This window comes from Glycine soja, chromosome 14 (assembly GCF_004193775.1).
Source record: "Glycine soja cultivar W05 chromosome 14, ASM419377v2, whole genome shotgun sequence".
Classification (NCBI taxonomy): Eukaryota; Viridiplantae; Streptophyta; class Magnoliopsida; order Fabales; family Fabaceae; genus Glycine; species Glycine soja.
In genome coordinates, this window is record NC_041015.1 from 25,181,072 (window position 1) to 25,253,160 (window position 72,089).

The 72,089-nt window shown below is 37.0% G+C and overlaps 1 protein-coding gene across 1 annotated transcript; it reads right to left on the reverse strand.

Moving 5' to 3' along the window:
* Window positions 1-4,957: 4,957 nt before the first annotated feature.
* On the reverse strand, window positions 4,958-12,312 carry LOC114385072 (amino acid permease 8-like). The gene is made up of 7 exons (XM_028345033.1): window positions 12,092-12,312; window positions 10,794-11,027; window positions 10,155-10,248; window positions 9,760-9,977; window positions 6,641-6,768; window positions 6,138-6,359; window positions 4,958-5,448 (listed from the first exon to the last, which is right to left on the reverse strand). Exons 1-7 carry the CDS (start codon window positions 12,153-12,155, stop codon window positions 5,026-5,028), a joined length of 1,383 nt encoding a protein of 460 aa, XP_028200834.1. The 5' UTR covers window positions 12,156-12,312; the 3' UTR covers window positions 4,958-5,025.
* Window positions 12,313-72,089: the final 59,777 nt, after the last annotated feature.

A 72,089-nucleotide genomic window follows, 5' to 3' on the forward strand; every position in this document is an offset into this window, starting at 1 on the left:
CATGCTGTGAAAAAATCGAAAAAAAAGCACATAGAGAGGGAAAACGAAGCATAACCTTGATTTTTTCGTTCGGCATCTCTGTCATTTCCGTCCGGCATTTGGAGAACAACAACACCAAGGCATCGTCTTCGAACGGTGGTAGGAAAAAGAAAAGGTAGCTTTAGAAGAAACAATGAACATGCTGTGGAAAAAATTGAAAAAAGCACATGGAGAGGGAAAACGAAGCATAACCTTTGAGTTTTTCATCCGGCATTTCCCTCATTTCCGTCCGACATTTGGAGAACAACAACACCAAGGCATCGTCTTCGAACGGTGGTAGGAAAAAAAAGAGAATGAGAGAGAGAATGAGAATGAGAAAGGGTGGGGAGAGTGAAATAGAGAGAACGGTGGTAGGAAAAAAAAAAGAATGAGAGAGAATGAGAATGGGAAACGGTGGAGAGAGAATTGTGAAGATAATTGGGAAGACGTGTAGCAAACAAAGGACACCGTGTAACAATGGAAAGCGTGAAACAATGAAAAGCGTGAAAAATTAAAAAATGCATTGGTAACTGAATGGCCAACACAGAAAACGACAAAAATAATAAATGTATAACGAAACGACGTTTTTGGGCGGGAAATTGGATTGCTAGCATTGTGACACGTTAGCCCTGGCAATGCCACGTCAGCATTGTCAGGGCCTTGTTTGTATCAAGATAGATGATAAACAAAATATTTAAACAAAGAAGTAATATATTTAACGGTTAATAATTATACAATGTGAGTGTGAGTGATTAGAATTTTTGTTTTGAGTAATGTCTTATGTTAGAATTAGTGTCTCATGTGAGAGACATGTGACTTATGTAAGGACTAATAAATAAATAATTGATAATTAGGGACTAAATTGTAATTGGGTTAAATAGGAGAAATTTCTAAAGGTAACTACTACTTGATGTGATTAGTGATTATAAAATAGGTTAACACTCACTAATGTGAAACAAGATCCCCTTCTTGATAGAAAAATGTTTTCTCTAATCTCTAGCTATCACAAATGTAGAGAGACAAAAAGAAGTCAAGGAAGTGAAATGTCGTTTCTCTTCCAAGAAATTAAAGTTCACCGGAGAGAAGTGTCACTATGGAGAAAGGTACGTATTGTTTATCTATTATTTGTGAGAATGGTTTCCTATAATTGATCATCTATGAATCCCTTAAATTTATTTACATGTGGTATCAAAGCATGTGTCAAGAAATTTATGATTCTCTAAAATTAATTTTGTCCTCCCAATTATGTATGAACCATAATAATGAAATTTAGGAATTATTTTTTTTTGTGCAAGTATGAAATTTCATATTGAAAAGAATATCAATTAAATTGTTTTTCAAATCACAAAAATATGAATGATGTTTTACCGCGTGAAATTATATTATCTTGAACATGTTTAATGGAGAAAGCGAAAAAGTATGTTGGTGTTAAATGCACATGGTCAATTCCTAGGATGGTAAACAATTTCTCTATGTCACATTTACATGTACGTGATTTATTGTGAGGCCATAAAATATGGCAATTATGTTATAACTTTTGAGAAAGGATTTGCATGTTAAGCCAAAACTTTTATGTTTTCCAATTCTTTTGAACCTTTGGAATGAATGGAACGAAAAGCAAAAGTCCTCTCTCTTGGTACATTTCTCTCACAAGTGAAAGGAATTTTTTGGAAGTGCTATTCCAATCCACTTTTTTTTATTCTCAATCTCACGTGCTCATTTTTTTCCAAATATTATTGTTGAATACCATTAAAGGATTTAAAGTTTATGTGTGGAAATTAAAATAACGTGAATGCTTTGAAATTATCAGTAACAATGAATATGTATATGCTACATATTTGCTTGAACATGTTTGAATGCAAAAGGTAAATAAATGTGAATATTATTTTATGGCATGGAATGAAATTAATAAAATGGCTGTGAATTGTTAATGGTAATAAGTTTGTGCAGGTCATGCATTTGATTGGAATTAAGTGTATGATAGATTTGTTAGTCACCAAAGTGGTCAAATCTATAAGGTTATTTAATTCTAAATTAATGATTATTTCAATTACTCAGAATAATGGATGCTAAATTATATGATTATTGGTTTATGGGTACATTGAAGTTCATTGTTATAATGCATTTATGGATCACCCAAAGGTTAATTAGTTGTTCTTATAATTAATGAATATAATTGTAGGCGATTTGTTTGTATCATTAATTTTATTTATATAACCAAAGGTAATAGGTACTATTAATTGGTGCATATTTAATTGTTAAATAATGTTAAAAATTTTATTAACATCATCATGTTTGTATGTTGTGTGTTGATGTATCACCCAAAGGAGAGCATCAATATACATTAATTGTTATCTGAATGAATCATATGTATGACATGTGTTTTATGTCTCAAAACACTTATGTGAATTTTATTATGAAGAGAAGTTTCATTATGAAGCTTGGGAAAGATCTAACAAACTCGGCTTAATGTTCATGAGAATGACTATTGTCGATAGTATTAAAACAACTCTCCATAAGACCGATAATGCTAAAGAGTTTATGAGATTAGTGGGAAAGCACTCTCAAATAGCTTATAAGTCTCTTGCTAGGACATTAATGAGTACATTAACCACCATGAAGTTTGATGGTTCATGTACTATGCATGAACATGTCATTGAGATGACAAACATAGTAATACTAAGACCATGAGAATGACTCTGAATGAGAACCTCCTTGATTAGTTTATTTTAAACTCATTACTATCTGAGTATGACTCGTTCCAAATGAGCTATAATATCATAAAAGATAAATGAAATGTGCATGAATTGCATAGTATGTTAGTTCAGGAAGAAAGGAGGCTTAAGAATCAATGAAGTCACTTAGTCCATTATGTAAGTCACCAAGGGAATCAAGTCGCTGAAATTTTTTTATGAACAAACATGATAAAGGCAAAGGACCATTAAAGATCAATGACGACTCTTTGCAAATCTAGTAAAAGGTATCAATGGGCAATAATTGTCAATTTTGTGGGAAATCTGAACACTTCCAAAAGGATTGTCGGAAGCGTATGTCTTGGTTCGAAAAGAAAGGTGAGCTTAATGCTCATGTATGTTTTGAATTAAACTTAACTGAAGTTCCTCATAATACATGATGGATTGATTATGGCTGTACGACTCGTGTTTTTAATACTATGCAGAAAATCCTTACAATCCAACCCATAAGTCCAAATGGGAAGTTAGTCTTCATAGGGAATAGAGTGAAAGCTCCAATAGAAGCAGTTGGGATTTATGGTTTAAAACTAAAAAACTAGCATTATTTAGATTTACTAAAAACTCTTTATGTACTTAGTTTATCTAAGAATTTAGTTTCATTATCTAAACTTGATGTTACTGGATACATTTTTAATTTTGGTAATTTGATGTTTCAGCTTATTTAAGCATAATCATCTCATTGATACCAGTGTTCTTTGTGATGGTTTGTATGTTGAAACTGTTTCTACTATACATCATAATGTTGACACTAAACGTAGTTTAGTGAATGAACGATCTGTTTTCTTGTGGTATAAATGTTTAGGTTACATTTATAGAGAAATAATGGAAATATTAATAAATAATAGAATTCTTCCAAATCTAAATTTTTTGGATCTAAATACTTGTGTGGATTTTATTAAGGGAAAATAAACAAAACATACAAAGAAATGAGCTACAAGAAGCACTCAACTTCTTGAGATTGTACATACTAATATTTGTGAACCTTTTGATGTTAATTCTTTCGAAAAGAAAATATATTTGTCACCTTTTACTATTCGTGTTACAATTGTGTCTACTTACTGCATGAGAAATCTCAAGCAGTGGATGCTTTAGAAATTTACTTGAATAAAGTAGAAAGGTAATTAGACAGAAAGGTGAAAGTTGTTAGATCTTATAGAGATGATGAGTATTACGGAAGATATGATGAAATTGGGCAACATCGAGGTCCATTTGCTAAATTCCTTCAGAAACGTGGCATTTGTGCGCAATACAGAATACCTAGTACACCACAACAAAATGGTGTATAAGAAAGACGTAATGGAACTTTAATGGATATGGTTAGAAGTGTGTTAAGCAATTCAACTTTACTCATATCTCTGTGGATGTATGCCTTGAAAACTGCCATGTATTTGTTAAATATGGTTCCCAGTAAGGCAATTCCAAAGACACCTTTTGAACTGTGGACGAATAAGGCACTTGGTATAAGGCACCTATATGTTTAGGGTTGCCAACCAGAAATAAGGATTTATAATCGACAAGAAAGAAAATTGGATGCAAAAACAATCAATGGATATTTCGTTGATTATCCTAAAAAGTCAAAGGGGTGTATGTTTTATTGTCCTAACCATAGTATGAGAATTGTTGAAACTAGAAATGAAAGGTTGGTGAAATTTGTGAAAGTATAGTTCCACGAGATGTAAAAATTAAAGAAGTTAGAATACAACTCTCTTTAGCTTGTATCTCTAGCAGTAAACTCATTTAGTTGTTGTTCCAAAAAATAATGAAGAGAAACAACACGATAATGAGTCCATGATACATAATGAACCTATAGTGGAATTGAAATTTCTGACAATTATAAATTGCTTCTGAGATTTGAAGTTGGGTCTCGGAATTGAATATGCAAAAAAGACATTAGCCACTTTGTTAAAGTGCAGCAAAGGCATCCGAAAGGTCCTCTTAAAAACCGATTCATAAGGGAATAATCAACTCAGCTATATAAGCATTTATCATGTTCATTAACCTCTCGATGTGGGACTCTCAACACGCCCCCTCGAGTCAGGACTTGTCACCTCAAAGCGAGGGCTAGCAGTACTATCCACCACTGTATTTGGTGATTTGTGTATCACTACTCTTTGTATGATAGTAAACCTAAAGGATTGTAAGAGTAGAAACTAAACCAAAAAATGTCAAACACCTATAAATAAATAGATACATAACAAAATGCCATATATTAATATAGAAAGGTATTTATTTCAGATTTTGGTTTCCAAAGGGACTATTGTTTGTACATGAAAAGGTCGCTTTTGTGGAAATCCTGAATAATTCCATGAACTGAACCTACCACAGCGCCCAGTGAAACAATAAAGCTCAGGCAACTTAAAAATTGGAGTCCACACCACCTCAATGATAGTTTCCTAATGCTTTTCTGAGCAATGTGCATTTGTATGGGAATAAAGACAACTAGAGGCCCAAACCCAATTGCTCCAAGAAGGGAAAGAACCTCACTAAAAAACGGCATTACCATCGCAAGAATTGTGGCCAATATTACAAAAATCGTCCTCCAAACTAATCTAAACAAGTTGAAACGGACCATTAAACCGCCCACAATGAATGGATATTCCTTGTTAATGAAATCTGAATTTGGCCAGGCGATGTTAGCACCTATTTCAACTATACGAAAGAATGGTTGACCCATCACCTGTAACAAAATATTGATTTCTCACACATATTAGACATCAATGCTCAAGTAGTCAACCATATATTAATATCACCATCAACTTCCAGACGGAAAGAAAACTTAAATTTTTTGTCCTTAAGCATATAGTTATTTCTAAGTTTAATCACTACAAGAAAAAGTTAGAGCAGATTTGGTTCCGTCTTTGTTTTCTCTTTCTTTTTTTTTCTTTTGCAAATTTGGTCTCCTGCTACTTTAATTGTGTATTATATTTAATATTCAACTGAAATACTAATGTGGGAGTACAATAGAGTCACACATCGGCATGAATATATTGACATGGTAGACCAAAATTGCACAATTAAAACAATGTAAGATCAAATTCCGTTAAGCAGTGACAAGATAAACAGATTATTGACATGTAACACAGTCTCATTATATCAGGTCATTATTTTGAATTATATATTCAGTCTTTACCATTGAATAGTAAGCACCCTTCAAAAAAAATATCCGTTACGCAGTGACATGATAAACAGATTATTGACAAGTAACACGGTCTCGTTATATCAAGTCATTATTCAAGAACAGAAATATAATGATACGGATTAAAAGCGTATATTTCAGTAAATTACAAATTAAATACAAAAATATTTTACAAGAACAAAATTAAAAATGAGTAACTTAATTATGTTTCAGTGAAAGAATGATCGAACCTGATATGCTCCAATCATGTGGATTACGATGAATCCGTTCCCCAGTGCAACCAACCAGAAGGGTTCGGTAAATCCAGTCAAGATGTTCCCAGGTGTGTTATCACCAAAAGCAGCATAGCCAAGGCCACTGCATAGCAAGAACAATATTGCCATTGCTGTGACCCCTAGCACGTTAGCCCTTTTCATTTGTTTATTTTCTGATGGATGGGACTTTAATGTGTCCTAAACAAAGCATGGAATAATCAGATGACACTAGAGATGCTTGCATCTCTTTATTTGCTAAGCTTTTATTAATGAAATATGATATATATATATATATACAACAATTCAAATAGAAATTTATATAATATTATTTTTTTATTTATCTTTCATCGTTATAACATATAATAAATAATGTACAAGAAAAAAATAGACACAAAAATTGCAGTATAAATTATTGTACAAATAACATTTTTCTTTATTAGTTTGCTAAATTAGTGGAAAATAAGTGAACTGTGTGTTACCATTATATCATAAATAACAGTAGCGTAAGTGCATGCAAGAGCTATGTTTCCCAATCCAGTGAAAACCCTCAGAAGTTTATCCTCTGCAGGTAGTTTGGTTCCGGTTATGCTGGTTGCTGCTCCTTTTCCTGTACATATATTGCCAAAATGGGGTTGTAAATACAAGTGTTTTTTTTATGTTACAAAACATCTTTCATGAAGAAAAAAAAATACTAACAATCCCTGCTAAGAAAAATTAACAATACTAACAATGAACATTTGCCTATAAAAAAAAAAAAAAACCAAAAACAACAAGTTTGATGTGATAACCAAAGTCTAAAAATTGACAATTTAGAAGGGATTCCTAGAATCATAACTGTCTATTTTATAATGACACTTGATCCATTTGAATTTTAGATTTATCCACAACTAGATTTTGGAGCTGGACCCCTTGCGCTGTTGCAAGATACGTAAGAGTAACAATGTTAAAATCAAAGCCGAATAATAAGTTGATTTTTCCTTCAGAAAAACAAAAGTTTGATTTTTGTAAAACTTGGTCATTTATTAAAGATTGAGTAGGCCATGGACCATAAATAGATAACTGGAGCTTTCCACCGAAAATACTCGAGCCAACTTCATTGTCACAATTTGTAGCTTGACCTATGAGAAACCACAACAATCCATAACCTTATCCTAAGCTTGTATTCTAAGTAATCTCTGGGGAAGAAAAAGCTAAGTACATTAATTCACCTCAGTATAATAAATTTACGTTTTTATTCTTAAAATATGATGACAACTTTTATATGTACTTTTATTATCATAAAAAATACGCGCGTTTCATTTTCATTTTTGTTATACATGTTTTTGAGCTTTTATATCAAATAATATTAACGTTTTTCTTTAATAAGTTATTCATTTTGCTTAACTTAATTAATATTTAGTTTTCTATGCCAAATGTTGAGTAATATATTTACGCAGCATTATTAAAAAAAAATATTTACACAGCATCAATAATATTTTATTAATTTAAAAATATTTTTTATATATTATAAATGTAAAACTTTTACATTAAGCTCGGGTATGAATTTTTAAAGCAATTATAAATTATAAACATTAATAAACTTATCGTACATACTTTTTCATATAACTGACCCGCATTTAATATCATCAATTGCATACATGTTTATCTTTAAAAAGTATATTATACGTGTCTCAATTAACTTTTTTATTTTCACAATTTTAATTTCAAATTACTTCATTTTTTTTATCTAAATACTTTTGTTAATAATTTCTTCAAAAATATTAATATATAATTTTTTTTAAAAGTTCTAATGTAGTTTATATTATTTTTTTCTTACTCAAAATCCAGGACATTTATAATTGAGAGTAAAAAAAACACCCTTAGTCACCGAGTCCCGTGTTCCAAAAAAAGAAAAAAGTCACTGTGTCCCGTGACTAGTTGATTCTTCAGGCCCAATTAATTGAGTCCGGGTTCTCTCAAGTACTAGTAGGGGTGGCAACAGTGGGCGGGGGATTTCGGATTTGAAATCCATCCCACGTTTTAAAAAATATATATATTTTTTCATATACTTTACAAAAATTATAGATTAAATTATTGATTACATTTCAATTCAATCATTATATATATAATTTAATAAAAAAAATAAAAAACAAACATATTTAAGAATTAAATTATAATTTTAATTAATAAATTTTTAATAATTAATATTATAATTATAATATTACTCAAACTAAAATATATTTTTCATCCTCGTAATTTCATCCTCGTAAATAAGAAAATGTTCAAAATTTATTTCTATAAAATTTCCAGTACGTTTTTCATCTCATAAACTTAAAATATATTATTTTTACATTAATTATACATATAATAAATGTAAGATATGATATTTTTTTACTGTCATGCATATAAACCATGTAAAAAAACCATACACATAAATTTAGATGTACTAACCGTATCAGGACAAAAAACATATTTTAATTTATTATTTATTTAACTATTAAAAGGATTATTCTATATTTTAATAATTATAAAAAAGAAAATATGAAATAATTACATAATTATATAAAATCTAGGCCAAAACGGGATTTTCCCGTCAAACTCACTCATGGCAGAGTCAGACAGGTACCTAGAGGGTTCTAAATAGCTCCGTTACGAGAGAGAAAGACTCAAAGGTTTGTGTGGCCACAAAATTCTTAAGTATTTATCTATCCTACCGGAGCTGCCCGGTCCCTGTAAGGAGTCAAATCCCATTGAATAGTATTGAGCACATATCTAAATATAACTAGACAGGAAAAACAAGTGCCTTCCATAAATATTTTATGGTTCCATAAATATATTTCAGTTGTTTTAGTTTATATCCAAATTTAAAAGTATCAATTAACTTTCAGAAAAGTAATTTTATTTACTAGTATCACATTTATATACTTCATCAATTCATAATTATACTTTAATTCTTTTAACAACAACATTTTAGTTAAAAAACATTATTAATATTGTTAAAAAATATTATTAATATTCTTAAAATATATACATTATCATGAACTATAAATAATCGGATAAACTAATTTCTAATCTACGAATTTGGTTGTCGTATTTTGTTTTCGAGATATTAATTTTCAGATTTCAAAAAATTCTCAATTTTGGTATAATTCTTCTCGCATACGTTTTTTGTTTAATTTAACGGATGACTAAATGATGAGTCAGTATTGTGAGGACGTGGAATTACCATTTAACAATTAAAAAAATAAAAGAAATAAACGCATGCACTGTTATGGGTTTTATTTAAGCAATAGCTCTTGTTTGTAAGGTGCCTCAAACTAGGCTCTTTATCAATATGCATACATCGGAGATTAGTTCTTATTTATGCTATATGGCTGCATAAATACTTTGTAAACTTCTGATTGTGGTGGGGTAGTATTCAGTTTAGAGGCTGTTTTCGGTTTATGTATTGCATTATTGCACCACTGGTGCCTTCATATTATCTATATACTATATTTTTGGTTGTCCCAAAAAATATTAAAACGGAGGGAGCAACAGACAGATACTTGATACTTCTATAAGTAAAATCTGGTAATTAATATTCAACTATTTCGATAATTTAATGAGGACAAAAAAGTACCTGAGAGGACGACCAAGAGACACAGCCCACTGCCAATGAATACATAACCAAAAGAGGTGATACAGGCAGCAGTTGAGAGCCATGTAAGCTCATGGAAGTTTGGAATTTGGGACAAGAAAAGTTGCAAGATCCCAAAACCGATCATGAAGGGATTATTCAAAAACTTGCAAGAAGCTGCATCTCCTGTTTTGTGGATGCAAATTGCTTTCCTTATTGCTCTGCCATATCACACTCACATCATAAAACATAAAAGAAGAAAAACTTATATAAAGATTTGCAAATAGTATCAGACCTAGAGAATAATTTACGCATGGGAAAAGTTAGACTTTGATCATCTCATTTGCATATTGTGATAAATACAAAAAAATTTCTTTAGTAGTAATTATTTTACGTACACCAAGCTTGTGGAGGAAGTTATTGTGTACCCCACTGTGATCCCAGCGAGCTTGGTATATTGAACCAATCCACAAAACACATGCATTGTTCCACCTATTACCAAAGTAATATGGAATTAATAAATTGAAATAAGCCAGGAACAAAAGCAAATGTCTAACTTTGGTGGTATGATTCCAATTCCATTAAATATTTCAGAAGATAAAGTATAAAGCTATATTATTGATTAAAAAAATAAGTAAATTTTAACAATTTCTTAATTTCTTATACATGTACATGTATTTCATCATAAATTCATTTTTCAATCAATAGGTGTAATTTACACTAATAAGTTCTAACTCAGCTGGTTGAGCAATGTGCGAGTTATTGAACACTCCTTGATACTTGAGCTTGAATCCTATGGATCAACTAAGGTATAATTTACAATCTTTTCACTAAAGTGCAACTCTTAAAATTCATAACTTCGCAGAGTTGCCATGTATCTGTGTCGTTTTACTATTTTAGGGCATATTAATTAGCTGTCAACTATTTATTGATGTTTAATTCTCACTAACAGTTATGTATCTGGCAACTAATCAGTAGCAATACTTGGGGGAAAAAATCAGGTACTGAAATAATCAAATTATGAAAGTGTAGAATACCTAAGTAAGCCTTGACAGCCTGCATATAAGTATAATTTCTCTTGCCAGTGACAGGGTCTGGATATCTGTAACAATCAGCTACAAGATTGTAAGTGAAAATGGAGACAGCTGAAAAGGTAATGATACTGGCTATGCCAGCTAACCATCCTAGTTGTGCCATAACCCATGCCAAAGACAGCACCCCTGCCCCTACAACCACTGTTATAATGTGTATGCTAGCAGTCCACACATTCCCTGGAAACAAAACACAAACATGTTCTATTTAGCTTCATTCTGGATTGGAAAATCAGCAATTTATATTGTGTGTACATGCATAACAAATCATGAATGTATTAGAATATTAACTGTTGATTTTCTCATTAAGGACAGAAATTACTTACTTTACCTAAAGTGAGTTAAGAGAAGTCAAATCTGCACAAGATACTCAGTTTTTACTTTTTCAGCTTTGGTCTTTCCTTGTTTCTCTGTTTGGTACATGGTCTTTCTTGATATAAATGTAATTTACATTCTTGAAAGTGATAACTTGTTTTAATTTTTGAAAGCTTATGTGATGTCTATAAAATCATAAAAATTGATCTACCAAAGCATCAACTGGTTGATAAATTTACTCTCACTAAATTATCAACTTATGAACAATTTCATTCTTCCAAAAAATTAATTTATTAACCACTAGAATCAAGTTATTCAGAGATCCATGTCGCTTTAACCACTGATATAGAGAGCAAATCCAAAGATAAAGTTTTCAAGAATGAAAGAATACAATACAAAATATTACTTCTAAAGATGAAAATGAATATTAATTCAAAAGAATTGCAGATAAAGAAAAAGGCTAATGTTATCTTAACCAGTAACCAGTCAAGGTAAAAAGTAAACATAAGCTGTATTTAAATTCTAAAATTAAATTACATAATAAAAAATGCTTCATAGTTAATTAGAATACTGGAAATAAAAATGAATATCGCAATTAATATCCTTTAGCATTTTCCAACTAAAATATGAACATAACGCTGGCTGTCTTTTCAACAAAATAACAATTTTTCCAACTTTAATTTTCAAAAATTGAGACCCTAAATAGATTTCATATTGATGAGGTAGATGAATGAGAAAATCAGGAACTGCAACAACCATGTCGGTGCAAATAGGAATTTAGCATGCAGTCCCAGCTTAAACCTATTTCATAACTTTTCAAATTTTTAATCATACTAAAAGAAAGAGATATTTATAACCCAGAAGAGCTGGTCATGGAAAATTTGAAGAAAAGAATATTAAAAGTGAAAAAATTAAGAAAGAAAACGAACCGGTTCTTCTGATTCTGCCATCATCGTCGAGTTCCAGTTCGATAAGGGGCTTGGTGTTGTCCATTGAGATCCCCTTTTCCGTTCGTTCCGTCAAGACTCAAGCATCAACACTCCCAGAACTAAGGACCATTTGACTTCACCTCTTTCTTTGGTGTTTGGTGGAAATGAAATGACGCCTTCTCTATATTCGGCCAAATGAATCAGATAAGAATTAATAGAGAAGGAAAAAGACAGAGAAGGGATAGAAGACAAACCAACCCTTCTTTATTTTATTTTAGAGGAACAAATCAACCCTTCTTCTTTACACATTCGAAAATTATGATTATTGATTAATGTCTTACAGATACTTTTCTATTACCTTAACACTTAAATAAGTTTTTTTCCCTTTAGTTAGGGCTTTTTCATTTTTAGTTCTTCTGATTTCTTATTTATTTCATTTTTGTTAAATAAGTTAGTATTTTTTTTTCAATTTTAGTTATTATGGGTATTTTTAATTCATTTTTACTCTTTATAAGTTTTCATTGTCTTATTTTAGTCTCATTATAACTTTTTTTCATTTATATCTCTCACAAGTTCGGGCATATAAAATAAAAATATATCGGAATTGAAAATAAGCAAAATATTTTTTGTGGATCAAAATTAAACAAAAAACATAAATTTACAAGAACTAAAATAAATAAATAAATTTATAGGAATTAAAATTTAAAAAATATAAATTTATGAGACCAAAAATATATTTAAGTCTTATGCTTACTAAAAATAATTTTGATTAAATTAAAAAATAAAATAAATAAATAATGAAAAACAATGATTTTATCCATTCCAATTTTTTGAAGTGTTAAAACCGATTCTTGGTCAGTCTTACAAGGTTCTATATTCTTTTAAAGAAAACGGAACAAATAAAATATGGATGGGAGAAATGACTCACTAAAAATGATTAAGGTAAAAATCACTAAAACTATAAATATACCGCACCAATATTACAATGAGAAAAAAAAAAATAGATCAAGATATAATTTATTTAATAGTTTAATAAGATATTTTGTTCATTCTTACTTCATGTAAGTTTTTTTTTCAATTTTCATTCTTGTAAGCATCAACTTATGAAAACTATAAATGAAAAAAATTAAAATCTTACATGAACCAAAATTAAAAAAAAATATAAACTTAGAGAACTAAAAATGAGAAACATATCTTATAGAAACTAAAATTCAAAAAACATCAATTTATAGAAACTAAAATTATAAAAATATACATACAGGACCCAATAAACTTACAGTAAAAATTAAACTTGTTAACTTCAAAATGGCTCCTTTATTATTTTTTCTTGTTGGTTGCTAGCATCAAATTAAAAGAGTGAAACCAATGGAAGTTTAGTCTAACAATAGAAGTAGTCTCTCCAACGTGGTGAATTGAGGTTTGAATTTTTATTAGAAGAGATGTTCATATTTAGTGTGCCATCATGTTTGCAACCGAATTACTTTTGAAGGAGAAGACTCATCGGAAACAAAAAAAAATAAAATTAAAAGATTGATATTTTTTCACAAATTGTTAATATATATACATATATATGTTATATAGTCAAATTATTATATATTAAAACATATATTATTACAATAATTATATTTTAATTATAATAATAATTGTATTAACATAATTGATATAAGTTTTATTAATATTTAAAAGGGCATTGTACAAAATTGGACTTTTTTTTTACTTATACTATCTATTATCCACCACCAAATAATACACAAAACATAAAGTTGTTCTGTAATTCAAAGTTTGTGTTATTTGTGTTTGTTCTCTCTTTCGCTGTATATCAAATGTATCCTTAATTATTTTTTTAAGAATTAAATTGTTACTTATTTTATCATGCTTTATTATTAATATTATTATTGTTGTTCACAAGATATTTGAATCAACGTGTCAGCTTTGCGCCAGTAGATCCTTTAATATGAACCAATCATCATTCACGTGGGGAATATTGGTCATGGTTTGGGTGCTTGTTGCAAGTTGTTCAAAATTATGTATTTTTTTAGTATGTAAAAGAGTATATAGATTGTGCACGCATTTCTAAGAAAATTATTTGATTCTCACGTCACAGAGAAATTAATTTGATACATTTTAGTCGGTACAAAATGTGGATATAGTTTTAATATTTTAATTAAATTTAACTTTTAATAATTGAAATCAAGTTTTCCTATTAATTTTTTTCTTAAATTAATTGATATTTAAAAACAGATTTAAAATAAGAATATTCAAGATGATATATTTACATTTATATCTTTTTATATAAAAAGGAAGTAGTTGTAAAAATATATTTGCAGAAGTGAGATTCAAAATAATTAAGACTATTCATCTTCTTTTAAATCTAAAATCACAAAGTGAGCACGGAAAATAAATTTTTCAACTCTAACTAGCAAGTTCTCCACTATCCTTTTTGGATAAGTAAGAGTCTTGCTTGCAAGCAAAGAGAGATGATAGTAGGTTGGGATTCTTGTAACCCATACCACTATCCTTTTTGGATAAGTAAGAGTCTTGCTTGCAAGCAAAGAGAGATGATAGTAGGTTGGGATTCTTGTAACCCCAACTTCATATAAACAGACTAAGACATCATATTAATGTTGACCCAGATCACATAAGGCTCTATCAAATTGTAAGTTACCAATAGTACAAGGCACTTAAAAACCCTCTAGATTTGTGAGCTTAAGAGGCAGTCTCTTTAAAACCACTACAAAACACTACTCATTTGAGGTTAATTATTGCAAAGTTTGCCAACTTTCCTTTAAATAATTAGCATACTTTGGCATTTGAACATTTACCTCAACAAAAGGGATATTAATGTGCAATTTTTTTAGCATCGCTACAAATCTAGCAAAATACCCATCCTCACTCTTGTCTTTCACTCTTTGGGAAAAAGGAAATATTTACCTAAGGAGGTGTTAGTACCTCTTTTTCTAGTGGAGGAGTGACTTTCTCCTTCTTCTTAAACTATGTCATAAGTTGTCCACTCCCAGAACTCACAACATTTACTTCCTTCTTCTTAGGATTAGCTTTAGTTTTAATTTTGAAGTAAGCGGGCCAAGAGCTCTTTAAGATAGATGGGCTTGCATGTTGGAGAAATGAGTCTCCATAGACCTTATGCATTCATCATTTGAGGCCATATATTTCATCATGGTTTCTTCCAGTAATGGTCATATCTATCTTCCTTCCTTGGCCTCTAATTCTTCATATGCGGAGGCTTATCCAAATTCTGATTATGCTCTTGCATGGGAACTTGGCTACAAGTGTTAGAGTAGGGATCATATCTTATACTCTACCCACCAACATATTTTACTTCCCCCTTGGCTTGAGCAGTGGCTTACTCACGTGGCATTTTTCTCCTTTGTGAGCTTCCCCACATTTACTACAAATATGGGGTGGAAGCCTGGTAGATAAAATTTGTGTTAGTGTCCTCGTCATGGTCTCCATTTTCTTAGACATCATTTTTCCAACCAAATATACTCATGGGTAACTTGTGGTTAAATGACAGTGTTAACCAACCTCAAGAATTTCTTCAAATGCTTCATGGGATCCTTGTGGGCAGCTTCATTAAATCAGTTGTGATCTGCAGGAAGCCATGTTTAAACTCAAAGTCATCCCCTGATGTAACGACCCACCTCGTTACTACGATATCACTAACTCTAAAATGTGACATTTCAATTTTAAGTGAAAGTTCCATTAATTTGATTATGAAAATGAGAGTAAATTTTTTGCGATATACATTCACCAAATGATACACAAATACGTGAATAATTACACACACACACATATAGATTAAACAATTATACATCATTCACATGTCAGAACATCATTCATATTTCAAAACATAATTCAATTTTTACATGTATCTAAACCAAGGATTTACATTAACCACAATAATTCTTGATGTCACAAGCAATCACATTCCACACACACACACACACACACACACACACATACACATAAATTCATGCTTGTGATGCACATTTCTCAGGGTCTTCAAACAACACAAATCTCATATAATAACAATTCATAATACCACCAAATTATATTTTAGGGAAAATTCTAAATTAAAGAGAAGAATGGTATACAAAACGAACTCTTATGCCCATTTAAAAATTAATAAAGAAGTAAATAGAAGAACAAATGTAAAATTTAGGGCAAAGTCTCCTCTATAATTAAGACTTTTCCCAAAAATTCCAATTATTACAACGACAACATCATTCACAATTTCATTCATCAATAACAATATATATCACATCACATTAGTTAAAAACACAATTTTTCTTGGAAACCAACATGCACAGGAACAGACATAAATCCCCATAATTGGGTTTCTTGACCCTAACTATGGTATCAAAAGTTGTAAACAAACATAAACTCCCCTCACCTATCTATATTCTCTTGTTAGTTTCTCACGACGTTGTTTTAAGATCTCTTAGGTTTGCGTCCATTCGTCCAAACGAATAGCTCTATATAGCAAATCGAAGACAATTTAGTATAGATTTCAAAGACAAGACTAACATTAATATTCAAGGTTAGATACACATTCAATTTGAAAAGGGGATAAAGAGGTGTTTTGAGGTCCACATCAAAGAGATATCATTTTGAAATTCTGATTACACCAATGTGATTGGGGTTCGACAAAGGTCACAAAAACGAAATCTATTTTATAAAAAGGAAACTTTCACGACATCTCTTTTTCAAGGTTTTTTCAAAGGAAGTGTAAAAACATCCAATAACAGTACTGAGTCACAAGATATGCAAAGATAGACTCAAACTAACTAGGAAAAGGTTTAGAAATCATGGTTACCTCGAAGAAACCATAAAGGGAGGGTCGAGAGTTATGTTCTCTACTGAATCCTCGAGTTGGTTTTAGAGGATTTCGCTCTGATTAAAGTGTTCCTCTATGTGCGGTGGTCCGATGACAAGCAATGACAACTCTTGACGATTACTGGTGGTCGTGGGTGGTGGAGGAGGAGGTTTGGGGTGTTGGGTGAGGGTTTGGCATAGAAGAGGAGAGAAAAACACAAGTTTTTACATTGTTGGGCATATTTTAACCTGCAAGACTTGTCCTGGCAAAATTTTGCTCGCCTAGGCAAGCTAGCCCAACTCAGACTTGCTTGGGTGAGTTCTAGACAAATCCTTGCTTTATCATATTTTGTTGCTTTTGTACAAAGGTCATATCTCAAGCTTTAGATGTTATTTCACAAATCCCAACTGTGAAAACATGAAAACGTGGGTTGCGGGCTTACAATCCAAATTTGAAGGTGATCCAATGGTTAACGAATCTGAGATCATGGTTTTACCGAAACAGGTTTTGGGCCAATCTCAAAATCACACAATTTCAACACAGAACAATCAAACTCCACATAACCTAACATTCACACCAAGTAGTTGCACTATGATAATTCACACAACACTTCAACTAATCCAAATTAATCAAGTATTTATATATTACAAGAAATACATCAAACATTTATTTTCAGTTATCAAAATTTCAGGGCGCAACCTGAGGTAGGGATGCTAGTATTATGTTGTTGGTTTCTCCCACCTAGGGGGTGAGATAATCTATAAGTGTTTGCAAGAGATTATTCCTAACAACTTTAGCAATTGTTATTCTCTTTCTCAATTCTACATGAATCCTATGAAGAAGTCTATTTATTTTAGGTTTGTGCAACATTGATGGTTGTTGGTACTTGTTTTGCATGCCCTGTTAAAGCAAGCAAAAAGGGATCAGGTGTAATGGGTAGGGGAAAACTATTAAAACAAAATGAAATCTAAATAACAAATTAAAAAAAGGAAAACAAATATGAACAAGATTGTCAGGTTCTCACAAAACAAATTAAGGAACTACACAACTAGTTCCCGACAACAACGCCAGAAGCTTGATGCATAAAATATTATAAGCACAAGGGCATATCTACTCTATGCAATAGTTACAGTGGACCTATGTCCGGATATCAAACTCAAAGGACCAATCACATTCTCAAAAAATCAATTATGTTATGCACAAGACAATTAAATTTTTATCCAATAGAAAATGGTTTGTGATCAATTATCTTTTAACAGAAATAATAATTAAAGGAGAAGAGTTGGTGAGAAAATAATTACTATGAAAAGCCCAAGATTGTGAATTCGTGCATAATCTTTTCCCCCGATTCTAATTCTTATGAATCCCCAATTATCATCAATTACCAATATTCCCCTAAGTCAATTATTAGCTTTTGGTCTTGGTCTAATAACACTCCTTGGCCTAAATCAATATTCAATTTATTGTAAAAATATTAATTTAGGGCAAGGGATTGAGTTCTTAAATCAAAGGGATGATTAATTAATTAATCTACTAGGGGTTCACACAACCAATTTAATTATCGACATACAATTAATTAAGATTTAGAGTGATCAATTCTAAAATAGCAATTAAGAACAAAGAAGAAATCTAATGATTGAATAACATCAAGAACTTTATTAGCATCCGAAAAAGGGTACACGGGTATAGCTACATCATAATCCTAGACCAATGGGGACTATCTGCTCATTGTTATAGCAAAACTAGGAAACCCAAAAGGAAAGATAAAAATAATAAAAGAGGAAGAAATTGTACATGACTCGACTCCTGTTGTGATCTCCATGCTCCCTCGTAGCCAAAGACACTCTCACGACTCTCTTTTGCCTTCAAAATTTCATAAAAAAGGAAAAGATTAAAATTTTACCTTCAAAACTCACTATAAGGCCCAACTTAAGTGATTGATAGCACAGATGGACCACAACCTTGATCAGGTCACCACGGTTGTGGTAAAAAGCATATAGAAATTTGATGTTCAGTCGTGGTGAGACGACCACGACCGTGGTCAGGTGACCATGATCATGGTGAAAAGTTCATAGACGCTGATTTGTAGGCCGTGGTCGAAAAACCATGGTAGATGTGGTAGATATTTCTTTAAAAACTACATGTTTTCTAACTCTTTTGCACTCTAGAGCTCTTGGACACACCTGTGTTATACAAACTAAAACTAAAACATGATTTGTGCCAATAAAATGAAATAATATGCATAAATGTGGCCCAAAAACTCATATAAAAATAATATCAATATTGGGTTTTCAGTAAGATATTGAGATTGGCCACCTCAACACCTTGTGCAATGTGAATGGGACATTGTGGTAAGCAAAAATGAAGATTAAGAGAAATCACTCTTGAATTCCTTGGTTTTATGCATGTCTTAGGAAAAATAAGCGTATATCCTTATGCGTGAAATATATATGTATAATTACTTTCAACTTCTTGGTTCTTACATGTTTTAATATAGGATGTTTTAGTGCATTTATTTTTTGGTTTATGTGATGACACTTAAGTGGGAATGTTGTTGTGCTTAGTGTGGTTTATTCTTGATTGTTGTTTTATAGGAACAAGTTATTTTAATTGTTTTTTTCTTAATGGGATGGGTTAATAGACAACCCCATGACGACCAACTTTATGAAAACTAAGAAATAAAAAAATACAACTCTTATAACCAAAAAATGCATCAGAGATAAAAGCTAGAACATGTTCAAAAACCTAAACATTAACATCTAAGGATGTTGGATCAAGCGCTTACCATTAGGCCAAAAGATATAGCTGATAGTCAGGGCACAACTCTTTCTACTTAAGAGGGTAGCAACCCAAGTGCCATGAGTCGACTGTGACTTAACCCACCTGGTCCTTCGCCACAATTGATGCCACGGCCCGACAAACAATCTCCCTCCTAACAATTTCCCCATTGGGAATCGAAGTCATGACCTTGGTTCTGATACCAGTTGTTGGATCGAGAACTTACCATTAGGCTAAAGGTTATAGTTGGTAGTCAGGGCACAACTCCTTTTACTTAAGATTATAACAACCCTAGCATTGCTAAGTTTGGTTGCGTCCAAGTCATATTGGACTATACCAAAAAATTAAATCCGTAAGGGTTTCATGTTAAAAAAGTATAAATTTTATGTGTTAACCTTTCATGTTTAAGCTACAGGTTTATCGATCTCCATGAGATAAAAGCAAATGAGAAGAAAGGCTCTAGACAATAGCTAAAGTATCAGTTATTGGAAGATATTGCCTCAACATTCGGTCCTAAGAAGACTAGTGCTTAAGCACTTGGCTCATAGTACAAAGGCAATGGAACAGTTATTCAATCCTTAAGTACTAAAAGTAATCATCAAAAAGTGACGTCCATAGGTTTAGTAAGCATTTTGTGCCATAGCGCACAAAAAGGTAGTTTTAAATTGCCTTGTCTTGACATTCTTAATTCTTTTTTTATGTTGTTAACATTATATCTGATTTGTAAGCTGAAAGTCTGCTTTGAGGACATGGTGACATTGGCAAGTTGTACTTTTCTGAAGATACATTGCAGAAGATGTTTATGGTCCCTACACTCTCTTTCTTTACATAGTAATGTGCTTCGTGTAAAGCTCTCAAGCTATTAGACAATGACTAATTGGGATCTCTTAATGGATCAAAGCTCTTATGTCTGTATAAAGTTGTAAGATGTTTGTGATAAAGGTGTCAAATCACTAGAGAATCATCTAAGTTAAAACTAATAAAGTGTTGTAATGCTGTCAATTTAGTTGGACAAAAGAAACTTGAGCAAATTGAGTGAACCTTACATTTTATATCAAACATCTATTGTTCATGAAAGCCAAGAGTGGTTTCATGACAAAAAATACTTGGGTCTTAATCTCAGGGAGAGATTACGGGTAGTGCCAGGAGTGGCCTAGAGAGTATTCATTTGAGCTACAAGTTGCATAGAAAATACATTGTTGTAAACAAAGATTTGATTAGTGGAACCCTTCAAGTTTTGAAAGAGAACTGGATGTAGCCAAAGAGTTCGGGTGAATAAGAATAAAACCTTTGTGTTTTCTTTTCTGTTTCTATATAACTAGTTCTTTTTTATAGTTTACTTCTACACTATTGTGTCCAAATTTTGTGAACTAGTTTTTAAGTACAAAGTGATTTTGAACCCATTGGATGAAACCTATCGTCCATTGATATTTTTTTGAGAAAAGTTTTTATTCATCACACTATTCAACCCCCCCCCCCCCCTTCTAGTGTATTTCAGGTACTTCAATTGATATTAGAGCTTGACCTTTGGGTAGAGCTCTTCATATAGTAGAGGAAAGGTTCCTGAAATGATGGAAGAAGGATTTGCTATAAACAAGCCTCTCATGTTCAAGGGAGCCAACTATGACTATTAGAAGGAAATAATGATTGCCTTTTCTGAGTTCACTCACATTGATATGTGGGATGTTGTAGAAAAAGACAATCATATTGCTCTAGATGTTGAGAAGAAGGAGATCTCCAGGGACAAATGGATGAATGATCATAAATCCATATTTCTTCTCAACTCATGCGCAAGAAATGCCCTATCGTGTGTTTTATCACAAGTAGAATATTCCAAGGTTCACAGCTTCAGAAGTGTTAAACATATGTGGGACACCTTAGCCATTACCTACGAAGGGTCTTTTGAGGTGAAACATAACAAGTTGAGCCTTCTGACACGTAAGAACTCTTTAGTAGATATCCAAACCATGTTTGAACGCTTCAAAACTATTTTGAACGAGCTTGGCTCTCTAAGTAAACATTATGATAATTATGATCACATTGATAAAATCTTATGAAGTTTATCTAAGAAGTGGAGACCATATGTTATAGCTTTAAGAGCCATCAAGAATATTGATTCAATGACTCTTGAAGAGCTCGTCAGGATTCTTAAACTCCATGAGCAAGAGCTTTCTCAAGATGAAGGATCAAAGAAAGGGAATTCGCTAGCCCTTACAGTTCAAAGACCAAAACGTAACTTTGCATTCAAAGATTCATAGTCCAAGGCCCTTGTTGTTAATGATGTTTCAAAAGAAGAATCTGATGATGATGAATCTAATGAAGAAGTTAGCAAGCTAAGTCTGATCACAAAAAAGATAAGAAAGATTTGTAAAAACAAGAACTCCTCCAGGTTCAACAATTGGTCCAAAAAGACCATTCAACAAGAAGGAGAAAAGTCCAGCCATATGCTATGAGAGAAAGAAGCCAGGACACTTCAAGTTGGAATTTATTGACCTTGAAAAGTCAAATGATTAGAGGAATTATTCTTCAAGTCCAAAAAGAAGAGTCTTATGAGCACTTGGGAGGACCTGGATGATTCATTGTCTGATAAGGATAGTAAGGAGAAGCCAACATATACCTGATGGCTGATGCATCCACTAGTAAAGATGAACCAACACTGTATGCAAGTTCAAATGTTGAGGATCTTCAGCTTGATGACACTGTCAACTCTGATGGTGAAGAGGTAATATTTGAATCTAGAGAAGATTCAATTAAAGGGTACAATCACTTATGTTTTCCATTTCTCGTGTCTTTAAAGATTATAGAAAACTAAATAAACATTTTCAACAACTTGAAAGAAAGCTTGGAGATCTCAAGAAAATTCATCAAGCTCATTTAGTTGATTTTGTCTTGAAAACCACTTCACCTGGTGATGTACAAGACACCTTTATTTGTCAGGAGGTCAAGGAATTACTAGACGAAAAGGTATCTAGTGGATGAAATATTAAGGATTTTCAAGACTTGGAAGAAAGGGTGAAATCCTTAACCACAACTCTTGAATATTCAGAAGAAGAATGTAAGGAAATGCTTAAACAAAAGCTCTTACTACAAAAAGAATGTGCCCTTGCTAATAACGAGCTTGATAAGCTGTAAAAGAAGAACTCAAATCTCTGGACTAAATATCAGCATTATAAAAAGGTTTCTTCTAATTTAAACTATAAGCTTAAAGGACCTGAGGTCTTGAAGAAACTACCTTCTGAGATTGAAAAACTCTATAAAGAGATAGAAACCTTGAGAGATAACTTAGGAAAATTTGTTGGTGGTCATCAAGACCTTAGTAAAATTATTAAGGTGCAAAGAAACCCTAAGGAAAAATTTGGCCATGGTTTCAAAGGAAAAAAGGTTGTACATGGTGAAGAAGTCATTGTTTTCTATTTTTGTGGAAAAGTGGGTCATGAGACTTATAAGTGCAAAGACCTCCCTGAAAAGGGAAACCCATTAAAGGGTTCATCCAGTGCTTACCATCACCCGCAAGCTAACAAGGAAAAAGGATCCAAAAAGATTTGGGTACCTAAGAATAAAATAATTCTTATTGCATATCTCCTTGATGGGAGGAAAGAAACATTAGTCATGGAACCTGAATAGTGACTACTCACGAAATATGACAGATGAAAAGTCTACATTCCAATCCCTAAGCCTTATGTCTGGTGGGGTGGTAACTTTCAGAGGGAATATAGAAGGTCTAATAACTGGTGTAGGTAAGATCTATATTCCTTTTTATCCTTCTATTGATAATGTTTTACTTGTAAAAAGGTTGAATCATAATTTGCTAAGCATAAGTCAATTATGCGACTATGGATATAATGTCACCTTTAACAAGGATATGTGTATTGTCCAAAACAAGGACAACTCTTCACTCTTCTCTGCTAAGAGACAAGGAAATCTTTATAAGATTAAACTTACTAATCTGTCAAGTCAAAATGTGTCATGCTTACTCTCAATCAAAGAGCACCACTTGGTATGGAACGAGAAGCTTAGACATACTAACTTGAGGTTAATCTTAAAGCTTCAAAAGCATAGCCTCATAAGAGGACTTCCAAAGCCATCGTATCAAGATGATTCTCTTTGTGAAGCTTTCCAGAAAAGAGAAACAAGTAAAAAGTTCTTTTAAAGTAAAAAATGTTGTTTCCATTTCTAGGCCCAAAAACCTCCTACACCTTAACCTGTTTGGACCAAACTGGACTACATCCCTTTCTGGACATAGATATGGTCTTGTCATAGTGGACAATTACACTAGATGGACATAGGTCAGGCTCTTAACCCACTAGGATGAGTTTTTTGTTACCTTCTATAAATTCTACAAAAAGATTCAAAATGAAAAGGTATTTGTATCTCTTCAATCAGAAGTGATCATAAGAGACAATTTGAAAATGATCTTTTTGAAAAGTTCTATGAAGAGAATAGTATTCATCACAATTTTTCTACTCCAAGAACACCACAACAAAATGGAGTTGTTGAAAGGAAAAATAGATCTCTTCAAGAAATGACTAGGACCATGCTTAACGACTACTTAACCCCCAAACACTTATGGGTTGAAGCAGTAAACGTTGCTTGTTGTTTACAAAATATAATTTATATTAGGCCAATCTTAAAGAAGACTCACTATGAATTGTGGAAGGGACGCAAGCCCAACATTTATCGTTTCCACCCATTTTGATGTCAGTGTTTCATTCTAAACACCAAGGATAGCCTTGAAAAGTTTGACTCCAAATGTGATTTTGGAATCTTAATTGGATACTCTGAATTTTCCAATGCATATAGAGTGTATAATTCTAGAATCTTGATTGTGGAGACCAATCATGTGAGGTCTAATGGCAATACACTTGACACTATAATGTTTAAGCTGGATGAGTCCTTTGTAGAGATGAAGATAGAGGATATTGTTAAGTAGGCTGATGCGTTTAGTCAAAACCAACTTGTGTCTAACTCACCAGTGGACGATCAACCTTAAGAGGTTAGAGAACCAATTGAATGCTTGCTAAGGGAACAACTGTACAAAATGGGGGCTGCCCACACTTCCCAATGCTTCGCCTCCCTGACCTACCATATCCGAGGTTGGACGATTTACTTGATTGAAGCCAAATGGGTGAGTCGGGTCCACCTCTGTGGCGGTACTTGCGGCAACAACTGTAGCCATATTGACCTCCATCATCTTTCTCATACTCATCATGGCCTCCATCATTGTGGTCATCTGCTCTTTCATGGTCTCCATGTTGGACTTCATCTGCTCTTGCACCTCCTTTATTTCACTTATTACTCTAACTCTGGCATGCGTTCGGTAAGGGCATTGTAAAGTGTGTTCTTTTCTTTTGATTACAATGATTACGATTATGATTTCAAGGAAAGAATGCAATGAGCAATGGAACCAATGTGAAAATAAAAATAAGCATGGATGTATGTAAATGATACATTGTTGAAGCATTGCAAGTTTTACATAGGACATTCAATAGAACATAGGGTTGAATCAATTTAGATTTTCATTAAAACAACATTTTTCATTACATCTTGTTAGAGTCAAAGTGCAACTTGAAATAAAACATGGACATCAGTCCCTAATTTTTGTAAATCATTTAGCTCAATCATGAGTTGGCAGTAGCCAAAGAAGCTATGTAAACTCGATCCATCTTCTGCCCCAACTTTTTCAAGTGGGTTACTTCCATACTTGACCTTGACTTGATGAAAACCTTTTCTTAAAAACATGTGCTTGGTTCAATCCCATAATCCAAGGAATACAAATTTTGATTGTCAATACATTGATAACCTATCATAGAGATGAATGATTAGGGCATACTTATGCTACACATGACAAATGTAATTATGAGATCGACATGAGACGCCCGAAGAACTATTCTTTCCTTGCTAACAATACATTAGGTACAATCGCAACCTACCCTTCGGCGGGAGGGCGAGCGAGACTCAAGGGTGCATCTTCTAAGAAAGGAAAACACGCAGGAGTCACCACCAACGTTTATTCGAGGAAATGTTAGAAAAACCAAAAAGGGTCTGCGAATTTGAAGAATAAAGGTTCGGGAGTTGTTTACGTTTGGAGAAGGTATTAGCATCCCACGTATCTATCACAAGGGACGACAACCTTTAATCAAGTGTGCAAAATCATGTCTTCAATATTTATTTTATTTTCCCTTTTTTATGTTTTTTTTTTACTTTTTGGGGTCGACAAGAGCGTGGCCCTTGCTTCTACGTATCCTCAAGTGTGATGAGAAACTCAAACCTACGTAGTTCTTAAAAGCAAGAAAGTTACGCGAAGGATTGATTTTAAACTTTTGAAAGGTTCATTTTAACTGATAAAACTAAAAGAGACCATTAAGGCGTTGGACCTTGAATGGATTCAAGCGATTATTATGGATAAAAAGCTTGGTTATGTGTTGATTTTAACTTTGGTTTCAGTTATCTATTTTCAAACTCATTAAAAGATGACTTGCGAAGTAAATGATCGGTTTAAACTTTATTTTACATTGATAAACCTAGATTACAACACAAACAATCAGTTGAAATTTTATTTTACAATGATAAAGTGAGATTACGGCATAAACAATCAGTGAAACTCGTTTTACAATGATAAAGTGAGATTAGACACAGATGATCGATCGAAACTCACTTTAGAGAAAGAAATGAGATCACAGATGGTAGAGGAATGAAGATGAAGATGTACAAAGCAACAAATAAGACCCCTAAGGGTGAATAGAGTGAATTCAAAACTTCAAAATAAAAATTAACCGGTCGATGAACGAAGAATGGACGAAAAACAATGTAGGAATTGGTCACAAGTGCGATTCGGAAGCGCCTCAACCTTGTTTTTCTTCTTCTTTCTCCTTCTTCTCCATAATTTCACTAAATCTTTCAATGTTTGAAAGTATGAACCATTACTTCAGCCCCCTCATGCCTATTTATAGGAAATGAGGGGAGCAGGTTGAACAGCAGCTCGCCCAGGCAAGCTAGTTACTTCACTCCTAAGTTTTCTAGGGGCCCAAGCAAGCCAGAGGCTAGCCTGGGCAAGCCAAGGGTTTGAAAAAGCCTCAAAATGACCCATTTTCCCCCCTTTTGGGTATTTTTTTTATTATCTTATGAAACATTGAAAAACCTTATGGATTGTGCGGTAATTGGTGTTAAGCAGCTCAATTCGGCCAATAAGAACCAAAATGTTAGCAAATGATCATCCCCAGACGAAATTAGGGTCTGATAGGTACCATGTTCATGTGATTTTTAATTATTTTTTAAAAGAAATGAGTGTATAATCCCAACATGGTTCGTTTGTAGCTATCATCATGGTACCGAACACATGTAACTAAGAATGTGGTGTAAGCTTTCATGCTTCATTGTGACTTTCTCTTTTTTTTCTTTTTTTTTGTTTTGTTTTTTTGCATAGAAAAATGCAAGGCATGAGAAACTAGGTGTCAGGATCATGCATGAGTGAACATAACATGCGAACAATGAAAATAAAATATATGAAATTGGCATAACGAAAACATGTTAAATGAAGATGTAATGACTTATGCAAATGCAATGCATGAATATGATAAATGATAAATGCAAGAATGATATGTCCATTATGATTCCATGAAGAGATGCATGATGCAATCAAGGAACAAGCCAGAGTGAGTTTGCTTTGTGCCCTTAATTCAGGAACCAAATGGAAATGATCCAAAAGTTTGCTATCTAGTGACAACTCCCAAGGGCGGTTTCATGTAACTTTAATGGCTTCTAGAGATATCATCCTCCCAGGTAACAACATTGTGGCAGTAGGGGCTAACAACGACAATGCCTTACCAAAAGTGGAAAACTCTAGATGAGGCTTCACTGTCATCAAGCGAGTAAGAGACTCAGCATGACCACATATCGACCTCGTCTCCCAATGTCTCACATAGACCCGGGTATAAAGCCTAACATCTCAACATGTGTGCAAAAGTGTAAGTGCCATGTGTGCATAGAGCAATCTAAGAATTACCCCACCCTACTTGTCAAGCAAATAGACAACTCTTAGGTAGATGCAATAAGTACGTCACATGTTGTCTACCACAAGATTCAAAGGCACAAAAATATTCCTAATTACAAACGTAACAGATAGACAGATACACACCAAAAGACAATAACATAGCAAAGGTTATACACAAATATGAACAAAAAAGATAAAAGGTGAGATAAATAATGAAGAAGTCACGATAAAATTGCACATTGATTGAATAACTTAACTCTCTAACAAGTCCCTAGTGGAGTCGTCATCTATCGCAACCTACCTTACGACGGGAGGGTGAGGCGAAAGCAAAAGAAACATCTTCCAAAAAGTAAAATGCATAGGAGTTGCCACCAAAGTTTATTTAAGGAAAACATCGAGAAAAATCAAAAGAGGTCTGCGAATTTTGAAAACAAGGGTTTGGGTGTTGTTTACGCATAGGGAAAGTATTAGCACCCCACATGCTCATCACAAGGGAGGAAAGCCTTTAATCGAGTGTGCACAACGTGACTTCAAAATTATTTACTTTTCCCTTTTTTATATTTTTCTTTATTTGTTTTTGGGTCAACAAGGGGTTGTCCTTGCTCCTACGTATCCTCAGGTGCAATGAGGAATTCAGACCTACGTAGTTCTTTAAAGTGAGAAAGTTTGTGTGTTGAATTGGTTTTATGATTTTTAAAGATTCATTTTAACTAAAAACAAAAAAAGTTCGTTAAGGTGTTGGATCTTTGTCAAAACCTACCCTTCGGCGGGGGTGTAAAAATGCCATAATTAATAGGCCAAAGCGTTTGTCTCCAAGGGAGAAAATGAGCAGAGTCGCCACTAACATTTATTTGAGAAAAACACTAGAAAAACCAAAAAGGCAAAGGTCTGCGGATTTTAAAAATGAGGGTTTGGGAGATTTTACGCGCGGGGAAGGTATTAGCACCCCACGCGCCCGTCATAAAGGACAACAACCTTTAATCAAGTGTGCAAAACATAACTTCAAAATTGTGTATTTTCCCTTTTTATATTTCTTATTTTTTTTTTGGGTCGACAAGGGGACCACCCTTGCTCCTACGTAGCCTCAGGTACGATGAAGAATTCAGACCTACGTAGTTCTTAAGTCTGAATGTTTGTTGTGTTACATTATTTTTATGTTTTTGGAAAGATTGATTTTAATTACGAACAAAAGTTGTTTAAGGTATTGGACCTTGAAATGATGCTTTAAACTTTGAAAAGCGGAGAGAGTCGTTGGACCTTGAAACAATCTTCTCAAGTTTGAGAAGTAGAGAGAATCGTTAAGGCGTTGGACCTTGAAACGATCTTCTCAAGTTTGAAAAATGGAGAGAATCGTTAAGGTGTTGGACCTTGAAATGATCTCAAGTGATTTTAATGAAGAGAAAATTTGTCATATGTTGATTTCATCTTGGTTTTATTCATTAACTTCCAATCTCTTTAAAAAGATTATTTACGACATTAACGATCGGTTGAAACTTACTTTACAAGAAGAAAAGTGATTACTGATGATAGAAGAAGCAAATGAAGATGCACAAAATAAGAAAAAGGACCCCTAAGGGTGCATAGATCGCATTCAAATCCTTAAGACAAAAACTAACCGAATGACGAACAAAGAATGAACAAAGAACGAGGTGGAAATTAATCACGGTCGTGATTCAGTACCGCTTTGGCTTTGTTTTCTCTTTTCTCTATCTTTTTTCTCTTAATTCCTTCACCTCTGGACCTCTGAACCTCCCTCTCAGCCCCTCTTCATGCTTATTTATAGCAAAACAAAGTATTTGGGGTCATGACAGCTTGCCCAGGTGAGCTGTTACTTCATCCTGAAGCAACCTTGCTCACTCAAGCGAGCTCGTTACTTCACCATGAAGTTATTTGGTGGCCCAGGCGAGCCATAGGCTAGCCTCGGCAAGCCAAGGTTCAAAAAAATCCTTAAAATGACCCTTTTGCCCTCCCCTTTGGGTATTTTTCGTATTCTTTTTCGAAATGTCGAGAAACCTTTTGGACTGCGCGGCAACTGGTGTCAAGCAACTCAATTCAGGTAGCAATAATCAAAATGTTAGCAAATGATAGTCCCTGGATGAAATTAGGGTATGACACTTGCTCTTTTTACTTATCTTTTATTGGAAATAAAAAAGAACTAAAGATAAGGACTCTAATTTTGTTCGAGCGACCTTGCTATTCAACCAGGCAACCAAGGAAGTGAAATCGAGAAAACATGAGAACATTTGAAGTTATTTTTTTTTAAAGCATGGAAACAGAGGATGTCGAGTCCTATGAAGCACAAACAAGGGCATTGAGTCCTATAAAAGACAATAGGCATTGAAGACATTGTCATCTTTTGAAAGCGTAAATGACTAAAGACATTGAAGTCTTTTGAAATGTAAATAAAGACATTGTCATCTTTGGAAAGCGTAAATGATTGAAGACATTGTTGTCTTTTGAAAGCGTAAATGACTGAAGACATTGAAGTCTTTTGAAATATAAATGAAGACATTGAAGTCTTTATAATGTAAAAAAGACTATGATAGTCTTTGACAGAAGATATTGAAGTCTTTGAAAAATTAAAGGAGCAAATGACCATGATTGTTTCTACAAGATAAAAGACCATGATAGTCTTTGAAAAGTAAAGGAGCATATGACCTCGAATTCCTCTGCAAGACAACAGACTATGATAGTCTTGGAAAAGTAAAGAAAAAGAAGATTGTGATAGTCTCGACAAAATAAAGGGCAAATGACATTGATAGTCTCTGCAAGATGAAAGAATCCGATAGTCTTTGAAAAGTAAAGAAGCAGATGACCTTGATAGTCTCTGCAAGACAAAAGACTTTGATAGTCTTTGAAAGCATAAATGACAGAGGACTTTGAGTCTTATGAAAGAAAGGTAGAGGACTTTGAGTTCTATGAAAGATAAAGGCAAGGGACTTTGATTCCTATGAAAGACAAAAGCGAGGACTTTGAGTCCTATGAAAGACAAAAGCGATAACTTTGAGTCCCATGAAAGGTAAAAGCAAGGAATTTTAGTCCTATGAAATAAGCCAATAGGTACTAGTACCAAGTGGCTCAACCTTATGAGAAAGCAAGAGTTTGACTCTTTGAGAAGGCCTCTCATCCTCAAAAGATAGGATATTAGATTTTGGAGACATGTATATATAGAGAAGTCTATCCACTTATGAATATGATTTTTGGGATGTAGATGCATGAAACCTTCATCTTGAAATGCTAGTAATGCAAAATGGTTTTGTACCATGAAAATTGTGTAATGCTCATGACATTCTTTCCTATTTTTTTATTTTGATTTTGATTGATTTTTTCTTTTGGTTTTCTTTTGTGGAAAACACGGATTGACCATCCCTTTCTGGAAGAAGTAATATTTCATGCAACCTCATTCTATTTTATTTTTTTTTGCAAATCTCTCTGGGGACTCCCTTAGAGTGTATGTTTTGTTTGATTTAGCCACTTGACAATTTTGGAGTGACAACAATTGAGCCAATCGACATTTAATCAATCAACTAAAATATTGATCCTAGGGTTTTCCCTTTTCCTTTTTTAAAAACCTCGATTATTCTGCACAACAAGAAAACACAAGGCTTCGGGATCGATCGTGTGCCCCATTGAAGGGTGGTAATGGATTGTCACACTTTGGTATGTGACCAAGTGAAACTTTCCTTATTTAAGGTCATAGAGTGATGCCAAAGGTCTGTCGATCCCACTGAAACTCAATGACATAGGCTGATCCTGAAAGAATTTATCTAGCGAAGGCTACCCTTGGATTCGAAAGGAATCCTAAGGAGTTTGCATGGGAGATTAATATTAGGTGTATCCCACTATCATAATTGTCTTTGGGCATTTTCCACAAGCTCCTAGTTGAATGAGTTTTCTTCCTAAATGTGCAAGGGTGAACCTTAGGTTTATATATATATATATATATTCAACAATCACAAGCATGTGTAGGTTCTATTTCAGAATCCCAACTTAAAAGCAAAATTAGTCATTCCTTGATCCACAAGGGCTTTATTGGGCTTGTAACGTGGTCAGGGATAAGGGGGCTATGAAAGAAAAGATTAGAGAGGCTCAAAGAGTGTTTGAGGGTTATATTAAGTAAGAACCTTGAGAGTCTTGCTTGTACTTTCTAGGTTGGGCTCTATTCCTTTTACCTTATCATTAATCCTTATTGCAATTTTTATCTCTTTCTTGTAAAATCTGGAGATCTTTGTCTCTTTTTTTTTCTTCACCCGCCTTTGGCGGTGTCATACCCTAATTTCATCCGAGGACCTTCATTTACTAATGTTTTGATTCTTGCTAGCCGAATTGAGCTAATTGACACCAGTGGTCACACAATCCGAAAGGTTTTTTGACATTTCAAAAAAGAATGCGAAAAATACTCAAAAGGGAGGGCAAAATTTTTACACTTTTTCAAACCCCTGGCTCGCCCAGGCAAGCCTCTGGCTCGCCTGGGCCACCAAAATTACTTCATGGTGAAGTAACTAACTCGCCTGGGCGAGCAAGGTTACTTCATAATGAAGTAACAGCTTGCCTGAGCGAGCGACCTTCATCCTAAATGCCTTGTTTTGCTACAAATAGGCGTGAGAAGGCTGCAGTAAAGGGTCCCCAAGGTCCAAAATTGAGAAGAAAGAAGAGAAAACAAGGTTGAAATGCTTTCGAATCGCATCCATGATCGATTCCTACATCGTTCATCATTCGTTCTTTGTTCTTCATCCAGTTAGTGCTTATTTTAAGGATTTGAATTTGATTTATCCACCCTTAGGGGTCCCCTTTGTTGTTTTGTACATCTTCATCTCCTTCTTCGATCATCGATAATCGCTTTTCATTTTTAAAGTAAGTTTTAACCGATTATTAACGTTGCAAGTTATCTTTAAAAAAGGATTGAAGGTTAATAAACAAAAAAAAAACCAAGTCAAAAACTTCTTCATTTCATCAAAAATCAAGAGATTGTTTCAAGGTCCAACGAATTAATGATTCTCTTTTCAAACATCAAAAAAATTGTTTCAAGGTCCAACGCCTTAAACGATTCTCCTTTCAAACTTAAGAAAATCGTTTAAAGGTCCAATGCCTTAATGATTCTCTCCTCTTTTCAAAAAAATCAAAAGATCGTTTTAAGGTCCAACACCTTAGACGACTTTTGTTCACAATTAAAATCAGTCTTTCAAAAAAGATAAAATCAATTTAACAAACAAACTTTTAGACTTAAAGAACTACGTAGGTCTGAGTTCCTCATCGCACCTGAGGATACGTAGGAGCAAAGGAAACACCCTTGTCGACCCCAAAAAATAAATAAACATAAAAAGGGAAAATAAATATAAAAGGGAAAATAAATAATATTGAAGTCATGATTTGCACACTCGATTGAAGGTTGTCGTCCCTTGTGACGGGCCCGTGGGGTGCTAAAAACAACAACAAAAATAGCAAAAGCAAAATTGGAACCCTAAGTAGGAACCACTGCTAAACTAGTGGGAAGAGCAATGCAAAGAACACATGCATGGAGTTGGGAAATAATGAAAAGAAAAAGAAAATAAAATTCGTCTGCCGCAGCCTACCTTTCGACGGGGGTGCAAAAAGGCCTCTCGGTGGGGCCTAAGGTGCGTCTTCCATTGAAGGAAAACAAGCGGAGTCGCCACCAATGTTTATTCAAGGAAAATGTCGGAAAAACCAAAATGGAAAGGTCGAAGGTCTACAGATTTTAAAAATGAGGGTTCAGGAGTTGTTTGCATGCGGGGAAGGTATTAGCACCCCACGTGTCAGTCACAGGACAACAACCTTTAATTGAGTGTGCAAAACATGACTTCAAAATTGTGTCCCTTTTATATTTCTTATTTTTTTTGGGTCGACAAGGGGACTTCCCTTGCTCCTACATATCCTTATTTTGAAAGATTAATTTTAATTACAAACAAAATTCGTTTAAGGTGTTGTACCTTGAAAAGATGTTTTAAACTTTGAAAAACAGAGATATTCGTTAAGGCATTGGACCTTGAAACGATTTTCTCAAGTTTGAAAAGTGGAGAGAATCGTTAAGGCATTGGACCTTGAAACGATCTTCTCAAGTTTGAAAAGTGGAGAGAATCATTAAGGTGTTGGACCTTGAAACAATCTCAAGTGATTTTAATGAAGAGAAAATAAGTTATATGTGATTTCATCTTGGTTTTATTCATTAACTTTCAATCTCTTTAAGAAGATGATTTACGACATTAACGATCAGTTGAAACTTACTTTACAAGAAGAAAAATGATTACTAATGATAGAAAAAGGAGATGAAGATGAACAAAACAAGAAAGAGGACCCCTAAGGATGCATAGATTGCATTCAAATACTTAAAACAAAACTAACTAGATGACGAACGAAGAACGATGTAGAAATTTATCACAGTCGTGATTAGGCAACGCTTCGACTTCATTTTCTCGTTTTCCTTCTTCTTCTCTCTTTTCTCTCTCAATTCCTTCACCTCTGAACCTCCCTCTTAGCCCCTCTTCAAGCTTATTTATAGAAAAACAAAGCATTTTTGGTCATGACAGCTCGCCCAGGTGAGCTGTTACTTCATCCTGAAGCAACCTTGCTCGCCCAGGCGAGTTGAGCTCATATCGCGTAAGCCTGCTTCCTTTTGATTTCCGGCACGTCTCGGGACTTCTCATATTGTGCAATAGAGGGTGCCAAACATCTCGAAGCGGCCAATCAAAGGTTGTATATCATCAAATAATAATCCCCAGACGAAATTAGGGTATGACAGTTGCCCCTCTTTACTTACCTCTCATCGGAGATAAGAGGAAAGCAAAGATAGGACACTGATTTCGTCCGTCCTGCCCTTTCCATGATGACGACTCTCGTCTCTACTCCCCTTTTTTTTTCTTCTGCACAAAACAAAATACAAACAACAACAAGAACAACGAATATAATATACATATACACATATGCACATGTTTGGCGAAGGAACCGATCTGGAAAACAACAGAAGAATGTATTTCCCAGTCACTAGAGGCTTCGCGCTTGATAATGGAGGACACATGAACAGCGCTAAGCAATAGCATTCATGGGGCTTCGAAAAAGGGTGAGAATGGAGGATTGCCTTGAGGGTCCGCACTTAGGCAATCATGAAACACAACTCCAAACTCGAAAGTGGAGGACATATGAACAGCGCTAGGCAATAACATTCATGGGGCTCCGAAAAAGGGTGAGAATGGAGGATTGCCTTGAGGGTCCGCACTTAGGCAATCATGAAACACAGCTCCAAACTCGAAAGTGGAGGACACATGAACAGTGCTAGGCAATAACATTCATGGGGCTCCGAAAAAAGGTGAGAATGGAGGATTGCCTTGAGGGTCCGCACTTAGGCAATCATGAAACACAACTCCAAACTCGAAAGTGGAGGACACATGAACAACGCTAGGCAATAACATTCATGTGGCTCCGAAAAAGGGTGAGAATGGAGGATTGCCTTGAGGGTCCGCACTTAGGCAATCATGAAACACAGCTCCAAACTCGAAAGTGGAGGACACATGAACAGCGCTAGGCAATAACATTCATGGGGCTCCGAAAAAAGGTGAGAACGGAGGATTGCCTTGAGGTTCCGCACTTAGGCAATCATGAAACACAGCTCCAAACTCAAAAGTGGAGGACACATGAACAGCGCTAGGCAATAACATTCATGAGGCTCCGAAAAAAGGTGAGAATGGAGGATTGCCTTGAGGGTCCGCACTTAGGCAATCATGAAACACAGCTCCAAACTCGAAAGTGGAGGATACATGAACAGCGCTAGGCAATAACATTCATGGGGCTCCGAAAAAGGGTGAGAATGAAGGATTGCCTTGAGGGTCCGCACTTAGGCAATCATGAAACACAGCTCCAAACTCGAAAGTGGAGGACACATGAACAGCGCTAGGCAATAACATTCATGTGGCTCCGAAAAAGGGTGGTTGGCAGGACCAAACGGTCTACCGGGTTCTTCCACCTGAAAGGCGAACATGCTTTTTGTAAAGAAAAATAAATCATTCGCGAGAGCACCATATCTTAGAGAAACAATATACTTGTGTCACGGGTAATTTTCCTTGTAACCGAGAATGAAGGGCAGGATGTCAACTTTTAGCTTTCAAATGAACATGCAGAGGAAACATCGGGCTAAACTGAAAATAAACCACTCATAGTGTATAAAACTCACACAGGCAAGTATTTTATCCTATTCCCAAACCGTAACTGCACCATGACTTTATTTTGCAAACGACTTCCTATCGAATCAAAGATCAAACGTACGATCACGGACCAATAGGAATTTCTCGAGGGTAGTGTTTTTGGAGAGGAAGCTGGGTGTTTCGGTCTTTTCCTCTTTGTTCATGTGGGGTGGGATATTGCCAGTAGAAAAATGATTTTGAGTGGCAATCTGGCTTGAAGAATTTTTGCCCTCTTTCCTTCATTGATCGAGAATTGCTTCTTTTCCCTTTTCTCTTCTTTTCGATCTTTGATCGGGAATCCTTCTTTCCTTTCTTCTGTTATTTCCTTTATTTTCATCTCTCTTTCTTTTTTTCTTTTTTTCTTTCTTTCCATTTCTTCCTTTTCTTTCTTTTCACTTTTTCCTTCCCCATCCCTTTCTTTGGGAAATCGGGTTTTAGCAATCTATTTGCTCTCCCTTGAGGAGATTCCGCTGTCCTTTGCTTTGGGGGAAAAAAATAAGGATTCCTTTTTTACAGGCCAAGGTTCAAAAAGGTCTAAGGTTGTGTTTCAATGGGGTCTTTTATCGTGGGAACCCAATCTTGATATCTGGGGTGAAACAAATTTGGGTGTCAAGGTGTCGGTCTCGGGCCGAGCTTCCATATTGCTCCATAAGGCACGCGTGACAATGATGATTTGAAAACAACGTGCAAAATTAGTCATGGCTACAGCTAGGTGGGCACTCAAGCATTCTGTTTATGGCATTGTGATACTACGGTTGGGAATTTACACAGACAGACCCAACGTTTCCAAGTTATGTTCTTTCATCAGTTCAATGAATTCATCCATCCTTATCTCGGTTCATTCCGGAAAATAAACTCTTAGCATCAGTCCCTTGTTTCCAGAAGATACGTTTGCTCTTTACGAATGATTTATACTTCATAACTATAACATGTCGATCTTTGTGGTCTTTCTTTCTTTTTCCTTTTTGTTTCATTTTTATATATTCACAAAATTATACACCTATGGTCCTCTATGAAGAAATTTTCCTTTGTACATCTACACTCTTATACATGACAAACCTTTTTTGTACACGCATTGAAATTCTCTCTCTTTACGTCACATGATCAAACCCTATTTACATTCCAAGATCTTTTTCGTTTTTCTCCAACACACACCTATGGCTCATACAAAAGTTTCTTTATATACATTCGTTGCTCACACACACAAGAATTTTTCTCCACGCATCACTTACACACACAAAACCTTCTATACACATTTTCCTTTTACATACAGGTATATATACAAAAACACTTTTTCTTTTCTTTATGAACATGACTTTTATTCACAACGCTTCTCTCTTTTTATTAGGATTTTTGGTTCATTTTACTTTTAGGACAACGTTCCTAAATGAAAAACTCTACACGGTTCCGGAATTTCAACAAACACTACTGACAACAATGAAACAAGTACCGACGTAACAACTCAAACGATATGTATGTACAAAACAAAAGTCAAAACATGAAACAAACATTAGTCCCTTATTCAAACAAAAATAAGATGATATGTAAACAGAAAAAAAAAATGGAAACAAAAAAGAAATATGGATCAAGGGATCTCCCAATCATGTGGCCCCGCTTCCTCCTAAGAAATCAAGTAAATTGGTCATCTCCTCGTCCTCGCGGGCCTCATCTGTCTCGTCGGGAGCCTCTGCTGGTGCCTCTGCTGGCGCCTCTCCTGCCCGGGCCTCAGGCCAATCTCCAGGCCATGCGACCTCTGCCCTGAACTGGTCCGGAGTAGGGCACGGAAAAGAAGTAAAACCCTGGCTCTGCAGGCTGAGGCTCATCTGGTAAAAACAATCATGGGTCTGTACATGTGCCCGGTGGTTGGCCACCTGCTGGCGAACCAAATGCCACAAATACTGCTCCTTATCAAACAATCCGGCTGGACCGGCCTGATGAGGTGGCGGCGCGTCTGCGGCCTGCGGAGCATCCCCCTGGACCTGTCTCTGCGTGCAATACTTCTCAATAAAAGCTCGGGTGATGGGCGGCCGAATCACCTTGCTAGGTGCGATAGGGACTCCGAATGACTGGCAGAGTCCTGTGATCAAGGCGGGAAATCTCAGGGCCCTGTTGGACTTATCCGGGTCCAGAAGGTGCCTGGTAGGCGCCATACCTGCAAATATATAGATGGCATCAACGATTAGCTGAGCCACGTGAATGCTCATCCATGTTAGGATGGCGTACACCAGCTGACACTTTGGCAGGGGGAGGTCGGAATTATGGTCGCTGGGCTGGATGTTGTTGAGCAGCAAAGTCATCCAGATCTGAGTAAGGGTGGTCATGTTGGTGCACATGATCCGCACCTGTCTCCCGGCAGCAGTCCGGGCAAAATCCTGCCCCGGTATACATAGCAACTGGGCGATGGCCTCCTCGTCGAACCCATCGAACCGGTTCCTCCTCTGGCCATACTCGCACTCCTGACCCTCCTCCAGCACTAAAGGATATCCCAGGAGCTAGCCGATAGCATCTGCATCAAACGGGATCCACTGACCCCTCACCCAAGACCTCATATCTCGCACGCCCTCCTATGTAGGCTAAGCATTGGCATAAAATTCGAGGACTATGTCTGGATCGAACTTGGCCATGGGGGTGACCAGCGATGCCCACCGCCGGCGAACTATCTCTTCCTGGAAATCGGTATACTCGTCGTTCCTGAGCTGGACGCGTCGCTCCCGGAGAAATGACCATCCCTTGATGGCCTTGAAGCGCTGCTGGTGTTCAGCGCTCCTAAAGCGGTGGCTGTCATATTCGGGAGCGGAATTGGTTCCTTCAGCCACTTTATCCTTCCTAGATCTCTTTGAGGCAAGCTTCCTCGGGGCCATTTCCTACGAGAACAAACATTTAGAAGTTAGTTTTACAAGATAATGCTTGTCTTAACGCAAAAAAATGTCATGCTAATCCCTCCGGTTTAGAATGAACTCATGCGCACGTTTAAAGTAACACATTTATGCACATGCGTATGTGTAGAATATCCTACTATTTATATCAACATAGAGGCCATCCAACACATTCTAATTGTCATACATATATATGCATTTGAAAAGAACACACATTCTCACGCTTAAGGCATTGCGTCAAAATTTACACTTAACTATGTCCTAAACATTTGCTATCACAAACTACCTACACACACTCGAAATATATATACCATACAAACTTTCATTGTTTCACTCACACTTATGCATATTGGCAAGATATTTACATTATGCACATACTTGCATTCAAAAGGGAATCCCGTGCTATCATACATTTATTTAGGATGACAATCATTCACACTTTGCTAGGAATTTCATGCTCCTTATATTTACCTATGTATACATACTATTGCAAGGCTTTTTCCACGCTACCTCTATGTAAAGTATCAAACATGGGGCAGCCCAAACTCGAGCAAAAACTCTCACAAGCAAGTCCTAATTTTCATGTTTTTCTAATTCTAAAACCAAATTTTGGATTCCTAGCCATAAGCATGTTTCCTTGTATTGAAGCTACAAGTTTGGGTTCCTAAGCTTGGAATTGCATTTGGGCACCTATTTTGAATCTCCTATGTTGTACCTACATATAAGAAACAGTCCCATTCTCCCCATTTTACAAAATCATATTCATACATCATTGGGGCATTTCACCGAACACTTGGTGGGCGCACGTTTCGACATAAATTGCAAGAGAATGGGGACAATGTGGCATGCCCCATTGCTTCAGAATGCAGCATAGGCCTAAGGCCTTCTCATTCAAATCCTCAACTCAAGAAAACAAGCATAAAAACAAACCAAAACTGCCCCACAAATATAAGCACATTCTCACAATTTGGAGCACCAAAAGATGAAGAAAATATACCAATGGGAAGCTAAAAACATCAAGGATTGAATACTTACTTGTTGGAGTGAATTATACCACGGTTTCCCATCCCGCTCTTCCTCTATTGCATAACAATATGCCAGCCTTCCTTGAGATTTGAATTCGATGTATGGCAGATCCCCGTGTGGGGCAAGTTGAAACATGGATGCTAGGGTGGCTAACGCATCAGCCATTTGATTCTCTTCTCGAGGTATGTGGTGGAAGGAAATGTCGTCAAAGTACTTGGTTAACCTCAAGATGTGAGTTTGATAGGGTATTAACTTCGAATCCCTAGTTTCCCATTCTCCTTTCAACTGGCGTATCACCAAAGCTGAGTCCCCATACACCTTGAGTAGTTTCACATCAAAATCAATGGCCGCCTGAACCCCGAGGGCGCATGCTTCGTACTCGGCCATATTGTTAGTACAATCAAAACCTAGCCTAGCCGTGAAAGGAATACATTGATCATCCGGGGATACAAGGACTGCCCCTATTCCGTGGCCCAAAGCATTAGATGCCTCATCGAAGCAAACAATCCATTTGTCTATGTCCTCGTGTGTTCGCTTCTCTTCAAACAGGGCCATGATATCTTCATCTGGGAACTCGGGGTGCATCGGCCGATAATCTTGGAGGGGTTGCTGGGCCAAATAATCTGCCAAGGCACTTCCCTTTACCGCTTTTTGGGTGACGTAAACGATATCGAATTCAGATGATAATACCTGCCACCTAGCGATTCGTCCTGTGAGGGCCGGTTTTTCAAAGATATATTTCACGGGATCCATTTTGGAAATAAGCCACGTGGTATGGCTGAGCATATACTGCCTAAGCCGATGTGATGCCCATACCAGAGCACAACACGTCCTTTCCAGCATTGAGTAATTCATCTCACATGCGGTAAACTTCTTGCTTAGATAGTAAATGGCTTGCTCCTTTTTCCCAGAATCATCATGCTGACCCAACACACACCCCATAGACTCGTCCAACACGGTCATGTACAGGAAAAGAGGTCTTCCTGTTACAGGTGGCATGAGCACCGGGGGATTTGCGAGACTCTGTTTGATCTTCTCGAAGGCCTCTTGGCAGTCACTGTTCCACAGGACCGCCTGGTTCTTACGTAATAGCTTAAAAATGGGCTCACAGGTAGGGGTGAGTTGTGAGATAAATCTCGCGATATAATTCAACCTGCCCAAAAACCCCCGAACCTGCTTCTCCGTGCGCGGTTCTGGCATTTCAAGGATGGCCTTCACTTTCTCGGGATCTATCTCTATCCCTTTCTGACTTACGATAAATCCTAGCAACTTCCCCGACTTTACCCCAAAGGTGCATTTGGTTGGGTTTAGTTTTAATCGGTATTTTCGCAACCTTCCAAACAGCTTACGCAGATTGACAAGGTGTTCGTCCTCAGTCCGAGACTTGGCAATCATATCATCTACGTAGACCTCGATTTCCTTATGCATCATATCATGGAACAATGCCACCATGGCACGCTGATAGGTTGCCCCAGCGTTTTTCAAACCGAAGGCCATCACTTTATAGCAGAATGTCCCCCATAGGGTGACGAAAGTGGTCTTCTCTACATCCTTGGGTGCCATCTTTATTTGATTATACCCCGAGAAACCATCCATAAAAGAGAAAAGGGCGAATTTGGTTGTATTATCTACCAATATATCAATGTGTGGCAGGGGAAAATTGTCTTTAGGACTGGCTCGGTTCAAGTCCCGGTAGTCTACACACATTCGAACCTTGCCGTCCTTTTTCGGGACTGGGACAATGTTGGCCACCCACTCCGGGTACCGCGCCACAGCTAAGAAACCCGCATCAAACTGCTTCCTTACTTCTTCTTTAATCTTTAAGGACATCTCAGGTTTCATTCTTCGTAACTTTTGCTTAACCGGGGAAGACCCAGGATTCAAAGGCAACTTATGCTGCACGATGTCGGAATCCAGACCGGGCATGTCTTGATATGACCATGCAAAGACATCTTGATACTCTTCAAGAAGGGTTATCAAGCCTTGGCGGATAGGCGCGGTCATACCGGTTCCTACCTTTACTTCTTTCTTTTCCTCCGTGGTTCCCAAGTTTACCAATTCGGTTTCTTCTTGGTGTGGCCTCATTTCACGTTCTTCCTGAGCGACCAACCTCTCCAATTCTGGTGACAGGACGTCCTCTTCCTCTTCCTTGTTTATCGTTTGGCTTATATCTCGATCGAAATCGATTGTCAAACCCTCGTTGTTAGGATCCTCAAAGAATCGACCCTCATATCTATACCAAACAAGACAAAAGAAACAAAAACATGCAAAATGATATGAGAAAAGGTGGGACCGCAAGAACAGATGAAACAAAATCTCTTTGTTTATTTAATAAGGTAGGTTTCACAAAACAAAAGAGAAATGAAATCTATAGGCTCTAATTACATTGAATCAGCGGTATAGACTTCTGACTGGCTTATCACGCGCCAATTCCCCACTTGGGAATCGGGGTGGCATGGTTGCACAAAACTTGGTGGGTCTTGAGGGAACTCCTCTTCTATTGCTGCCACCTCCTCCTCGGACACCATTCCAGCGCTGGTGAAACACTGGCTAATACGGCCGGGCCATACCCTATCTACCCGAAATCTTGACGGCACGTTCCTCCTCCCCGGCATCCCGGGTTCATACCCTAATCCATACTTGTATGGATTTCCCTTGATATCGACCACGTCGGCATTCCCAAGGCAGTCCTTTCCTAGACCCATTCCGGGCTCAAATCCGTTCTTGAGCATAACGCGCGCCACCATTATAGCCGCTTTGGAGAGAGAAGGTAGCGACGAACTTGGTTCCACAGAGGCGCAGCTCACCACTTCAAAGGATTGGAAAGCCGTTTCCAATGATTCTTCCGCCGCTTCTACGTATGGTGCGGAGGAGGGGCAGCTCACTAACATGTGCTCTTCACCCGACACTATCACTAAAAGTCCACCCACTGCGAACTTCAATTTCTGGTGAAGCGTCGAAGGGACCACTCCCAGGGCATGAATCCACGGTCTTCCCAAGAGGCAGCTATAGGCGGGATTTATATCCATTACTTGAAACATCACGTTGCAAGTGTGGGGGCCTATCTGAATGGGAATGTCGATTTCCCCCATCACTTCTCGCCGAGTACCATCAAAGGCTCGCACCACCATCGAGCTCGGTTTTAAACGTGCACTAAAAGGAAGCTTTTCCAAAGTGGTCTTCGGCATTACATTTAAACTCGATCCATTGTCGATAAGTACCTTTGCGACAATGTGGTCCATACATCTCACCGACACATGTAGAGCCTTGTTGTGTCCTCTCCCTTCCACGGGAATCTCTTCTTCTGCAAACGCGATATAATTGTTGGTGGTTATATGATTAACGATGCCTTCGAAACCCTCCACTGAGATATCATGTGCTACATGGGCATCGTTAAGGACCTTCATCAACAGCGCACGATGAGGCTCAGAGTTTATGAGTAGTTCAAGCAAAGAGATCCTTGCCGGAGTTTTATTCAGTTGCTCGACTACCTTAAACTCGCTTTGTTGGATGAGGCGGAGGAACTCATGGGCTTCTTCCAAAGTCACTGTTTTTCCTTGAAGTCCTTCTTTCTTTTCGGCCCCTCTTCCCACTGGAGGATCTACTTCTTTCGAGGGGGTGGCTATGTCTGTGGGCTCTTGGACTATGGGCGCTTTCCCTTTGGAGGGCAATTCTGCCGGGTGAGGGGAAGCGAACACCCGACCACTGCGGGTTACGCCACTGAGGCCGGTGATGCTGGTTACCTTAGCTGATAGGGAGTCAACTTCGGTTGCAACCCTTTCGCTGGACGCGGGAGGGGTATACTTCCACGGAATGGTCCTATTACTTTGATACGCAAATGGCGTTGGCTTGGGCGCCGCCCGGGGGTATATGGGTGTGGAGCCGGTCCCTTTTCTAGTAAAGCATATCACTAGGGCCTTGGGGGTTAAAGGAACCTTCTTCTCTTCCGACTACATGCAAATTTGTGGTTCTTCCCTCCCTTCTGTGGACACTTCAAGCTGGCCACAATCCATGAGTCGCTGAAGCAATTCTTCCACCGCGGAACAGGTTTCTATGTCATGCGACTCCCCGAGGTGAAACAAACATTCATCCCTTTCGTCTCCACCACGGGAGACCATGCACGCCGCTTGCAGTGATTGATAGATGAAGCGTCTAGAAGTAGCCACCTCTCCTAATCTCTTTGCCCGCGATGGGCCATCTTCTTCGACGGCGTTCATGCTAGCCCCTCCATGACTAGCTAGTGGGTTGGTTTTAACATTTAGGCCTTCCTCCTGAAACGATAGCCAGTCGGCACTAATCAGGTGCTGCACCTTATACTTGAACGGGATGCAGGAGTCAATATTGTGTCCGGGAACTCCACTATGGTACACACACTTGGCCTCCGGGTCATACCACTTGGGGTAGGGTGGCTGGAGAACCTTCCCGTGTATGGCCACCACCAAATGATTCTCCAATAATGAAGGCCATAACTCGGAGTGTGCCATGGGAATAGGAGGGAAGTTGTCTTTCGGGGGCGGGTGCTGTGCATATTTATAGGTCGCGCCGGGGGCTGTATTATTAATTGGCCGGGGTGCGGCTGGAGCTGTGTGTTGGGCCGACGCTCTTTCTGCTGCGGGTGGTCCTTTTACTTGAGTCGGGAGGGAATTCCCAGCTCGGATTAAAAAATTTGGGGGATTGGGCTGGTATGAGCTTTGGATATTTTGGGGTGCTTTCATCCATGTTGGGGCGGTGGTGACCGCGTGGGCGTCTCCTTCCTTTTTCCTCGCGCCCACTACTGGGGCTCTTCTGTTGTTGTTGGGGGCCATATTGGAAGCATATTCGAACTTGCCTTTTCGTAGTCCGGATTCAATCCTTTCTCCGGCGAAGACGAGATCCGCAAAGTTAGCTGGCATGTAGCCTATCAGCTTTTCATAGTAGAACGTGGGTAACATATCTACCATAATTGTGATCATCTCCCTCTCCGTCATGGGCGGTACGACTTGGGCTGCGAGATCTCTCCATCTTTGGGCATATTCCTTAATGGACTCATGCTCTCGCTTAGTCATACCCTGAAGCTGGTTCCGATCGGGAGCCATATCCGTATTGTACTGGTACTGCCTAATGAAGGTAGTTGCCAAGTCCTTCCATGATCGGATCTGGGAAGCTTCCAGATTGGTATACCATGCTACAGCTGCCCCAGCCAAGCTGTCTTGAAAGAAATGGACCAACAATTTTTCGTCCGCAGAATACGCCCCCATCTTTCGGCAATACATTCGGAGATGCCCTTTTGGACATGTCGTCCCTTTGTACTTATCAAAGTCTGGTACTTTGAACTTGGGAGGGATGACAATGTTGGGCACGAGACATAAATCCGCTAAGTCCGAGAATGGGTAATGGCCAAGGCCCTCGACTGCTCTTAACCTCTCTTCAAGCGCCTCAATCTTTCCCTTATCTTCTGCGAAGGGAACAGATTCTTTTACGGGTGTGGGTGAGGCTGGGATATGGCGGACTATGTTCGGTTGGGGTAGTTCATGTGGGGACGGATCTTTGAGGTGGAGCAGGGGGCCAAGATGGGTATCTCCTTCCTCATCGTCTTGTCCGGGATAGTCGTCATAAGGCGGGAGTTGCCCCTCAAAAGTAGGGGCTTGGCTTAAATCTTCCGGGGTGGCACGGGGGGTGAAGTCCGGAGGCAGGCCATAAGTGATGCAAGCTCCATTGGAGCTTGTAGGCCTAGGATCTTCTTCATCAATGGATTCCTTTGCTTCTTGGAAGATAAATGGCAGCGGAATGGAGAAGGAAGAGAGAGAGGAGACGCCACTTCAAGGAGAAGATGAGTCTAGAAGAAGCTCACCACCATAGGAGGCCATGGATAAGAGCTTGGAGGAAGAAGGAGATGAATGAAGGGAGAGAGAGAGAAGAGCACGAAATTTTGTGCTCAAAAGGAGCTCTGAAATCTGAAGTTAATATTCAAATGATCAAAGTTGAAAAAAATACACACACATGACCTCTATTTATAGCCTAAGTGTCACACAAAATTGGAGGGAAATTCAAATTTCACTTGAATTTGAAATTGAATTTGTGGAGCCAAACTTTGGAGCCAAAATTTCACTAATTATGATTAGTGAATTTTAGTTATGGTTCAGCCCACTAATCCAAGATCAATTACAAGATTCTCCACTAAGTGTGCTTAGGTGTCATGAGGCATGAAAAGCATGAAGGACATGCACAAAGTGTGACTATATGATGTGGCAATGGGGTGTAGTAAGCAAATGCTCACCTCCCCCTCTAAAATTTAATTGGATTGGGCTTCTACCAATTCAATTAAATTTATTTCCAACCACACACATCAAATATCCACTTAGTGCATGTGAAATTACAAAACTACCCCTAATACAAAAACTAGTCTAGGTGCCCAAAAATACAAGGGCTGAAAAATCCTATATTTCTAGGGTACCCTACCTACAATATGGAGCCCTATATACAAGGACCAAATATAATGACATCCTAGTCTAATATGTACAAAGATAATTGGACCCAACCTTGGCCCATGGGCTCAGAAATCTACCCTAAGGTTCATGAGAACCCTAGGGCCTTCTTCAGCAGCTCTAGCCCAATCTTCTTGGAGCCTCTTGCTCATGGTTCTAGTGATTGGTCCCTTCCTAGGGAGGATTGCATCATCCCCTTCCCCTTGAAGAGGATTTGACCTCAAATCTGTTAGTTCCTCCTCCTCAATATCAGCTCCACCTGCAAAAGGAGTTAAATCAGAAATGTTAAAAGTGGTGCTGACTCCATACTCTTCTGGGAGGTCCAACCTATAGGCATTGTTATTGATCCTCTCCAAAACCTGAAAAGGTCCATCCCCTCTAGGGCTAAGCTTGGATTTCCTTTTAGTAGGGAATCTATCCTTCCTAAGATGGAGCCAAACCCAGTCACCCTCATTAAGAACTAGCTCTTTTCTTCCTCTATTGCCTTTAGTTGAATACACCTTTGTTTGGTTCTCTATTTGGTTCTTAACCCTCTCATGCATCTTCTTTACAAATTCTGACCTAGATTCCCCTTCTTTATGTATAAAAGAAGTGTCCAGTGGGAGGGGAATGAGGTCTAACGGTGTTAGGGGATTAAACCCATAGACAACCTCAAAAGGGGACTGCTTGGTGGTTCTATGAACCCCCCTGTTGTAGGCAAATTCTACATGAGGAAGATACTCATCCCAAGACTTATGGTTGCCTTTCAGAAGAGCCCTTAAAAGGGTGGATAAAGACCTATTCACTACCTCTGTTTGCCCATCAGTTTGTGGATGACAAGTGGTAGAGAAAAAAAGTTTAGTTCCTAACTTAGCCCATAAGGTTTTCCAGAAGTGGCCAAGGAACTTAGCATCTCTATCTGACACAATGGTCCTAGGCAAACCATGGAGTCTCACAACTTCCCTGAAAAAGAGTTTTGAGATGTGGGAAGCATCATCCACCTTGTGGCATGGTATAAAGTGTGTCATCTTGCTAAACCTATCCACCACCACAAAGATAGAGTCTACACCTCTTTGGGTTCTAGGAAGCCCAAGGACAAAGTCCATACTAATGTCTACCCAAGGTGCAGATGGGATGGGTAAGGGTGTGTATAGCCCATGAGGCATCACCCTAGACTTGGCTTGTAAACAAGCCACACACCTAGTGCAATGCTTATGGACATCTTTCTTCATATGGGGCCAATAAAACTTTTCTTTGAGTAAGACAAGGGTCTTGTCTATCCCAAAGTGGCCCATGAGCCCACCCTCATGGCTCTCTTTCACAAGTAATTTCCTAATGGATCCTTGGGGTATGCAAAGCTTTCCCTCTTTGAACAAATACCCCTCAGCCAAATAGAATCCATCTTGGGCCTTTTTCCCACAACTCTCATAAATGGGAGAGAAATGTTCATCTAAAGCATACAAGTCCCTAATATTATCAAATCCTAAAATTTGAGCTCCTAGGGAGCAAAACAATGTGTGTCTCCTAGAGAGGGCATCAGCTACCACATTTGTTTTTCCCTTTTTGTATTTGATAACATATGGAAATTGCTCTAGGTACTCTACCCATTTTGCATGCCTCTTGTTTAACTTGCTTTGCCCTCTAATGTACTTAAGTGATTGATGATCACTATGAATGACAAATTCCTTGGAAACAAGGTAATGTTCCCAAGTTTGGAGGGCTCTTATTAAGGCATAAAGCTCTTTATCATAGGTGGGGTAGTTGAGGGTGGCACTATGAAGTTTTTCACTAAAATAAGCAATAGGGTGCCCACCTTGTAACAATACAGCTCCAACTCCCACTCCAGAGGCATCACATTCTAGCTCAAAAGTTTTAGAAAAGTCAGGAAGAGCTAGAACAGGTGCCTTAGTAAGCTTTTCTTTGAGCAAAGCAAAGGCTTGCTCTTGTTTTTCACCCCAGGTAAATGCCACATTCTTCTTCACCAGCTCATTGAGAGGTGATGCAATTGTAGAGAAATTAGGAACGAACCTTCTATAGAAGCTTGCTAACCCATGGAAGCTCCTAATATCTCCCACACTTTTTGGGGTGGGCCATTCTTGGATGGCCTTGATTTTCTCAGGGTCCACTTGGACCCCATTTCTACCAACTACAAAACCTAAGAAAACTATATTATCTACACAAAAGGTACACTTCTCTATATTTGCATAGAGGGTGTTTTTCCTAAGGACTGAAAGAACTTGTCTGAGATGTCCTAAGTGATCATCTAGGCTCCTACTATACACTAAAATATCATCAAAATAAACAACTACAAATCTACCTATGAAATCCCTTAAGACATGATGCATAAGCCTCATAAAGGTGCTTGGTGCATTAGTGAGCCCAAAAGGCATCACTAGCCATTCATACAAACCAAACTTGGTCTTGAAAGCAGTTTTCCACTCATCACCCTTTTTCATCCTGATTTGGTGATAACCACTTTTAAGATCAATTTTTGAAAAGATATTGGCACCATGCAACTCATCAAGCAGATCATCAAGTCTAGGAATGGGGTGCCTATACTTTACAGTGATGTTGTTGATGGCCCTGCAATCTGTACACATTCTCCACGTACCATCCTTTTTGGGCACCAACAACACTGGCACAACACATGGGCTTAGGCTCTCTTGGACCCAGCCCTTCTCCAACAATTCTTTAACCTGAGACTCTATCTCCTTAGTCTCCTGAGGGTTAGTCCTATAGGCTGGCCTATTAGGAAGGCTTGCTCCTGGGACTAAATCTATTTGGTGTTCTATTCCCCTTAAAGGAGGTAGCCCAGGGGGTATCTCTTTGGGAAATATATCACCAAATTCATGTAAGAGTTCTTGGACCTTTGGGGGTAAGGTCTCAAATGTAGGAATTGTGGCAGTGCTAAGGGATGTTTCCCTTGATAGGAGAAGGTAGAAAGATTGTTTAAGAAGGAGTGCTCTTTTAATATCACCTTTTGTTGCAAAATGATTTTCCTTCTTAACAATCTTCTTGGAGGAATCCTTTCCCTCTTTTTCCTTCCCCCTGGCCTTTGAAGACAAGACCTTACTATCCTTCTTTTTCTTTTGTTTTTCTAATTTTTCTTCCTCATCCCTCTTATCTTTCATAGTTAGTTGATCTTTGGCCACCTGTGAAGGTGTTTGAGGATGCAACACAAATTTAGTGCCAAGATGGGTGAGGCTAATCTCATTAGTTAGGCCATTATAAATGATCTTCCTATCAAATTGCCACGGCCTTCCTAAAAGAATATGTCCTGCCTCCATGGGAACTATATCACAATTAACTTCATCCTTATATGTCCCAATGGAGAAAGGTACCTTCACTTGTTGGTTAACTATCATTTCCCCTTGCTCATTGAGCCATTGAAGTTTATAAGGTTTTGGGTGGGGAATGATAGTGAGGTTCAACTTGGAAACTAATCTTGTGCTACAACAATTGCAACAAGATCCACTATCCACAATGAGAGAACAAGTTTTATCTAAAATTTTGCATCTTGTATGAAAGATGTTCTCTCTTTGGGATTGAGATAAATCACAAGATTGACCTCCAAGGAGCCTTCTAACCATTAAGAGGTCACCTTCTTCATGGGGGTAGACTTCCTCACTAGACTCTTCACCCCTTACTTTATCTTCACTTCCACTAGAGGAAGGGCAAGAAGTAGTCTCCTCTTGACTACTATAAATGTCTTGACCCCTCATGATCATGGTTTTCTTTGTGGGGCATTGAGAGGCAATGTGACCTCTCCCAAGACATTTGAAGCATTTAATGTTGCTAGTCCTTTCTTGGGAACTAGTCTTAGGGGTGTATTTCTCTATGGTCTTACCCTTATCTTCCTTGGGTTTTGAAGGTGCAGCCCCTAAAATTCCATGGGCTTGGTCCTTCCTTGGATAAGAGTGAGAGCCATAAGATTTTGAAGAAGGCTTTCTTTTAAGTTGTTGCTCCACTCTTATACAAAGTTGGACTAGTTCATCTAGGTCCCTATATGGAAGGAGTTCAACCTTGTCCCTCACTTCCATATTGAGCCCACTAGGGAACCTAGCTATGCTTGTTCTTTCCTCCTCCCTAAGTCCAGCTCTTAAAAGGAGTAGTTCCATTTGTTGTCTATATTCTTCAACACTCATACTCCCTTGTCTAAGCCTTTGGAGCTTGTCCATAAGCTCCCTTTCATAGTAGGAGGGAATGTGCCTCTTCCTAAGGGCACTCTTAAGATCATTCCAATACTCTACTGGAGGATCCCCATGAATCCTTCGTTCTTTAACAAGGGAAGTCCACCAATAGAGGGCATACCCTTGAAAGCTAAGGGTAGCCAATGGAACTTTTCTCTCTTCGCTAATATGATGGCAAGCAAAGAGTTGTTCAACCTTCATTTCCCAATCTAAGTAGGCCTCAACATTATCTTTTCCGTGGAAATATGGGAGGCTAATGTTAACCTCTTGAGGCCTTCTATCCTTTTCTCTTCTTTGGGAGTGATGTTTAGTATGTGAACTATGACGCCCTCTATAATAGTCGCTAAGTTCTTCACTTAAACTCTTGCAAGAGTCATGACTACTATAGGAGGCATGTTTTTCTCTTTTCATTTCTTTCATTATTTTTCTTCTTTCTTCCTCTCTTATTTTCTCTCTTTCATCTTGACTTATTTCTTCCACTCTTTTTTTACCTTTTTCTTTTCTCTCTTGTTTTTCTTTCCACAACTTAAGGGATCTCAACTCATCTAATATCTTATACAAGGGGTCCTTAGGAGTAGAACCCTCACCATTAACACTAGATGAAGAATGAAGACTCATGTTGGTTCCTAAGTTATGGTTCTTTCTTGTTGGGGGTTTGAAAAAAAGGTAAAAGAAACTATGGTTGAAACTAGCCAAAATAAACACTAAAAAAGGTGTGAAAGATAAGGTAAAAACTAATTGGTAAAAGGAAAGCTATCTAGGCGGTTTGACAATGGAGGGTAAAGAAAATAAGCTATAAAAGTAAGCAAGAAATTAAAGTGTAAGAAATGCAAACTAGGCGGATCCTAAGAGTGTTTGGATGACCTCATTTAAGGTTCCCAACAAAACACTCACTATCCTAAGGGAAAATTGCCTAAAATTATTACACACAAATGGAAGTAGGGTGACCTAGCGGAGGCTCCCAACTTACTTCCAATGAAAGGCCTTTTTGTTACAAAATTTGAAAGCAAAGCAAATTGCCAATTACAAAATTACAAAGAAAAAAGTCCTCAATTGTGGTGGCTATTCTCTCTTTAGTGTTTCACTCAATTTGGAGTGCTTCTTAGTCCAATAGCTCTTAAGGTGGTTGGCCCCTTGCTTCTTGACTCAAATTCTTCAAGATATGGACCAATCCTCCTTTCCAATTCCCTATATGGCAACTCACAAGCAAGGAAACAAAGAGACAAACAATAACCAAAGACAAAAAAAAATGAAATGAAAGCTAAACCAATAGAGTTTTAACAAGACAAATTTCCAAGGATTATTCAACAATTAAAGCAATGGAAAGCACAAAAAAGCAAGCTAGGACTCAAAGAGAAACCTAGAATGGCTCTAGAGTAGAGTAGAAAAACTAAAAAAAAAAAAAAGACTCAAGAAACCTCTAGTTTTGGCACTTGTTTTCACAATAATTTTCAATTGAAATTTCAGAACTAGGATTGGTATAAAATATGCACCAATTATAGAACAAATTTTGAGCCAAAACAACAAGCACACTTTCCTTTCACTTTTCTTTTTTTTTCCTGGACACTGATTTTTCTGCCAACTTGTGAGATTTTTCTTATTTTTTCCTTTAATCCAAATCGCTTGGTTCTTTTTTTATAATTTTGGTCCAGATGTCTAGAAAATTCGGTAAAAGTTTCAGCTCAAAAATCGTAGTGACCAATTCCCAGTAATTTATACACTTTTGTATGTTCAAGCTGCCTGCACCAGCGATTTCAACCTAGAAATCAAGAGTAGTGTTTATGTTGCTTAAGGCTTGGATAGTTACAATTTGTGTTTGCTTATGCTCAATTATCTTGAATAACACAATTCAAGAGAGCTTAAGACTTATTTGATTCACAAATCCAGCCACAACTCAGCACCACATCTCAACTTCATCATAGGCATCATGTAGGAATCTTAGAAAACAAAAAAAGAGTTCAACAACAAGACTACTTCTAGGAATTGATTTAGAACATGTTATGAACTAAATAACATGCATGAATTAGACTCAAAATTGAAAAGATAGGCTAAGAATGACAAGAATACATGAACAAATGTATCTAGAATTCAAAAAGCAAAATAAAAATTCAACACAAACTTAGAGCATAATGTGACAATTACTATGACTAAACATGACTCTAAGACAACATGGATTAAGTGATTTACACTTAGATTTTTGTGTTTTTTTTTTCTAATCAATATTTTGGAACAAAATTTAGATCTAAAGGTTCAGCACAAGAATATTATGAATGAAAATTGATAGATCCTAAAATCAACACAAAAACAAGATTCAAGAGTAGATCTACAAAATTTGAACCATAGAAATGCAAGAACAAGTGTAGATCTAAGATTTAATCGGTTTATTTTTTTTTGAATCTACTCTAAACAGCACCAAACCACAAGACAATGGAGGATATACATGGAGAATAAGATGAAGAACAAGGAATTAAAGAGAATTCACCGAACAAAAAGATAGAGGAAGCAAAAGAACATCACCTAGATGAAGATGCTCTTGATACCACATGATGCAAGCTCCATTGGAGCTTGTAGGCCTAGGATCTTCTTCATCAATGGATTCCTTTGCTTCTTGGAAGATAAATGGCAGCGGAATGGAGAAGGAAGAGAGAGAGGAGACGCCACTTCAAGGAGAAGATGAGTCTAGAAGAAGCTCACCACCATAGGAGGCCATGGATAAGAGCTTGGAGGAAGAAGGAGATGAATGAAGGGAGAGAGAGAGAAGAGCACGAAATTTTGTGCTCAAAAGGAGCTCTGAAATCTGAAGTTAATATTCAAATGATCAAAGTTGAAAAAAATACACACACATGACCTCTATTTATAGCCTAAGTGTCACACAAAATTGGAGGGAAATTCAAATTTCACTTGAATTTGAAATTGAATTTGTGGAGCCAAACTTTGGAGCCAAAATTTCACTAATTATGATTAGTGAATTTTAGTTATGGTTCAGCCCACTAATCCAAGATCAATTACAAGATTCTCCACTAAGTGTGCTTAGGTGTCATGAGGCATGAAAAGCATGAAGGACATGCACAGAGTGTGACTATATGATGTGGCAATGGGGTGTAGTAAGCAAATGCTCACCTCCCCCTCTAAAATTTAATTGGATTGGGCTTCTACCAATTCAATTAAATTTATTTCCAACCACACACATCAAATATCCACTTAGTGCATGTGAAATTACAAAACTACCCCTAATACAAAAACTAGTCTAGGTGCCCAAAAATACAAGGGCTGAAAAATCCTATATTTCTAGGGTACCCTACCTACAATATGGAGCCCTATATACAAGGACCAAATATAATGACATCCTAGTCTAATATGTACAAAGATAATTGGACCCAACCTTGGCCCATGGGCTCAGAAATCTACCCTAAGGTTCATGAGAACCCTAGGGCCTTCTTCAGCAGCTCTAGCCCAATCTTCTTGGAGCCTCTTGCTCATGGTTCTAGTGATTGGTCCCTTCCTAGGGAGGATTGCATCAATAAGGATAAGCTTGTCGACTATACCTTCGACCAAACACGGCCGTGTTTCTGTCTAGGCCCGGATTCAAGGCGGGCTGTAGCACCGGCTCCGCTTCCCTAACTGTACTGGAGGCGGTTGCCGTGGCTTTATCCTCTATGGTTTTCTGGAGTTTTAACATGACCTCCGAAATGGATGCCATTTGATCTTTCAAGGCTGATAGATCGGCCTTCATCTGTTCCTGCACGCCCTCTTCATTATCCATTTTTCTGGATCGAGTGTTATAGGGGTGCCTTGGTGTTTTCTTAGTTATGATGAAATTCCTAAAGAAAAAAAACAACGGTGAGTATGCCACCAAAACATGAGTATGCAAATGGATGATCGGAGCACTTGGATCCACCCCAAGGTTTTTAGATAACATGATGAGTCCAGAACTTCTCATTTTATAAAAAGAACAAAGCTTTGATCTAGCCAAGATTATACAAAGGCGTTACAAGAGAACCTAACGATTCCTAATTATATGGGCCATCAAATCTATCATGTGTTGACAGTAATTGATTAGCCCATGAATCTCCTCGGGGGCAGTACACACTTCGGCCATGGCTTTTGCTTTGGCTAACAGACGCGGGAGGTCTTGACTTCCATTCAAGGTCAAGGCGAACCTATCCATCCACATAGTCGCTTCTTGATGCAACGGATCAATCACCCTCCCTCTTGCTTCTTTTTCGGTGTACACTTGTGCAAAATCCTCCACTAGCTTTTGTTCATGGGCCACAGACTGGTTCAACTCTTCCTTGTATTGCCCTATGATAGTTAGCATGCTTTGCTCCGTGGCTTCCAAGTGTTGAGCCAAACTCCTTTTGGACCTCGCGCAAGCAACTAACTCTTCTTTTAAGATCATGCCATGCACCCGTGACCGATCTCTCTCCTCTCTTCGGAGCTTGAGCTCATTGTTGCTACCCCACAATGCTCCTCGGAATTTCTCTCGGCCATATTCCTCCTTGCGGGCCCTTTTGGTTTCTTGTTCAAGGGCTTTTGCAGTGGCCGCATTCTCCTCTTGTAACTCGGTGCACTCCTTCTGGATGTGTGTAGCAGCTGACTTGAACTTCTCCTTGGCGAGTCTTGCCTTCCCTAACTCTAATTTTAGAGCTCGGACTTCTTCATCTTCCTCCGAAGCTTCGAAGTCCTCCTCATCGATAACTTTCAACTTGGAGAGCCAATCTAACCCCCGCGTGTGAATTCTTAGCCATCCATGATAACCTCCGATGATGCCATTACGGATGCCCCTAAGCTCCTTGTCTTTCCTCAACGGATGCCCCTATCCCAGCCAAATGTTGGTCCCAAACGACTCTTCCTTTTTCGGCGCATGAGCGATAGCTTTGAAGCGGACACGGGTGTCTCGTGTCTTGTTGGAATAGGTGTGAAATCAACCACACACAGAGAGCGGGTAAACAATAGACAATCCGTGCACTGTTTTTCTCACACCTCTGGTCAAAGGTGTCAAACAAATCTGCCAAGATAGCCACCACTGGACTTTCCTTGCTATGGTGATATGCGAGGAAAGCATCAATGGCGGCTAAGTCTACCAAACCGTCGACGTTCGGGAAGAGGACAACCCCAAAAATCAGCAAAGCTAAAATATCTGCAAACGGGCCTCACTTCTCTTGGCTCGCCATATCCCTTGCCTTACCTTCCAAGTATTTCCGAGGCAGGCCCACTACGCCGTTCCGAGTTTGCTTCGTGCGATCCAACTCTTTTGCTGAATCACCAACCACAGTTGCAATCTTTCTCAAGGAAGGAAGAAAGCCGGAGAAAAGATACGGTCTTCTCCCCCCAAGAGGGCATCCTAATATTTCCTCAAACTCTTCAATAGTTGGTACCATTTGGAAGTCCCCAAACGTGAAACACCTCAACAGCTGGTCATAGTATTGGGCGAGGGATACAACAGCTTCCGTAAATACCTCCGCTGTGGCCAAATCTAGAATCTTCCCGTACACTTTGCGGAAGGCTTGCCTTTGGAGAGGTCCCATCAATCGTCCTAATTCCTTGAGGCTAGTGACATCTAGACTTTTAACCTTGACTTGATAAAACCTTTTGCCGTTTTGATTTGTCCCCATCATTTACCTAAAAAGAGGTGGATCAAGACTCCGACATGAATGATGCGATGCGTATGCATGAAACGGAAAGAAAACAAGAAAAAGGGGTCATTCATACATACGAGACCGCAGAGACCCAATTTTAATTCTACGTTTTGGGCATGATGGCGCCTCAACGTAGCATTAAAAAGGTTACGTATTACTCTAAAGAAACCAAACATCACTAGCAAAAACTATAAACCAAAAATGCATGAGAACGAATGGCACAGGAGCGTGTTTGCTCTTTGCCCCTATTTGGGAACCTATAGGACAATATCTAGGGGTCTCTAATAACTACTTCCCAACAATTTATAACTCACACGGCCGTTCTCTAGAGGTGTCATCACTCAAGATAATAATATTGTGGCGGTATGGAATACCAGCGACAACACATTATAAAGAGAGAAAGCTCTAGACGAGGTTTCACTATTATCAAGCAAGTCAGAGACCTAGCATAATGATAGATTCACCTCCACTCCTTAAATTCCCATGAACCCGGGTGTAGGGCCCCTTTTTACTCAAACCCGTGGGTGCTTAGAATGCAGTGTAAAGAATGCGAAATATACAACAATTATTTACATTTTACACAGTTCAACAAATGCACACACGAAGTTTCACAAATCCACAATTCTTAAAATAGGCCTAACTCACAAAAAAAATCCCCAGTGGAGTCGCCAACTGTCGCAACGTGCCCTTCACGGGCGAGCGAGGGCGAGGCTCACGGGTGCGCTTTCCAAGGGAGGAAAGGCGCGCGGAGTCGCCACCAATGTTTATTTGTGGAAAACGTCGGGAAAACCAAAGGAAACCGGTCAAAATGAAAATTCTAAGTTCGGAAGTTATATTTACGCTTGAGGAAGGTATTAGCACCTCTCACGTTTGTCTCAAAGGACAACAGCCTATTTTTTAGAATTGTGGAAATTGTGTTACCTTAACTTTTATTTCTTTTTATTTTTTGAGGTCGACAAAAGCGGGGCTTTTGCTCCTACGTACCCTCCATCGAATAGGAAATCAGACCTACGTAGTTCTTTCTTATGCGTGAATCAATTGATTCTTTTACTTTGAAAGGTGATCATTTTAAGGCGTTGGACCTTAAAAATGATCCATTTTACTTGTAAGAAATTGAAATAATAAACTCTCAAAAACCCTATTTTTGTGGACGAGCTTGACTAGGCGAATTGATTTTAGCCTTAGTTTCACTTTAGTTATTAGTCAATTCAATTAAGAATGAGAAATCCCAAAGAGAAAACGTCCGATTGATTTTTCGCTTTTATTTTACTAAAAGGTATTTTTTGATTATTATATTATTATTTTACCTCTTTTTTGATTTCCAACATGGTTACGGCACGATCGAACGGTCGGAATTCATTTTAACAGAAATTAATGGATGATACAATTCAAATGATCGGTGGAAATTTATTTTTATTTTTAGATTAGGCGAGAAATGACTTAAATAAATGGCTTAAGCACGTCAAAAGGGGGTATAAAAAGCAAATGAAAACGAGAATAAAAATACATGAAACAAAATGTGGACCACCACGGGTACATAGAATGAATTGAAAAGCTCGGTTTGAGGTACTTACCCGTTGAAGACTGAAGAAAACGAAGAACGAACGATGAATCTTGAAGAACAGTCGAGAATCTTCGCGTAATTACTCACAGAAATGTTACGGAAACGCTACGGAAGCGCCTCGGCTTGGATTTTCTTCACGGAAATAATTATCCTCAGCAATTTCGAGAGAGAGAGAAGTGCCAAGAAGGCTGAACCCTTTTCTTCTTCACTCCTCCCCCTATTTATAGCAAAATAGGGGAGGAGCTTGCCACCCAGCTCGCCCAGGCGAGCAAGGTTGCTTCCTCTAGAAGCAACAGCCTTCTGGAGGAAGGATCTGGAAGGCCCAAGTGGGCCAGATTGCTATTTGTACCCCCCTTTTTACTAAATGCAACCCCTTCTATTTTTTTGGTAATTCTTTTTCCGTAACGTTACGAAACTTTACGAATTTCGTAACGATACTCATTTTCTTTCCGCAAGGTTACAAATCCTTACGGATTATGTATTAACTCCTTTTTAGCTTTCGAAGAAGTTACGAAAACTCACGGATTGCGAAAAATACCTCCTTTCGATTTCCGTCACATTACGGAATTTCTCGGATCGCGTAAGCCTGCTTCCTTTTGATTTCCGGCACGTCTCGGGACTTCTCATATTGAGCAACAGAGGGTGCCAAACATCTTGAAGCGCCCAATCAAAGGTTGTATATCATCAAATAATAATCCCCAGACGAAATTAGGGTATGACAATTCCCTTCGATGTTAAACCTTGAAACCCCTTAAAAAAAACCCCTGGCATGCCTATTTATAGGCAAAAAGCCACCTTGAGGCGGTTGAGGCTCGCCCAAGCAAGCTAGTTACTTAGCCCTGAAATTAGTAGCTTGCCCAGGTGAGCTGGTTGATTAGGCCTGAAGGCTTTTGGTGGCCTAGGCGAGCCAGATGCTAGCCTGGGCGAGTTGGGGTCCAGAAAATCCATAAAATGACCCTTTTGCCCCCTTCACTGGTATCTTTTTGTTTTCTTGATCAAAACACTGAGTGATTCCTTGCTTTGCACTGTAACTAGTGCCAAACAACATAATTTGACTAGCAAGGATCAAAATATCATATCGAACAATATTCCCCGGATGAAATTAGGGCTTGACAGTTATGTAAGGGAAATTCATAACAAGTTACAAAGGCTCTACAAGGAAGTAAAAGTGTTGATGATTATTACAAGGAGATGGAGATTTCTTTGATAAGAGCAAACATTGAACAGACTAATGAGGCTACAATGGCTAGATTTCATAATGGCTTGAATAGGGATATTCAAGATGTTGTAGAGCTTCAAAGCTACAACACCATCAATGAACTTATACATGGGGTTGTGAAAGTGGAGCAACAATTGAAGAGGAAACAAACCTAAAAAGACTTTTTACACTTATTCATCTTGGATAGATAATGACAGTTGCAAGAAGGAGGATTCTGTTGGATCAAGTGGCCTCAGAATAATTAAAAAGGGGGGGTTGAATTAATTATTAATGAACCTTTACTAATTAAAAATCTATCCTTCTTAATGTTACTAGATTCAATTAGACTTTTACTATAATGTTAAGAAAGTAAAGTACAGAAATAAAAACTTAACCAAAAGTAAAAGCGATAATTAAAGTGCACATTGGAAATTAAAGAGTGTAGGGAAGAAGAAAACAAACACTATAATTTATACTGGTTCGGCAACAACCCGTGCCTACATCCAATCCCCAAGCGACCTGCGGTCCTTGAGATTTATTTTCAACCTTGTAAAATCCTTTACAAGCAAAGATCCACAAGGGATGTACCCTCCCTTGTTCTCTTTGAACAACCAAGTGGATGTACCTTCCACTTGAACTGATCCACAAGAGATGTACCCTCTGTTGTTCTCAGTTACAACAAGCCAAGTAGATGTACCCTCTACTTGTACCACAAAGGATGTACCCTCCAATGTGTTAAGACAAAGTTCTCAGGCGGTTAGTCCTTTGAAACTTTGTGAAGGGGAAACAAAAGATATCTCAGGCGGTTATTCCTTTGAAATCTTTTGTTTATGGGAAAGGGAAGAATCAAAAGAATTCTCAGTCTGTGTTGTTTTGAATTCTTTGACAAGGGAGAAGGGAGACACAAAAGAATTCAAGTGGTTAGTCCTTTGTTCTTTTGGAAAAGGGAGAAGAGAGACACAAAAAGAATTCAGGCGGTTAGTCCTTGGCGAATTCTTTTTGGCAAAGGGAGAAGGGAATGAAAAAGATGAATAACACACTTTTGTTTTCTGTGAAAGAACAAAGTTTGGAAACCAGAAAACTCAGAAAGCTTTTGGCAAAGGAAGAAGAAGAAGTAGAAGTTCAAAGAGATGTTCAAAAGTTAATTGGAAAAGTTCTTTTTAAAAACAAGTCAAGGTCTTGCTTTTATATACTCTTCATGTCTGGTCAAGAAAACCATTGGAAGAGTTATGACCTTGAGAAAACCTGAAATTCATTGGAAGAGTAACATCTTTTGATTTTTATTCAAAACTTGTCACTGGTAATCGATTACCAAAACCATGTAATCGATTACACAAAGCTTTATATGAAAGGATATGACTCTTCACAATTGATTTTGAATTTCAATGTTCAGAAAACACTGGTAATCGATTACCAATATCTTGTAATCGATTACACCATTTTGAAATCAATTGGAACGTTGCAAATTCAGTTGAAAACTTTTGAAATCAAACTTTGCCACTGGTAATCAATTACAAGAAACTAGTAATCGATTACCAGAGAGTAAAAACTCTGGTAACTTAGAAAATTTTGAGAAAAACTCTTTTGAAAAATAAAATTGTGCTATGTTTGTTTTTTGAAAAATCTTTTCAATACTTCCCTTGTGAAGTCTTCTTGATTTCTTCTCTTGAATCTTGAATTCATCTTCTCTTGAATCTTGAAATCAAACTTCTCTTGATTCTTGAATCTTCTTGATTTCTTCTCATGAAACTTGAAATAAAACTTGATCTTGAACTTGTTGACTCAATCTTGAAATTATTCTTTGGGCTTTTTGTCATCATCTTTGTCATTATCTAAACTACTTGAATCAACTTGATTCATGATCATGAAGCTTGCTTCTACAAATTCTTCTTCACAACATCTTGAAAGAAGTCTTTAAGAGGTAATCCTACTTCTCCTACTCAACCCCCTCCCAATAAACTTAGTTACATTAAATGCTTTAAGTGTTTGGAAAAGGTTATGTTGTATCCCAATGTCCTAACAAAGGGACCATGATTGTGTTGGAGAATGGAGAGGTGGTGATGTAGCTCCATGTGGAGCTTATAGGCCTTGGATCTTCTTCGTCAATGGAGTCCTTTGCTTCTTAAAGTTTAATGGCATTGGAATGGAGAAGGAGAAAGATGATTGGAGATGCCACTTCAAGGAGAAAATGAGTCCAGAAGAATCTCACTAACATAGGAAGTCGTGGATAAGAGCTTGAAGGTAGGAGAAGATGAGTGGAGGGAGAAGGAGAGAAGGAGCACGAAATTTTGTGCCTCAAAAGAGGTCTGAACTTTGAAGTGTAATTCTAAAATGATCAAATTTGAAAAAATGCACACACATGGCCTCTATTTATAGCCTAAGTGTCACAAAAAATTATAGGGAAATTTGAATTTCTATTCAAATTTCACTTGAATTTGAAATTGAATTTGTGGAGCCAAAATTTCACTAATTATGATTAGTGAATTTTAGCTAGGGTTCAGCCCACTAATCCAAGATCAAGTCCAAGATTCTCCACTAAGTGTTCTTAGGTGTCATGAGGCATGTAAAACATGAAGAACATGCACAAAGTGTGATTACATGATGTGACAATGAGATGTAGCAAGTAGGTGCTCACCTCCCCCTCTAAAATTTAATTGGATTTGGCTTCTCCCAATTCAATTAAATTTATTTTGCAACACACATATCAAATATTCACTTAATGCATGTGAAATTACAAAACTATCCCTAATACAAAAACTAGTCTAGGTGACCTAAAATACAAGGGCTGGAAAATCCTACATTTCTAGGGTACCCTACCTACATTATGGAGCCTTAAATACAAGACCCAAAAATAATGAAATCTTAATCTAATATGTACAAAGATAAGTGGACCCAACCTTGGCCCATGGGCTCAAAAATCTACCCTGAGGTTCATGAGAATCCTAGGACCTTCTTCAGCAACTCTAGCTCAATCCTATTGGAGCCTCTTGCTCATGGCTCTAGTTGTTGGACAAATGGCCTCAGTTATCTTAAGAATGGGTGAATTAATTTCCACTAGCAAACTTTTAACCCCCTTCTAAATGATAGGCTCATAATGCAGAAGAAGATGCAACAATCAATTTAATAATGTTCTTTAAACGTGCAAGACAAAATTGATTGCAATAATATAAATGAGATAAGGGAAGAGAGAAATGCAAACTTGATTTATACTGGATCGGCCACTTCCCGTGCCTATGTCCAGTCCTTAAGCAACCCACTTGAGATTTTTCATACTCTTTGTAAAATCCTTTTACAAAGTTTGAACCACACAGGGATAACCCATCCCTTGTGTTTAGGAATCCTTACAACTTAAGAGACCCTCAGTCCCTTAATCAATCTCTTTGAATAAAAAGAAGAAGAAGAATTTTCTCTTTAAGAGAAGGATATTATAATTTGAAGTTCCATGACATCTTAATAGATTTGCAAGTGTTTGCCCAAGAGTTGTTGAGAGAGCATTTGGCAATGAAGTTCTCTTGGAAAATCTTTCTCAACAACTCTTAGGAAAACACTTGCAAATCTATTAAGAGTTCATGGAACTTCAAATTGTAGTATCCTTCTCTTAAAGAGAGAATTCTTCTTCTTCTTTGGATTGATGTTTGATTTCCTTCGATTTCTTTTGTTTCTCATAAATTTATTGAACCTCTTCACAAAAAACCTGAAATCATCATCTTCTTCTTCTCTAGGTTTTCCTATAGTTGCATTTCTCTCTACCATTGTAGGAATAAAGAGATCAAATTCAATGGCTTCCCATATATTTAAATCTATGGCTTCAATAAAGATCTGCATTCGGGTTTTCCAATAGTGATAACCCTCACCATTGAAAATAAGAGGCCTATTAATAGAATTTTCCTCAGAAAATAGAAAGTTAGATGAGGTCATATCTATTTTTGAAGTTTTTAAACTTTATACAAGAATCTCGCTCTGATACCACTTGTTGTACAAATGGCCTCAGTTATCTTAAGAAGGGGTGAATTAATTTCCACTAGCAAACTTTTAACTCCCTTTTAAATGATAGACTCATAATGCAGAAGAAGAAACAACAATCAATTTAATAATGTTCTTTAAACATGTAAGACAAAATTGATTGCAATAATATAAATGAAATAAGCGAAGAGAGAAATGCAAACTCGATTTATACTGGTTCGGCCACTTCCCGTGCCTACGTCCAGTCCTTAAGCAACCCACTTGAGATTTTCCATTCTCTTTGTAAAATCCTTTTACAAAGTCTGAACCACACAGGGACAACCCATCCCTTGTGCTCAAGAATCCTTACAACTTAAGAGACCCTCGGTCCCTTAATCAATCTCTTTGAGTAAGAAGAAAAAGAATAATTCTCTCTTTAAGAGAAGGATATTACAATTTGAAGTTCCATGAACTCTTAATAGATTTGCAAGTGTTTGCCCAAGAGTTGTTGAGAGAGCATTTGACAATGAAGTTCTTTTGGAAAATCTCTCTCTTGCTTTTTGAAGTCAGACACACATATATATAGGCCCTTCTTGCCTTTTCAAAATGGTTTGAAGAGATGTGTCTTTTCAAAAAGCTTTTTCTGAAATTCTTCACTAGTAATCGATTACAGATTTCTGGTAATCGATTACATAGTTATATTTTGAAGGGTCGTGACTTTTGAATTTGAATTTCAAGATTTCTGTTGCCAGTAATCGATTGCAAACATCTAGTAATCGATTACAGGTTCAAATTTCAAATTCAAAATCCTTTTAAACAGTTACTTTTCAAACTTGTCTTCTGGTAATCGATTACACTGCTAGGTAATCGATTACCAAAGCTTTGCATGTCTTGGAAACACTTTGTTTTGAGGCAAGGCTTGATCTTGAGTTAATCTTGAAACAAGGCTTTGTTTGTTGAAGCAATCTTGTATTAATCTTGAAGCAATGTTTATCCTTTGAAGAAACCTTGTTTGATTCTTCTTTTGCATCATCAAAATCATGTATACATACATTCACATTCTCCCCCCTTTTTGATGATGACAATCATTATCAAGTAATTTCTTTTCGACATCATCAAAACATGCATGATTCAGATTCTCCACCTTTTTTATGATGACACTCATTATCAAGTAAATTCTTTTTGACATCATCAAAACCTGCATGATTTACACTGGTGATTGGTCCCTTCCTAGGAAGGATTGCATCAGGTGGACAGTAAATCATCTAAGAGTACTCATAGTTCCTCTAGTGACGGGGATGATGATGGTTTTCTTCCATCGAAAGAGGGATATCTTTTGATGGTAAGAAGACTCATGGGAAGCTTGTGCAAAGATTGAGATGATACATAAAGAGAAAACATTTTTCATTCTAGATGCTTGGTGAATGGAAAGGTATGTTCTCTAATCATTGATGGTGGAATTTGTACCAATGTTGCAAGCCCTAGATTAGTGGAGAAGCTTGGTTTAAAAATCACCCCTCACCCTAAGCCTTATAAGTTGCAATGGTTGAGTGACAATGGTGAGTTGGTTGTGAATAAGCAAGTGCATTGTGATGTGGTTTCCATGGAAGTTAGACATGTGTTGCTTGGAAGAACTTGGCAATATGATAAAGATGTTGTCCATAATGGGATCACCAATCGATATTCTTTCTTCCATAAAGGTAAAAGATAGTTCTCTCACCTTTGTCTCCAATTTAATTAATTTATAAGTAAGTTTTAGAAGTAATTCATGAGATTATGCACATTTTATTAGTTATAACTAAAAAGTATAGTTTGGTTGGATCCAATATATTCTTTGAAATAAACAACTCGCACACACTAAGTTTGTCTAATGAACCTTTGATTGAGTGATAAGTTTAATGGCTAGGTACAAATCTCCTTCTCATGACAGTCTTCATCTCCTCCCATCTACAAATAGGTCTTTCACCATTCCTACGCCTAATAGTCATAAGTTGATCCCACCAAATATTGGCATAATCGATGAATTCAACAATGGCTAGTTTAACCTTTTTGTTCCTCAGAATAATTATGGCAATCAAACACATGTTCAACCTTTCTCTCCCACTCCAAATACAACTTAAGATAATTTTTACCTTGAAACATAGGGATTGTCATCTTAAAGCTCCCCAAATGATTATTTCTTCTTGGTTCACATCTTTGCCTTCCATGACTCCTTGCATCTAAATACTCCTCCTCCTCCTCTTCTTCTTAAGTTGATTGTCTACGACTTCTAGATCTGAGTAAACTATCCAATATCAAGTTTAAAGATTGAAATTGTTCATTAACAACTTTAACAAACAACTTGAGATCCACTCCTTCTTCTCCACTCATGATCAAAATTGCTGCAAGAATTGTGTTAGAATTGATCATAAATGGACAAATAAATATCCTCACACAAACACTCTCTCATGTGTTTACACTCAATAATTTTTTTTCACTCATGTGTTCACTCTTTTTGGCTCTTTCCCTCTAATAGTCTCACCACTCTTGCATTTTGCTACTCAACTTCTCCTTATGAGCTCTTAAGTAAGAACCTTTGGGGTTGTTTACACACGACATGGACATGACACAACTAGGAATCAATGAGAACTTTAGTGAATAAAAACAAACATAGAACAAATAGAGGACAAGGAATAAGGGATTTAAGGAAAGTGTTTTTTTTTTTAAGGAGAATAAAACCAAAGGAAGATTGATAGTAAAAAAGAAAATAAGACCAATAGTCACACTTTTTTTTGTTGATGTTTTTCAAATTGTAAACAAATATAAAATTACCTATATTTTTTCTTTTATTTTACTTTTTTGTCTCAAGTTTTGTGTTCTATGAATTCTTTTATATATATATATATATATATATATATATATATATATATATATATATATATATATATATATATAAAGAGAAGACAAAAAGATAATGATACTAGATAGAATTCAAAAAATAAAGACATACTCAAAGAAATAGAACAAAGGAAGATGAAACAATAATATAGAGTTAAACAAAAGGGAAAGAACAAACAAAGAAGGAATCACATAAGAAGAAAGAAAACATAAAGGATAAATAAAACCTTATTTCAAGAGTTGAAGCTCTTATACCAAATGATAAGAGAACACTTAGGATCATCTTGAAAATAGGTGTAAAGAAAAAAGGAATTTGACCCTAACCACGACCTGCTGGTACAACCAAAATTATCAAATGGAGCGTGATCATAATCGTGACCTGCTCGTAGAACCAAAACTATCGACTTCTTAACCAAGAACAAAGGAAAAGCTCTCACAATAGAGAAACTCTCAACTTTCATTAATCTTCAAATTCTTTCTCTGGATAGAACAAGAGTTCCTTATTTATAGGCTAATCTTGAAATGCTATAATAAATTCCCACTAATATGAATTTATCAAATGCATTGATAATTACAAGCCACCAAATGAAAATAAATGACAATAAACATGAAAATAAATTCCCACTAGCCACTAAATGACCTGGAGCATTGTAGAAAGCATTTAGCAAGGCTAAGAATAAATGAAAAGTCACTAAAAAATTCAGCCAAAAGAATAGTACGAAAATTATAAATAAAATGAAAAAATTGGACGTACTTATTATCTAATCATTCCAATATTAATAGTCCAAGAGAGGCCATTCAATTAAGTCTTTTGTTCTTGCATTTGAATGTAAAGGTTGTATCTCTCTTTGACTTTATTTCTTATCGTTTTTACATATTGTTACTGCATGTGTGAGAGTTTTTATAGCATGCTAGAATGTGTTTTAGTTTGAAGCTAAAGTAGGTTTCTCTTAGGCTTAGATTCACAAAGGACCCTAGGGTTGGGTGCCTAAGTTTCATTTTCTAGGTAAAATTTGAAATTATATGTGATTTTTTGTAAAACTCACATTGCATAGTGAAAATCTAATTAAAGTTCAATTAGATAACTGGGTTAGTTTATCTATAAATAGAGAGTGAACCAATATAAATCTTGTTCTCAATCTTTTCTTTAACTTTCATCTCTCTCTCTATATTGCATTCTTTATCAATTTGCTAAGTTTAAAAAATATTTCAAATTAATGTACTTTAACGAAAGGGTATTGTGTTTGGGTGATTGATTCAATATTGTTTTAAAAGAAATTTGTGTTATGATCCTTGTGAAACAAATTTTTTAAAACTCTATTTTTGATGATTTGATTTTGAAACCAATTCACCCCCCTCCTCCCTCTTGGTTTAGTGAGTCCCATTGTCTTTTTCAATTTTTATTAGAGATACATCTTGAAATTTTCTCAAGAACACTATTTTCTTTAAATATGGTGATGCAATCTTACCCCCCAAGGGCATTGGATAGAAGACTCCAAGAAGATTGGGTCAGAGATGCAAGAGAAGGCCCTAGAATTCTCATGAGCTTTATGATAGATTTCAAGCCCATGAGCTCAGTATGAACCCACTTATCTTTGTACATATTAGATTAGGATTTCATCATTTTTGGGCCTTGTATTTAGGGCTCCATAATGTAGGTAGGGTACCCTAAAAATATAGGATTTTTCTGCCTTTGTATTTTAGGACACCTAGACTAGTTTTTTATATTAGGGGTAGTTTTGTAATTTCACATGCATTAAGTGAATATTTGATGTGTGTTGGAAAATAAATTTAATTGAATTGGGAGAAGCCCAATGCAATTTAATTTTAGAGGGGGAGTTAAGCATTTGCTTGCTATACCCCATTGACACATCATATAGTCACACTTTGTACATATCCTTCATGCTTTACATGTCTCGTGACACCTAAGCACACTAGAATCTTGGACTTGATCCTGGATTAGTGGGCTAAACCATATCTAAAATTCACTAATCATAATTAGTGAAATTTTGGCTCCAAAATTTGGCTCCAAAAATTCAAGTGAAATTTGAATAAAATTCAAATTTCCCTCTAATTTTGTGTGACACTTAGGCTATAAATAGAGGTCATGTGTGTGCATTTTTTGAACTTTGATCATTTGAGAATTACACTTCAAAGACCTCATTTGAGGCACAAAATTTTGTGTTCCTTCTCTCCTTCTCCCTCCACTCATCTTCTCCTACCTTCAAGCTCTTATCCATGGCTTCCTATGGTGGTGAGCTTGTTCTTAACTCATCTTCTCCTTGAAGTGGCATATCCAATCAACTTTCTTCCTTCTCCATTTTGCTGCCATTAAACTTCAAGAAGCAAAGGACTCCATTGATGAAGAAGATCCAAGGCTTACAAGCTCCACATGGAGCTACATCATATGGGCTCTAAACAAATAGGGTGTCTCTCTCAATTGACCACCATTGTTTGAGGGAGAGCATTTTTCGTTTTGTCAAAAGAGAATGAAAATCTTTATTCGATCAATTGATCCCGATGCATGAAATGCTATTATTAAAGGACCTTTTATACCAACTAAAGAAGTTAATGGTGAATTGATTGCTAAATAATGGGATGAGGTGAAAGAAGATGAGAAAAGAAAAGTGCAAGATGATAAAAAGGCGAAAAACATTTTAATTTCTGGTTTATCTTCAAATGAATTTTTTCATACTACAAGGTGTAATAGTGCAAAAGGAGATATGGAAAATGCTTGAAGTCTGATGGAAGCTTGCTTGTGAAGCTTCTATGGCGGCTGAATCTTTGAGCTTCAATGAGGTTTTTCATTGGTGATTTTCCACCATGGAGGTTTAGCAGAAGACAAAGGAGAAGAGGTGAGGGGATGCACCATCCACTAGGGAATAAGCCATGGAAGAAGGAGCTTCGCCACCAAGAATCTGCCTTAGATAAGAAGCTTGGAGAGTATGCTTCAATGGAGGAAAAGAAAGAGAGAGAAATAGAGAGGGGGGAGCACGAAATTGAAGGAAGAAAAGAGGGAGAGAAGTTGAACTTTGAGTTGTGTCTCACAAGACTCTCATTCATCAAAGTTACAACAAGTGTTACACATGCTTCTATTTATAGCCTAGGTAGCTTCATTGAGAAGCTTTCTTGAGAAACTTCCTTGAGAAGCTAGAGCTTGGCTACACACACCCCTCTAATAACTAGGCTCACCTCCTTGAGAAGCTTCATTGAGAAGATTCCTAGATAAGCTAGAGCATAGCTACAAATACCTCTCTAATAGCTAAGCTTACCTCCTTGAGATGAGAAGCTCAAGCTTAGCTACACACCCCCATAATAGCTAAGTTCACCCCCATGCCAAAATACATGAAAATACAAAAAAGTCCCTACTACAAAGTCTACTAAAAAATGCCCTGATATACAAGGCTAAAACCCTATACTACTAGAATGGCCAAAATATAAGCCCAAAAAGAAGGAAAAACCTATTCTAATATTTACAAAGAAGAGTGGACCCAACCTTGCCCCATGGGCTCAAAAAATCTACCCTTAGGTTCATGAGAACCCCATGGCCTTCTTCAGCAGCTCTAGCCCAATCCTCTTGGAGTCTTCTATCCAATACCCTTAGGGGGTAGGATTGCATCAAAGTCACTCATAAAGGCACTGAGGATGTAAGAATAACAAGATAGCATGCTCTTGTATCCAAATATGAAGCTTTCTGAATGAAGAATGGTGACGCCATCTTTGAACTTCAAACAAGATTCGCAAATATTGTAAATCACTTGCTTCGTCTCGGAAATATGTTTAAAGATGATGATCTAAACATAAAGATCCTCAATTGTCATACAAGAACTTAGAAACTGAAAATCATAGCGATCAAGGAATCCAAGGACTTGGCATCAATGTCGATGGAAGCTCTCTTCAGAAAATTGCTTGCGTATGAACATGAGTTGATTCAACAATCTCATGTAGAAGATACAGAAAAGAAAAGGAAAGGGATTTCACTCAAAGCTAGTTCCTTAAAGGAAGACCACAAGGAAAGCTCTAGTGATGATAAAGATGTAGAGAATTTGAATTTGATGGTCAAGAAGTTTGGAAAATTTCTCAAAAGGTCCAAAGACAAAAAATTCTCTAAACCTTCAAAGAAGGTGGAAACCAACAAGAACACAATCACATGCTTCGAATGCGAGAAACAAGGCCATATCAAGTCAGTTTGTGTTGTCTACCTCAAAAAATAAATTGCTGAAAAGAAAGGGAAGAAGGATGGAAAACCGAAAAAGGCCTACATAGCTTGGGAAGACAATGCGTCAACATCCTTTGATTCCTCTAGTGAAGAAGAAATTTTAAATGCATGCTTAATGGTTGATTCAACGGATGACTACTCAATCATTTAAGAAACTAAGGTAAATTCTGAATTTTAGGAAGTTTCAGAAGCCTTTAATGAAATGCATGAGGAAGTGCAAAAGCTTGTTGTTTCGAACAATAAGCTGAGAAGTGATCTAAAATGACATATCACTAAATTGGCTTCAACACAAAGTGAGCTTGATAAATTGAAGCGAGAAAATGAAAAACTTGTTTCAAGTTATAATAAAGCCACCAATTGTGTTTGTGCTTCTACTTCTCTTAATATGGATGATTACAAATCTTTGCAAAATGAGTTTGAAAGGTTAAAGAAGGATCACTATGAAGAACATATGAAGTTCCAAGCTGAATTTTCCTATCTTAAAGACCTTTTTAGAAAAATGAATAAAGGAAAGAGTGATCTTAGTGATAACGGTTGTCGAATAGATCCAAAACAAATAAAACTAGGGAATTCTACAATATAGGATTAACCTAGGTCGACTCAAAGATACAATTCATTTTAGTTCTTACTTCAATTCACTTATAAATAGCAGGGGGAAATTCAATAAATAGTTTGTAGGAAAATGTAAAGGAATGTGAAAACACAAAAACAAAGATGAAAAAACTTAACAAAACAAAAACAGAATATGAATCAAGTTTAATAGCATCAATCCAATTCACCAAACCAATGCAAATAGAATTATGACAGTTACTACAAATGATGTTTAGAGTGCCAAAGTTCAATCAAATGCATTTGAGATAGTTCAATCGAATCAATCCCTAAATTGTTTGAGATCACAAATTAGGTTTAAAAATCATCCAAACAATTTGTGACTAAATTTCAAAATCAGGAAATGAATCCATAACCTAATCTATTTTCAATCCTAAGCATAATCATAATCATAAAAATCAAAAATAAGATTGAAGAAAAAGATGAACATTCATAAAGATTAGAAATACTAAACCAGAACTCAAATTCAGCCTTGCTTGGAGTGGATCCTTGGATTGATTAAGTGTTTAGCCTTCCATGATCATCATTGATGGAAAAGCCATGAAATCTGTGCAAGAGAAAGGAAGAACAGAAGTGAAAAGAGGAAGAAGAATGAAAAATAGTTGAGAGAAAGAAAAAAAAAGAAGAAGAAAGTATGATCTTAAAGTTTGCACAACAAGTAACTGAATCTATTTTTTACAAAATGAAGTAACTAACTAATTTCCACTAATATTTTGATTCATTACTTAGAAGGAAGGGATGAGACTTGATTAGGCCCATCTAGTCTACCTAATTAAACTAATTACACAAAACAAATACCAAACTCGTAGCCTAATTATTCAAGTGCAGAGGTTCTAACTTCCAAGCCCAATTTAGCCCTCTAAATGGCAGAAATGGACTAAGCTTATTTTTGACAAAATTGAATCTCATTTTCTTAGCTTTCCGGGGACTATTCACACTCTACATTTGAAGTTCAGTACTATCCTACAAGCCCTGCTCAAGGCAGATAGGTCAAGTAAGCACAAAAATCCAAAAATAAGCCACAATTATTAATTAAGCTCAATCATTTTCCTAAGACCAAAACTAAGTTAAAATGAGAAAATAAGGATCAAAGAGATGTCAATTAAGCTAAAAAATAGAAAAAAAATACTAAACTATAAATGCTCAATCACTTAGTAACTTACTCAATGCGAAAATTATACTAGCGATAATACTGGTTTAGGGTATAACAAGCAAACTGACTTTTCTAAGAAAACTAAGTTTGCACTCTCCAAAAGGTGTGCCTAAAAGAAAAAGACTCACTAATTGGGCACCACCTCTCTCTAATTGATTTTATCTTGTAGGTGTTCCTAAAAGCAAAAGACTCACTATGGAACTTGGACCGTGGCTGCTCTAGGCACATGATTGGTGACAAGTCCAAACTTACTAACCTTGTGTGATGGAAAGGTGGATATGTCAATTTTGGAGACAACAATAAGGGAAGAATTATGGGAGAAGGAAACATTGGAAATCAACACAAGACTCAAATAAAAAATGTGTTGTATGTTGATGGACTTAAGCACAGTCTTTTGAGCATAAGTAAACTGTGACAAAGGCTTCGAAATTGAATTCAACAAGAATTGTTGTCTCATTTGTGAAGCCA

Excerpts from the sequence above, each read along its gene's own strand:
- LOC114385072 (XM_028345033.1), bottom strand. The coding sequence starts at position 12,155 with ATGGACAACACCAAGCCCCTTATCGAACTGGAACTCGACGATGATGGC. Across the intron at positions 10,249-10,793 it reads GGCTGTCAAGGCTTACTTAG|GTGGAACAATGCATGTGTTT; the intron begins GTATTCTACACT and ends CTTTGGTAATAG. Across the intron at positions 6,360-6,640 it reads CTGTTATTTATGATATAATG|GACACATTAAAGTCCCATCC; the intron begins GTAACACACAGT and ends TGCTTTGTTTAG.